General features: G+C 39.5%; 3 protein-coding genes and 3 pseudogenes across 3 annotated transcripts; all 6 read right to left on the reverse strand.

Annotated features, from left to right (window-relative positions):
• Positions 1-34,999: 34,999 nt before the first annotated feature.
• Positions 35,000-35,117, reverse strand: LOC129411171 (5S ribosomal RNA; annotated as a pseudogene).
• Positions 35,118-43,113: 7,996 nt separating this feature from the next.
• LOC129411030 (mitochondrial pyruvate carrier 1) lies at positions 43,114-43,979 on the reverse strand. Its single transcript, XM_055160575.1, has one exon. The coding sequence runs from the start codon at positions 43,896-43,898 to the stop codon at positions 43,572-43,574; it is 327 nt and encodes a 108-aa protein (XP_055016550.1). The 5' UTR covers positions 43,899-43,979; the 3' UTR covers positions 43,114-43,571.
• A 1,084-nt stretch (positions 43,980-45,063) lies between these two features.
• LOC129410976 (centriole and centriolar satellite protein ofd1-like) lies at positions 45,064-48,070 on the reverse strand (annotated as a pseudogene).
• Positions 48,071-61,238: 13,168 nt separating this feature from the next.
• LOC129411036 (mitochondrial pyruvate carrier 1) lies at positions 61,239-62,222 on the reverse strand. Its single transcript, XM_055160593.1, has one exon. It carries the CDS (start codon positions 62,139-62,141, stop codon positions 61,815-61,817), a length of 327 nt encoding a protein of 108 aa, XP_055016568.1. The 5' UTR covers positions 62,142-62,222; the 3' UTR covers positions 61,239-61,814.
• A 398-nt stretch (positions 62,223-62,620) lies between these two features.
• Positions 62,621-64,930, reverse strand: LOC129411044 (intraflagellar transport protein 81 homolog). The gene has a single exon (XM_055160662.1). It carries the CDS (start codon positions 64,799-64,801, stop codon positions 62,780-62,782), a length of 2,022 nt encoding a protein of 673 aa, XP_055016637.1. The 5' UTR covers positions 64,802-64,930; the 3' UTR covers positions 62,621-62,779.
• Positions 64,931-66,356: 1,426 nt separating this feature from the next.
• Positions 66,357-69,363, reverse strand: LOC129410977 (centriole and centriolar satellite protein ofd1-like; annotated as a pseudogene).
• Between the last annotated feature and the right edge of the window lie 2,726 nt (positions 69,364-72,089).

The following is a 72,089-nucleotide window of genomic DNA, read 5'->3' on the forward strand; positions in this document are numbered from 1 at the left end:
GGGGTAGTCCTTGGCGGAGGTCTGCTTTTCTAGTTATTATTATTATTTAAGTTCGGCAGGCTGGATTAAAAAGATTAAAGGTCCGCATATGGCCCCCGGACCGTAGTTTGCTCACCCCTGGCCTAAAAGGACTATTTTCTTTTTTTTTTCAATCCTATCTTTATTTGTGCAGCCTCAGAATGCATGGCTGGTTTCACTCAAGGCCACATAATCAGATCTTGTGTTGGTGTCAGATTGATACTTGTTCTGCTCTAGGCAGAACTGTGCTTTTCTTTTTATTATTTAGTTTTAAGGTCTTTTCCCTGGAGGCGCTCTCCCCCAAACATCCATTAGTTAGTGTTCGGGCTAATTGAGCAGAGAATCCTTGAGCTACACCGAGGGAGACACCAGCTCTGAACCATCTGAGGGAAATAAACTTATATCAAATATTCATGTGTTATCTCATTGGTTAAGGTGTTTATATTGCACTAGTAAGAGATTTTAACTTCTTGATGTCTTATTTTAGGTAGTGAAGTTTGTAATCTTCAGTCTGTGTTGTGCATTGCTCATCAGTTTTGTTTCGCACTGTGTGTTTTCCAGCAGCATGAGCCTGACTGTGACATTTTCATCTTTTATAATGAAGAGAGTGTGTTCTGTAGGAGGCCGCCAGCGCACCGGCTGTTTAGTACCAACCATTGTAATTATTATAACATACATAGTTTTGGGGGGCCGACGGTGACTCAGTGGTGGTTAGAGCAGTGGTCCCCTTTGCCCCAAGGTTGGAAAGATCCATTTCTGCTCGGATCAAGTTCTGTCACTGTGTCCTTAGGCAAGACACTTTGCCCACATTGCCAAGTATGAATGTGGTGATTGCTGGTAGGAAGGGGTGATGGGGCAGACTGGCAGACAGTCCTTTACCACCACCGAGTATATTTAGTTTTATTTTAGTTTAATGGATGTGTTATGGAGCGAATAAATAATGACAGGGCCACCGTATAACTTCTTTACATATCATATAATATTTCTTGACATATCAGACAAATTGCACAGTCCTTACACTGAACAAAAAATGAGCGTTCATTGTGCTTTGAAAACTCTGCACTCTCTGTCAAGTTTTCGTACTTTAACACGAGCTATTTTGTTTTCCTTAACTGCACTACAGAACTCTGCATGTGCACATGTCACTGTCTGATCTTGAGCTTGTCAGGTGACGAAAATTCAGCTGCAAATGTAAATACATCATAATTTATTTAAATACAAATATAAATACTTCATAAAAATTGTCTTTTTTAATTGAAAAAAAATTTAAAAAAAATACAAGATGCAGACATGTTATTATTTGCCAAAAAGTAATACAAAAAAAAAAAAAAAATAGGCCATGACAACTTTTGAGGATTGCCTCATGGGGCCAGTTCAAGTAGTGAGGGGCAGAGGGGCTGTGGTGCCGGTCAAAGGTGCGTGGAGGACCAGAGCCCACGGGCTTTAATTTGATGACCCCTGGTGTGGAGCTATCAGAGTCTTTTTCGAGCCTGACAAGTGTAAGGGATTATTATATTATCATTATAATATAGTTTTCTTTCCGCATTCTTTTAATCTCTGTGTCACTGTCAGTAAAATAGAGTAATTTACAGACTTTACTTATCTTGTAAGTAAGTAAGTCTTTATTTATATAGCGCTTTTCACAGACATTTTCTGTCCCCAAAGACGCTTTACACAGCATTATTCAGCATTACTCATTCACTCTATACCTGGTGATGGTGAGCTACTATTGTAGCCACAGCTGCCCTGGGGCACACTGACAGAAGCACGGCTGCCATGCCAATCGGTGCCATCGGTCCTTCCAACCACCACCATCACACATACACACAGCACTTTCATACTTGGCAATGTGGGTGAAGTGTCTTGCCTAAGGACAAACAATGATTGAATTGATTGTATTTAACTGACCTTGACTATCAACTGTTCTGGAGACCTGTAGCATGTTTTTTGGGGTTGAAGGGGGAAACCGGAGCACCCGGAGGAAACATGCAAACTCCACACAGAAAGGCACAGGCAACCCGGGGATCAAACCCAGAACCTTCTTGCTGTGAGGCATGAGTGCTAGCCACTCTTGTACAAATCACATTCATCTTGTACAAATGCGCTGCAAGTAACACAGAGGTGGTGCGGTAATTTGCAAATTACCAGACATCCCCAAGTTGTACTTATCCTGTCCGAGAATAAATAGCCAGGCTAGAGCCACCTAGTGCCTCTGGTCAATTTCATTTCTCTCCAGCGAGTAGGTCAGGAATTGGAATACACGAGACAGTTTGCAAGAACCTCGGAAGTTGTAGACCGCGCACCGGCCAATCAACAAAGCTGGAACAAAGAGAACGTTTGGTGAATTTTACTAAGGGGAAAGACGTTATTGCCCTTCTTCCTACGGGATTTGGCGCATTACATACATCACGACCAAATAGCAGCAGTTGGTTAAATAAAAAAGTACCCGCCTACCATTTGGTGAACGAATCCTGTTGCTGCGAGTTCAGACGGTTTCCACAAAGTGTAACCGGCTGATGAATCAGGCCTAGCAAATAGGGCCTTAGAGGATAGAAATGATTTGATGCGCACATTTGATTGTTGGCATGTCCACTCTGTATCACAAGTGCAGTGTGTTTCACCGTGGCATTGTTACATCCCACTCTTTACATACATTAGATCAGTTGAGACTTGCAGAAATCTGTGCTGCAATTCCATGTGGGCTAAGATTGTGTATGAAATTGGGGATTGCAGACCTCAAGAAACTACTCCAGCCCCATTGAGAAAAACAAGCTTTCATAAAATGACTTGTCAGCTTGTAAACTTAATATTGATTTTTGGTTTACCACAAAAGCCCGGAAGCAGCAAACCACAAATGAGATGTCAGAGGAACAAGATTTGAAAAGGTTATTCTGTTCTGTCACATCAGATTGAAGTATAATTAGATTCAGTGATATGAAAACGGTTTATTAAAGGAGCACTATGTAATTTGTGTATACTTGTCTCCATGGGGATGTTATTTCTTTGCCTGGAATATTCCACAGTAGGGCATTAAACATATCTCCCTTGCATTTGTTCAATTAAAGGTGTTTTATAGCTCAAAAATACCTTAAAAACATGAATTCTTGCCACATGCAGGCTCGCTTCTTCATAAATCTGACTATTAACCTGTATCCATGCAACCAGATGGCGGACACTGCACTAGAAAAGTTACACAGTGCACCTTTAAGAAGCAACATTTGCAATCAGTGGCAAAAAACAAACAAAGGAAGTCATTTTGAGCTAAAATATGAAATAAAGGCTGTTCTTAAAGAAAGGTAATAAATCAAAACTCCATGATCAGGTTGGTCTAATTTGGTTTGTACATGAGTCTGTGGAGAAATAAGACCCTCTAAACCCACTATGACTCCTATCAGCAGCCTCTTAATCCACAGTCTTTGGGTCGGATCCAAGATAATCTGTAGATAATCTGCTCTGGGATCAGGGGGAGGGCCTCTGCTCATTTTACAAGGACCACGCAGGGGGTAAAGTGGAGGAGGGAATTCAGTTAAATGAACAAAGGCAATACAAGAGTCGTGGCAAAGTACAAATTACTGAGATGAGTTCTGAGATTTCCATGTTCTGACTATTTGGCTGTTTTGCTGTGTTGTTGTGGAATTAAAGTACAAAGATTTTTGCTTCAAACACCATTTTAACATCCAGGAAATCTACTACCATAAAGAATACAAAATGCTTTTATAGGCTGTTGTTGTTCCCTTATCAAAAACATTCAGTAATCCATTAATCAAACAGCATCTTTTCTGAACATTCAAAACCTGTTCACATTTTGCCCAAATGTGCAGCACTTTTTGGGCAATAAATACAAACAGTGATAACTACCAGTTCTCACTTACATATCCTTAACAAACTGGTTTGAATATTTGCTTCATATAGTTTTCTACCATATGGTACAAGATTAGGTTGAAAAACCTCTTACTTTTTGAGTAATGAGATTTTTTATTAAGAAAGGTCATGGTAACGGAGGGAAAAGTAACGGAGGGAAAATTACAATTTTTTTAGACTTGTAAAACACAGGTTTTACCAGATACTAACACCTAATAGTTTTAATTTTCATAAGTATACTACCTAGAGATGTAGATTAGTCAAAAATGAAGCTTGAAAGTTAACCTGAAGAGGATTTGCAGGTCTTTGAAATTTGGGAAATAATTTTTGTTCAAGGCCTAAAAATTGTACATGGGACATGGTCTGTTTAAAACGTATGAAACTTTAGAACCAAAAATGGTACAGAAAAAAGGTAAACAGTTTCATATACTAGAGTTCATATGCTATCTGTTGAATATATTTTTATATCAGATGCACTAACTTGAATTTTTGGCCTTGCTGTTTACTTCTGCTTGACCGGGCCCACAGGTAAAAATTCTGGTTTCTCCGGCACAGTTTTTAAGACCATAAATCATCAACGGACTCTTTCGGCGGTGGAGTTGTGTTCACAAAGAGCACATATCTTTATTAGCACAGCATTAGTGGCTTCTTTTTTTTATTTTCTCATTGTTCATTCATTGTTCAAGTGTGTTTTCCAAATGTAAACGAGTTAGAAAATGTGAAATACCTACCCCAAGCTGACCAAAAGCATATTTAGAAGGGAGCCACTAGAATACATATGTCCTCTTTAACCTTATTTTGCATTTGTCGGACAGACTGAAGGAGGCGGTTGAAGCATGACTTAAAAGTCGATGACAGAGACAGGCTCTGTGACAAATGTCAGATTTGTCTCATCTTATATTGATCTGATGCTCCGTCCTCCTGTCTCAGCTCTGCTCTTGCATCCACATGTGCACTAAAAGAAAATCTGTTTTTTGTTTGTTTCTCAGCAGAAATGTCCATTGTTTGATTGATGTTTCTGAAAAGATTTTGTGGACAGACATTAGGGCTTATAGTCTTTGATCGTTATGTAGATCTGAGATTTTTCTCCTGCCAAAAGTCCCTGTGACATTTTATGCTCAGCCTCATTAATCAGGACAGGTCAGGGTCACTGTGTTTTCCCTGGCCCGCTGTGAGCAGGGCATTGTGGGTAGAGTAGTTTTGACAGGGGCCACACGTTGAGGCATGTTCCTGACAGAGGTGTTTGACCCTCCCCACAGTGAACCAGGAGAGAGGAGCTGAATGATGCATGAAGTCCACATGAGAGGGTGGAGCAGGTTTTACACAACACACTCTTCATTGTGGTAAGCAGCTAACTCCATGAAAATAAATAACCATGGCAGAATAACAGCACTGGGTCAACTATGAGGACAAATTTCCCTATGGGGGCAATAAAGTGCAGCTTAATCCTTACACTGGCAGTGTTGGGAAGGTTACTTTTAAAATGTATTCCCTACAGATTACAGATTACATACACCAAAATGTAGTTTGTAATGTAATCCATTAAATTACTTAAAGTGAGTAACGTAATCTGAATACTTTGGATTATTTTATATTGTCATGCTTTTTAAAAGTACATGAATGTAGCAACCACATCCTGAAAATTCTTGTCTGTTCTCTTCAAATTGTCCGTTGAGCACAAGTCTCCATGAATAAGCAACTGTTTGCTGTAAAGTAGCAAAGATGAGGAAATCTTAACATAAGATGTTTTGTCTGCTTAAAGACAATAAAAAGACCAGTTTTTCCTGAAGCATATTAAAAATATTATTGATAGAGAAATGCTTTATATATGAGATCACTGGTTTAAGTCCTGGTTTTAGTCCTGGTTTTAGTTTTGGTGTTAGTTCTGGTTTAGAGGCGCACAGGAGGAAGGGCGGTTTACGCAGCGTATGCGAGAAAACATGGTCCACATGTCGCGAGCGGAAGGAGACATGGTCTGCGCGTTCTCAGGTTAATGACGATGATGAAGGTGTGTGTTTGTGTGTGTTTGTGTGTTTTTGTGTGCGTGTCCCCTCATGTGGCAGGTCACTATAGGACAGTAGTGCAGACATCATGAGTCTATGCAGGTTGTTTTCACCAGTGCCAGTAGCTCCGGTTTGACATTTAACTTGTAAGCGGTTTTATATTTGTTCTTTTATATCTCACGTCGGGAGAAAAATTTCCAAGACACAAATGTGTTTTTACCTGTGGACTTCTGACTCTGTTCTACTGGCTCTTCAACCTCGTCCACTGTGCAACTGACGCCGCCAACGTTAACATGACGTTTACATCGCTCTTACCGCGTGCGTTCTGTATGGGTTTCCGGCAATGAGTGGAATTACCAAAAAAAAATAAATAAATAAATGGGATGTAGCACAAAATGAGAAAAAACAGGAAAATACCGCCATGTAATCCATTTATTTCAGCAAAGTAACTGTAATCCAATTACCACTCACTGAAACAGTAACTGCAACCGAATACAGTTACTCATAATTTGTACTCTGATTACGTAACGCCGGTACATGTAATCTGTTACTCCCCAAAAATGTCCACTGGTAATAGCAAGGCACTTCCAAACATCACATTATTAGTAAAATTGTAAGTTTCCTGGTATAAAATGATTCATGATTTCTGCAGTTTGTTAAAAGCATATAAAACTACATCCCCCATAATCCTTTGCTCTCTTTCAGATCTCACTGGGTCTCCTGTGATGAAGGCCCTGGAGGAAGACTCAGATCAGAAGAAACTCAGGGTTTGATGTTCAGGCAAAAATACCATCTTTTTGGAAATAGCAGATTCATAGACCATGGCATGCTAAGACATCAAAAGACACAGATTTCCCGTGCTTAGCGTTTAGTCATAATTCTATCTATAACCTCGCCAACTATGTTCTGTAAGTCTTCCTGAAATCATTTAAGGTCCCATATCACACAAAATGGATACTTGTAACATTTAAGATATATTGTTATCTCATCAAAAGCATACCTGAAGTTGTATTTTGTAATCCTTTATCATTACATTAGTCTGTCTCAAAGACTGTGTGGACATAGTTAACGTGTTCTCCGCCGTGTTCCAAATAGGAAGTTTGTATGCGGCTCTTCCGGCTCCTACTGACTCTGGCTCCGATTGACTTATACTGGAATGTCGCTGTCCCTCTCTCTGTAACTGCTGCTGTGAGTCTCGTCATTTTGGTCTTAAAATGTTCGTCTTAACCCCTTTTTTTTTTTTCTTCGCTATTTTGTTTGTCAAAAAAATCCTATTCATAATATAGAACCTGGCTCCAAATTCGCTGGTGTAACCGTTTAGCCTGATTCATCAGCCGGTTTCACTTCGTAGAATCTGTCTGACCTCGCAGCATTAGGATTCATTCGCTTGACGGTAGGCGGGTACTTTTTTAATTTAACCAATTGCTGCTATTTGGGCATGACGTCTGTAATGTGCCACTAACGGGGCAAACTGGTATGTTAAGCTTTTTCCAAATCCTCTGGAAGAAGGGCAATAACGTCTTTCCCTTTGATAAAATTCACCGAACATTCTTTGTTCCTGCTTTAAATCCTCGATTTGGGGAATCGTCGCCAACACAGAATATATGGCTCTTCGCTGGTTGGCTGGTGCCTGGACTAGCACTTCCGGGGATTTGCGAACCGTCTAGTGTGTTTTGATTCCTGACCTAGTCGCTGGAGAGAAATGAAATTGAGCTGAGGCACTAGGTGGCACCAGCCTGGCTAGTAACCGTTAGCATCGCAAGCTTCATTTGAGTAGCGGCGAACGCTGTGGGTGAAGTCACACTCGCTTAGTCCACTTTTGAATACAGTCAATGGCAGAGGTCTCCAACTTTTTTCCTTCTGTGAGCTATGTTTTGTAAAACGAAAATGGCAAAGAGCTAATAATTTTAGCGGTTGCCAGAAATGTTGTAAATATAAGAGCCATGGTAAGATGAAAATGAGGTACATGTTAGATAGCTGTAAAACTTAACCCATTATCCAGTTATCAGTGCACAAAATAGGCATTGAAATTGTACATTTAGAAATGAAATATGCATTTAATCAATGAAATTTCAGTTATTCAGTGCAATATGTATAATTCAGAAATTCCTGGGCAAGCTACTTGGAAGGGGTTGGAGAGTTGTTGGAGAGTTACTGGTAGCTCCTGAGCTCCAGGTTGGAGATCCCTGGACTGTGGTCTATCTCCAAAAGCTCAAACTGCTCTGTTCCACCTTGTGATGTCATGATGCTGTAGTTTTCAAATTAGCTGCTCCTTTCACCTTTTGTTCAGTAGAGATTGGTGATTCCAGAGTTGAAATTAAAGAAATTCTAGTGAATGTGAACTGAGTTTAAATACACAGTGGAGCACTTCCTCTATTAACACATGACATCACAAGGTGGAACAGAGTGTTTTCAGGTTGAGAGAAGAACTTGACCTACATTTGCAGGGTTTGTGTGTTAAACGTGTGAAACAAAACACAACTCCAGGTCTGTTTGTGATGAGGAGACAACATTATAACAGATCAGAAAGTAGTGTACTGTGGGACCTTTAATGTTCAAAAGTAGAATCCGTTAAGTAAAAAGAGCTTTATCCTCAAAGAGAACCGCTGGGGGTACATAATAGCATGGTAGAACGAAAACCTCTAGACTGGAAACTTCAGGCGTATTTTCTTTTGTATTTTAATGCGTCTGTTATGAGAATTATAATTGGCTGAGTGACATTACTTTAACAGCCTTTTATTCAAGGGCCTGCAGCTTCGTCTCATCCTCCATTTTCTCCATCGTTCGCTGTAACATGTTTCATCTCTCCTCGTGTCTCTCCGGGCTGGGCTCTGTCTGTGTCTTTCTCAGCCAATTACTATAGTCCTAACCCCAGGCCCAGCTTCAGTCACTTCATTATAGATTGCTCATAAGAACTGACAGAACACTTTGAACCCATAAGCTGTTTCAAGGGGGGAGTATTGTTGGATGTCTTCATGAATTACTGGGTTGTTTGGGAAATTGAAAGTGCACAGCGTAACTTTTCTGCTCGTCTCCATGGAGATCTCATTGCTTTGCCTGGAATGTTTCACGGTATGACGTTAAACATTTCCATCTCACATTTAATCATTGCATGTGTTTCTATTGTTCAAAAACACAATTCCTTCCACAGATCTGAATTGTAATGGAGCATAGTGCTGTAACCTGCTTTTTTAGGTTTAATTTATACTGTGGAACATTCTAAACGCAGGGATCATCAACGTTTTTCAGGCCAAGGACCCCCAAACTGATAGACCCGGCCCAATTGAATGCACAAATTGTCTGTTATTGTACATTTAGTACTAGGGGGGTATTTCAAGTTGAGGCTTATCCTAAAATCCTGAGCTGAAACTTGCATCTCCAGTTTGTAGATAATGGTAATTTTGTAACATTCAAATTAGGGATGGGCATGATTAGTCGATTAATCCATAATTGATCATTAAGAATTTCATCGATTACGTTCATTTTCATCGACAAACCGAGTGTAGGTTGCTGTGCGTAACGTGACCAAACAGGGGTCCGTATATGTAGCTCTCTGCACAGACACAGACAGTCGGTCAGTCTGCAACATGTCGAAGCACAAATGCGTATTTAACGATGACTTGTACAAGAAATTCCACGCTTTTCTATTCCGGTCGGAACAAGTGTGTGGTCACGTGCACAGTGTACAAAGCAGCGCATATGTTTCGGTGTCCAGTGGGAAAAAGTTCACCAGGACGCCGAAAACATGAAAAAGTTTTGCCAGGTGAGAGTCGCGCAATGTCGATGACGAGTCCCCACCTTCCACCTCCCGTACGGTGTCCTGGTTTTGACAAACGCAAATATGGTCACACTAACCTGTATTCCATTTAATCGTGTCCTTCAATCCGACAGAAGTTGACCACATCAGCGCACAAGAGCAGTTTTTTTTTCCTTCGCTTAGTTTATGCAAATTAGCGATGCGGTTTTAAGTTTCGTTTTTGTGAGAGTTGTGCAAACCTGCATTAAACACATTATAACCTCAAATGGCTGATGTGGCTCTAGAGTCGTTACGGTTTATATGTCGTAAAGTTGAATTTATTTATGCAGATTAGTAGTGCAGATAGTAATAATAATGATGATAAATTTTAATATAAAAAACGTTAATGATTAATCGATAATCGATCGTTAATTCTCCCGACGATCGATTAAGAAAATTTTATCAGATGGCCATCCCTAATTCAAATCAAACGTTTTTAATATTTATACATTTTTGCTTCGCTGTGGGTGGATAATTTAAATTTGGATTCATATTTCCTATGAGAAGGTCTCAAATATACATTGAGTAATAATGTGTTTATGCAGCTTTGCACACACTTGTTTAGGTTTTACAGAAACAAAACTTAAAACCACATGGCTAATTTGCATAAACTATAAGCACTGAAAAAAACTAAATAAAAACAGCTTGCTCCTTGTGCCTATGTGTTAGTTTGACAGGGAGCAAGAGACGAGGGAATGAAGAGAGCGAGAGACAGACTGTCAGGGATTTAATTGTAAACACATAACGTCTTTAGATTTGTTGTGTTACCTTTTTATTATTTTGAAAATGCTATATTCACCTAAAACAACATATTAAAATGCCCACTTTGCCCCAACGCTATGTCACCCCCCTTCAAAGTTCTATTGCAACACAGTCAGCGTGCAGTCCGCGAATAAAACTTACCGCGCATCCGGGTTTGTCAAGTTACAGTGCATTTGTTTAGTATCCTGCTTTGTATAGTTATGAAACTTTACCATGTGGGCTTTTTGGGCTGACCCTTGTGGACTGTGGGGCTGGTACTGGCAACCATCAGGAGAGTTTGTGTAGTGCCAGGGATCACAAAATTACTCAAACATGCCTGGATGACATTTAAAACCACTTCAGGCATGTTTTTCTGATGAGGGAACAATGTTAAAGCACTCCAAAAAATCTCCAAAAAGTTGATTTTGCATAATACCCTATCTTTGGAAGTGGAATTATCCCAAAATCAAAGGGACGGAGATATATCTTATTAATCCATCCAGATGAAATCTCATTACAGCAGCTCAGTATGGTCCCGTCATAGTTTTACTGCCCCCCGTGTGCAGAGAAGTTCAAAGCTCCAGTCTGTAGCGCAACTTTGGATGGGCCCAGTTTGGATTTAGGTCAGAGGACCAGACCTGCAATAATGTCCAATTCTTCTTCCTCCAACTGTTTACATAGAATATTAAAAAACAGGACATTGTTACACGTGAAATATGAGTCTATAGTTTCTCAAATTCACCTCCATTGCCACTCACTTTCTTCCTCAAGACAAAATTTACAAGAAAATAAAATGTCTAAATATGAAATGTGAAGGTAGCAGGCATGTGAACGAAGGAACAGGAGTGTAATCATAGACTGTATCAAGAAGTGGACTAAAGGGAGTGTGACGTTACCCATAGCGTTCAGCTCCAGTCAAATGAATCTCACGAGAGCAGGAGAACGAATTTGGAGTTAGTTCCATCTTAAGAATAGGAATTTATAGTGAAATAAATACACCAGGATCATGTCAATGGCCTAAAAACAGTCTTACCCACTCCACAAAGCACCCGAAGCAAATCTATTATTACGCTAGACTGTCAATGTGAATGTCAGTGTTGATAGAATAATTTTAGAAGTAAAACCAATCTTGCATTTGAAGGATTTATGTCTGAGCAGCAGCAGCGAGTTGTACTTCCTGATAGAAAGCTTGGCAGTGGCGAACTGATATTACCTAGCACCTATCTTACTGGCAAAGTAAAATTCCGCTGCTGCAGAGAAAAGAGTCCCTGAACGTGAAAATTCATGTAACGCAAGGTTAGTTTTATTTCAAACATTATTCTATCAACACAGAAATTCGCATCGACAGTCTGGTGTAATAATAGATTTGCTTCGGGTGTTTTGTGGAGTGGGTAAGACTGTTTTTAGTGGCAGGATAACGATGGCTGCAATAGCGTCACATGACCAATGTCACAGTGAATCAGGAAGGCACAAGTCACAGTGATGTGGTCCAAAAAGGACGCCAACTAGAGCTCCTACATCAGTGTATCAATGTTTTCAGGCATCCACACGGTGCCAGATCAGATCCGTACTCAGATGAATTTGTGGGAGTTGGCGGCACCGGATCGTTTCGTATCTGAAGCCGTTTTCCATCGGATTAGTGTGGACGAACACTGCATCCGCAATGAAAACGACTCGAATACATACTAGTGTGGATGGTGCTGAGGCCTGTCCAGATTTTGAGAATGAAAAAAATTTGTATGCGTCCTCTATACAGAAGTTTAGACTCTGGTAACCCAGGTTCAGTTGTGATTGTAGACGGTATATAGGCTACATACAGTTCTTTAAAAACTGTGAGAATACTGTAGTGCTCATGGGAAGACCACACAGCTGTTGCTATTTTTTGTTCACATACACACTGAAAGCTGATATTATCACATTTCTCGACCTTTAAGTTTAATTAAATGACATGCAAACTGCAAAATCTGATGTTAGAAATCTGGGGGGTCCATGATCAAAGAACAGTTGGACGATTCTGCAGTCCTTTTAATAGACATATAACTAAAAAGAATCAGCGATGAATCTGTATTTGCCTGTACGCCGTTATCCTCTAATCTGTGGCTCTCACTCATGATTCTCCTTTTCTTCTTTTTAACCCAACTAAGCTTCTTCATCTCAATCTTCCTTGGTTGTGTAAATGGTACGTCTCGGCCTCGGGCTCCCATGGTTTTAATAAAGCTGGATTTGAAATAGATTTCCTCTCTTCTCCGTCTTGAATTACATTACAGCTTTGGCTCTGAGCAGGTTTCCGCAGCCAAGACTTTATTGTATTCTTCTTTCAATAAGTCTTGATAATGGAGCATGTACTCAGTAAAATAAATTGAAGAATATTTAAGTGCTAGGTTATTACTATAGAATATACAGAGTGTTCAAGAGAATATTTCTAATCCATAACAAATTGTTTTAAGGTGCAATTAATTATCCTCTTAGAGAAAAGTGCCCTCTACTTTTGAAACTTTCTGGGGACACTTCTGAGCTGTGGTATTTTAACTCTCTTGCCCCTTTAGACCTGTATGTGCATGTGCGTCTGTCAGGAATCTTGGTGTGGGTTTGCGCTCACACCGAGCTTAAATAATTTCCCTTGTGGATCAATAAAGTCGAAGTCTAAGGCTCCTATCAGACTGCAGCCAAGTGACCCAAATCAGATTTTTTTGCCCCTATGTGGCCTGTATCTGATCTTTTAATGACAGTCTGAACGACACAGATCAGATTTTTTCAAATGTGACCCAGGCCACTTGGATATGTGCTCCTAAAACTGATACTTATCTGATCCTTTGACATGTGACTTCAGTCTGAACGGTCAGGTCGCATTCATCCCACCTACACGTCAGGCTCAGAGTCTAGTCAATGGGGGGGGTTGCTGCATTAAGTCCAAATTGGGGGGGTCTACAGGTGGTTCTGGCTCCATTATCAATGAAAAATACAAGGATGCTAAAGACTCAGACAAACGAAGCGACCGTGGATGTGTAACCTGTCCACTTAACCTGTAACCTACTTGTGACTTTGTTGTGTCTGCCAATGCGAATATGGGACACTTTTGGGGTGTTTAAAGTTCACACTAGAGATCACATACAAGTCACATTTAATTGGAAATGTGAACAACCTCACAAAAAAATCAGATTTCACCAAAAAATCCAAATTGAGCATTAAGCCCTGCAGTCTGAACTAGGGATGGGCATGATTAATCGATTAATCGATAATTGATCATTAAGAATTTCATCGATTACAATCATTTGAATCGACAAACCGAATGCAGGTTGCTGTGCGTAGCGTGACCAAACAGAGGTCCGTACATGTGTCTCTCTGCACTCAGAAGGAGCGAGCAAACACAAACAGTCGGTCAGTCTGTAACGCAAATGCGTATTTAACGATGATTTGATTCCACGCTTTCCGTTGCGTTCGGGACAAGTGTGAGTCCATGTGCACAGTGTACACAGCAGCACATATGTTTCGGTGTCCAGTGGGAAAAAGTTTTACCAGGTGAGAGTCGCGCAATGTCGATGACGAGTCCCCACCTCCCGCCCCTGTACGGTGTCCTGGTTTTGACAAACACAAATATGTTCACACTAACCTGTATTCCACTGAAGTCATGTCTTTTAATCCGACAGAAATTGACCGCATCAGCGACACAAGAGCTGTAGTTTTATCTTCGCTTAGTTTCTGCAAATTAGCGATGCGGTTTTAAGTTTTGTTTCTGTGAGAGTTGCGCAAAACTGCATTAAACACATTAAAATCTCAAACGGATTGATGTGGCTCTAGAGTCGTTACGGTTTATATGTCGTAAAGTTGAATTTATTTATGCAGATTAGTAGTGCAGATAGTAATAATAATGATGATCATTTTAATATAAACACGTTAATGATTAATCGATAATCGATCGTTAATTCTTCCGACGATCGATTAAGAAAATTTCATCGAATGCCCATCCCTAGTCTGAACGCAGGAACATAGCCTAAGCTCTTTCAAACTAGATAGACAAATTAGTGGAATAGTAAAAACAAGCTTCTTTCAATTGTAATTTTTCAGAAAGTGAAAGTATACTAGCATTTATTATTTAAAGAGGTACATTCTCTTCTAAGCTCCCGTTTTGACTACTGTAATTCTTGGGCTGGTGTCCAACAACACACTTCAGGTGGTCCAAAATGACCGTCTGCTGTCAGGGACCAGGTGACAGGAGCGCATTACACCCGTGCTCATACAGGTGCAATAGCTCTCTGTCAGCTGCAGAATTAACTTTAAAATCATCTAAATTGTTTTCAAATGTTGTTACAAACCAGTGTTAGGGACAAAGGGAAGTAACACAAACGAGATGTGATGTAAAGTAAGCGGCTTTTATAAAGTGAATGTAAGTAAGTACAAATAAAAGGTGTGTTACTTAAGATAAATAAAAAATCCTCAATACAACTAAACAATAAGTCTAATGGGATAAAGATTTTAAAACAAACTATAGGTCAATAACGATCTCTAGGAGGCAACAAAAGACACGTCAATCACGGAGTGTGGAGAAATGAAACTGAAATCCAGTCATGAGGAGGAACAGGCGCACAGGAGTTTTATTGAATGAGATGGATGTGCGGGAAGGGGATTGGAGGAGCGGGACGTCAATCACCGCACCCCACCAATCAGGTACCAGGTACCACACAGTGCACGCAAATATGGAAGGCACAAGCGGTGAAACAAACGTGGAGCCCCGGGCGATGCGGAGCCAGGCCACGAGCCGTAACAAATGTTTAAATGGAATGGTCCTGCAGTATGTCTGTCTGAGTTGAAGTACAGCCTTCAGAGTTTTGTGCTGTGTTGACCTGCTCCTCTCAGATGTGGCATAAAACCAGAAGAGACAGGACCATTTCTGCTGCTGTATAAATAAACATGGCACATTCACCTGTAGATACCTTTAAGCAATCCTTTATTTAACCAAAAAAAAAAAAGGCCTTCAGGACAACTTTACAAACCATGTGTTGGCCAAACCCTGCTTTGAAATCACAGAAGGAGAAAAAGCAAAGAGACAGAGACGAGAAAGTGCAGGGGTCAATATCACTGTTTAAGTCTGATAACTCTCACTCATTTTCTTATCCCCGTCTGCTCCTACTTCGATGGCTGTAATACTCAAACACCCATGTGCACAATATGGATTTCTCACAGTCAGGAAGGACAATAATATTCATGCTCTGCAGCCAGCTGACCAGAGTCTGTTCAAACACCTGAAGCTGAACTGAAGACAGACAGGTCCAAAGTGGAATGGGCAGTGCTGTGGCATAAAACTACCAAAGGACATGTTTTATTCAGTGTTCAAAGAGGCCTGGATCAAATCAACTGAAAATGCCCAATCTGCCTTTAGAGCCACAGGAAGGTTCGGTGTTAATGTGAGTTTTTGACACTCGATCTCAGCACAGAAAGAGAGCTCCCACACAACCCTCTGAGAACACTTGCCGACTCTGCAAATCTTCGAAGCAACTGTGAAAAATACTCTTCTATTCATGTAAGTGTATCCTTTTTATTCAAGTAGTAATTGCCTCCTAGGAGTAGTTTCACTTTTAAGGCAATGTATCTGGGTTTTCCTCACTTACTTTTTGCAGCGGCGGATCAGCGGATTGAGCAATGGTTAGACCAATTCTCCCCCACACCAAGTTCTGTTGATGTGTCCTTAGGCAAGACACTTCACCCACCATGGCTAGTGTGTACTTCCATCACTCTACCCCAGGACAGCTTATTATGTATTCTGACCATCCTGATTATTCACCACAAGTGAGGTGCTTTTCACAACTTTTCACAACTATTAGAGGCCGGAGCGATAATGCTAAAGGCAAATAGCATTCTAACAGTGCATTTCCTGATTATCAAACATAATAAAACACTTGCAGATAGTACACAGCAGACTTATTTTGACCTTAAAGGGACAGTGTGGAATTTGGACGTAGGACCTCATTTTCTAGTGAGCCAGAGTGTTGGAGATGTGTGGAGACACTTTAAAAAAATATATATATTCCATCCAGTCCTTGTATTTGCAGAGGTCGCTGGTGCTAGGCTAGTGCATGTCAATGGCCATAGTTATCCTGCCACTAAAAACAGTCTTACCCACTCCACAAAACACCAGAAGCAAATCTATTATTATTTATTTATTATTTATTACTATTTTCTCAGCAGCATCGGAATTTTACTTTGTCGGTAAGATAGGTGCTAGGTGATATCAGTCCACCGCTGCCAAACTTTCTATCAGGAAGTACAACTTCGCTGCTGCTGCTCATACTGTACATAAATCCTTCAAATGCAAGGTTGGTTTTACTTCTAAAATTATTCTATCAACACAGACATTTACATTGACAGGCTGGCGTAATAAATGATTTGGTTTGGGTGTTTTGTGGAGTGGGTAAGACTGTTTTTAGTGTCAGGATAACTATGGCCATTGACATGCACTAGCCTAGCACCAGTGACCTCTGCAAATACAAGGACTGGATGGAATATTTTAAAATGTGTCTCCACACGTCTCCAACATGCTGACTAAATAGGAAATTAGGTCCTATGTCCAAAAGTCCAGCCTGTCCCATTAAGAGCTGCTTATACAATATATCTATATATCTTTTTTTCTCAGATACATGGAAAAATGATCAAGTACTGGTCCTTTAAATACAGTCAGTATTATAGTCATTGTTAACAAACATTTATTGGGAAATATTATTATATTCTGATGTGAAGTATAAAACCAGCAGAGTAATTAATAAACAAAAATTAAAACTGGTTTAAAAATAAAAATAAAAGAAAGTACTTTAAAATAACAAAATCTTGCAAAGTCACATTTCATGTTGTTTCACTGTGAGCTCATCCACAGAAGTGATGTACGAGTGACCAGAGATCAGTGTGGCCCAACAGAGCAGTGCTGTCCACTCTAAATCACACTCTTTATGGATGTGGCCTTCAGACATGAGGTCCACTCTGCTCATGGACCTCCACACTGACTAATATTTACAGTTGTTTTATATCTTTGTTGTTTACACCTTTGGGCTGTTACTGTTCCCTTGTTCCCCATTCGTCTTCTAGTTCATGTTTCGTCCCGTTTCTCTTGTGTTTGTGTGATTTTCCTACCTGGGATCCAGAATACACACTTATTCAATACTTTACAAAGATGTGAGTTTAGTTTAGTTTTCAGAGGGGTGTGACTGACAGGTGGATTAGCCAATCAGGGACATACATGGTCCATCCATGTCAAAGCAAAAGAAAGAAAAAAAAAAATGACATGAGACAGAAAAAATATTGAGGATTTCTGCAAAATCACTGAGCAAAGCACTAATCTCTGTTCATCTGAGGTGAGTTTTGTTTGTAAATGACAGATGACCAATGAGCTCCTTCAGTTCACATGCATCACAGAAAAATAAACTAACCTGATTGGATGAGCACGTTTGGTCGGAATTGGTAATTCCAACAAATTCCCAGTACTGTTCCTGCGTTTGATTATCTTTTGACTCCCACTTGGACCTTGGATTTGACGTCACATCCGAGCTTGAAGCGTATTATTATGTTTCTCATGTTGGACTACATGGAGGATGATTATGACTATTCATTCATCTTATGAAAACACTACCACTTTAATTAATTAAATTTTTGAAATTTTCATTTAATTTTATGTTATGATTTCTCTTCTGTTACAAACCTTAGTGTAACCCACACAAGTAAAAGTGCCTATCTCCTGTGACCACACCCAATAAGCCCGACACGCCATATTACCCAGAGTGCCTCTCACCACTTCCTGCTCTGATGCTACCGCACTGTGGCTGTGTGCGGTCGTGCTCTGGAGTCGGCGTGCTCCGTGATCGCTCGAGATCTCAACCTCTACTACTACTATTTCTACTTCAACGTATTCAACCCTCCGCTCAGCGGTGAGTTATATTGTTCAAAATCGCTCGTTCGAACTGTCTATGATCGCCCTGTAGCGCTATTTGGTCGCTCGGTAAATGCTAATGCTAACGCTAGTAGCGGCTAAGCTAGCGGGTGCCGCGAGTAAATATATTTACTCCCGTATTGATTAAATACGGACCAGACTTTAATTTCTGTTGTCGCCGAATTTATGGCCAAACCTTTAAACCTTAAAGGACACCTTAATTTATGTATTTTACACCCGTTTTGGTGTTTATTTGTTTGAATGCAATTAATGAATGTAGCTACATAATTTGATATTGTTGCGCAACTGTTTATATGTCTTGAATGCCTTAAAGGTGAATTAATTTAAAGGTGCACTGAATTTTGATATATTGAATGTTATCCAAATGATGACAAATTTATTGATTAATTATGTTATTACTATTAATGCTATGGTAAACTACAATTGTGAAAGTTTAATACAAAACTGATTGTAATTTGGTTTTTCCTTTTTGGCCTTGTGCAGGTCAGGTTTTTTTTCCCTTCCCTTTGTACAACCACAACTTCAACTCCTCAGCCTGAGTCTGTGATGGGAGCTGTGACTACCCCACCTTGTGGTAGGAGATCGAACTAGACATACACTTTTTCTGGATCTTATCTTCAAGAAAAACTTTTAAAAACTTTGAACCTTAGTCAATGCGACTACTGGACTAAAACCCCCAAAGACTATATATGATCTCACAGGACTCTTACAAAACTGAAGTTGTTTGTTTGTTTGGTTTTTGTTTTTGTTTTGTTTGTAATGTTATATCTGTTTATTAATAATACATATATATTCCAAGGTTAAATAAGTCTATATTATATTCATATTTCATAAATTATTATTGCCAACTTAAAAAAAATATAATACAATTTATCATATAAACTTTATTTGTGTCCTCTTTGTTATGAATCTTCTTCTGAAACAACTAATACTGCAGTCAGACCGCCTAGCAACTACGCGTTACTTAGACGTTAACGTCCATTAAATCAAGTATTTGTTCAATATTGGCCTCACCACAACACCGCCTACCAAATTCACAGGCAGCGATTCGGACGAGGTAAAGTATTACAGTGATACGAGTGACTGAAATGGTCATTTAAACCACCCGAGTGTCCAAACACAATGAAAACAGTTCATATTTACACGTCACAGTGGGCGGAGCCATTTTGGATTCTGACTTGGAATCCTTGCTCAGTCTACTTTTTCCGCGACCGAGATCTGCCATCCACGCATCTTCCGCCATCTTCCTTGGAAAACCAATTCGGAAGGATAATGGAACGCAGGGTAAGTTGACATTGAAGCATGTTTCACAGTCGTATCTCAGAGAACATTGCACAAGTTGGTTTAATAGTCACTGCATTTGTTTTATTCTGCAGCATATCTCTGTATATATTGAAATATTTACTTTAAACTATTAATAATTAAGAAGTAAATTAAGCACCAAGTTAATTAAAGGTGCTGCACAAAAACATGAAACAACTAGTTCATTTTAAACAAATATTCCAAAGTTATTCCTCCCTTGTCATCTGCATCTGATTGTAATACATTTTATCTCTGCATTTTAACTTAGCGTTTTATTTTTTACAATGGCCTCTTGTTTTATTGTTTTGTTTTTTATAGTAGGCTAATAAACAGTATTTATGTTTTTAGCTATATTTTTTAGCTATTTGTTATACCATCCATGGCTCTCACATCAATTTTAGTTTGTTCTTTTTTGGCCACAACCCCTCCATAACCAAATTTTATCCCGTGACACATGAACACAGCACAGGGAGCAAAGCAAGCTCCCAAAGATTTAATACTGGACTATAAACCTGAATTTTATAGATGCAGGCAGCACACGGCGGTCTCATTTTGACCTCAAGAGCTGCTTTTACAATAGACTATCTGTACCGGGGCAGGACAATTTGTACTTTTGTAACTACATGGGGGGAAAAAAAGAGTTGATGTGTTGAGTTTGATGTGTATGATCATACAAAGTAGAGGTGTGATCCAAATAAACAAACACAATGTAAAAAAAAATGATCTGGTGTCTCTCCGTGGCGCTGTGGACATGAAAGCTCTTGTGATCAGAGCTGGTGTAAAGTGTCAGAGATCTCACACTCTGCTCTTTGATCTGCTCCTGAACCTCACATCTGTCAGAATATGTTTCAAATGAGTCCGAGTGAGCCCTCCCGTCTGTCACAACACCTCTGCTCTTACTGCTCAGAGCACCCAGCCTCTATCGCCTTCAATACACTCAAAAAGGAAATAGAAAGCAGAAAGAGAATAATTTAGCGGGCAAATATTCCCTTAGACTGTCGGTGACCACTTTTCTCACCTGCAGTAAAGTTACATGCAAAGAAAAAAAAGAAAAAAAAGGTCTCATCTCATGTTTAAAGGTTCTATATTACACAAAATTGACTCTTGAGAGCTTTTCGCCATGTTATAATTTTGTTACCTGTTCTATTTTGTTTTTTTTTGACACATTTGTTCATTCATTTTTCAAAATAAAAAAAAAAAAAAAAAAAATTTTTCTTCATTATTTGTCTCCAAAACCAAAATAAAAAAAAACAAAAAAAACAGATAATGATTTGTTTTTTCAGTTTTCGATTTTGAGATTAAATGGAAAAAAAAAAAAAAGAAAAAAACAGATAACAGCCGTTTCCCCTTTCCGAGACTTAAACTGGACTTTTGCGCTGCATACGGACTGAACTAGGTCTAAAAAAGGACTGATTGTCGGGACAGGTCCGGAGGTTGTGCCCAAATAGACTGTTGGGTGATCAGGACTGAGACTATAGGACCAGACCGGGACTGAGACCAGTACTGAGACTGGGACCAGATCAGGACCAGGACTGAGACTGGTTTAGTCCTGGTTTAGACCTGGTTTAGTCCTCATTCAGTTCTGGTTTAGAACTGGTTCAGTCCTGGTTTAATCCTGGTTCAGTCCTGGTTTAGTCCTAGTTTAGTCCTGGACCTGGTTTAGTTTAGACCTGGGTTCAAGTCCTGGTTCAGTCCTGGTTTAGTCCTGGTTCAGTCCTGGTTTAGTCCTCATTTAGACCTGGTTTAGTCCTTGTTTAGACCTGGTTTAGTCCTCGTTCAGTTCTGGTTTAGAACTGGTTCAGTCCTGGTTCAGTCCTGGTTTAGTCCTGGTTTAGTCCTGGTTTAGACCTGGTTTAGTCCTGGTTTAGTCCTGGTTTAGACCTGGTTTAGACCTGGTGTGGTGTCCATCTCAGTTCCGGTCTCATCCCTGGTCCTGGTCCCAGTCTGGTCCCGGTCTCAGTCCTGGTCTCATGCCATATGCAGTACAAAAGTCCGGCACGGGAAATGGCCAGTTTGCATTTTTTCATTTTGGTTTTGTAGATAAATAATGAAGAACATTGTTATTTTTTCGTTTTCTTATTTTTTGGTTTTATTTTGAAAAACAAATGAACGAATGATACACAGATTATTTTTATTCTGTCTACATCTCCAAAGCTCAAAATGTTCTGTGATGTCAGATTGGAGATTAGCAGTTCCAGGGCTCAAATTATCCAAATGATTCTAGTGAAAGTGTTTGGAGGTTAAAAACACAATGGAGCACTTCCTGTATTACCACGTGACATAACAAGGTGTTTTCTGTTTGAGAGAAGAAGGCCTAAATGTGTGAAAGAAACAATAAGATGTAATATGGGCCCTTTTAAGACATGCAAAAAATTCTTCCACTGATTTTTTCCTCCTTCAGTTGTGCAAATACCATTGTAGTTTTACTAGGGCTGTCAATGTAATCACCATTTAGCACAAATTATTCATACACTATTTTGAGAATCACTGTGCTCAGGAGCTGCGCTGATTAGGTGTGGTAACATTTACACAAAGTCCAAGAGGCTGTGAGAGTCCTTCACTTCAAAATGTAGAAGTCATCAAGTTGTCCAGCGAGTCGAGCCACTCCCGAGCCCCTCAATCCGCAAGTGCAGAATCTCCAAACACAGGACGACATTTGGAAACTCGTCTTTTTCATGCGCGTCCATCCGTCAGTGGAACATGTTACCAACAGAACTGACGCATGTATAAACTATGGCACTTTCTCACACCTGGAGAAACAGTGGCTCCTCTCAAACCAAACTTAAGCCCATAATGTGGACTAATGAGTGTCTGGAGTAGGGATGGGCATTCGGTGAAATTTTCTTAAATCGATCGTCGGAAGAATTAACGATCGATTATCGATTAATCATTAACGCGTTTATATTAAAATGATCATCATTATTATTACTATCTGCACTACTAATCTGCATAAATAAATTCAACTTTACGACATATAAACCGTAACGACTCTAGAGCCACATCAGTACGTTTGAAATTATGATGTGTTTAATTCAGTTTTGCGCAACTCTCACAAAAACGAAACTTAAAACCGCATCGCTAATTTGCATAAACTAAGCGAAGATAAAACTACAGCTCTTGTGTCGCTGATGCAGTCAATTTCTGTCGGATTAAAAGACACGACTCAGCGGAATACAGGTTCGTGTGATTATATTTGTGTTTGTCAAAACCAGGACACTGTACGGGGGAGGGAGGTGGGGACTCGTCATCCACATTGCGCGACTCTCACCTGGCAAAGCTTTTTCCCACTGGACACCGAAACATATGTGCTGCTTTGTACACTGTGCACATGGACTCACACTTGTCCCGAACGGAAAGCGTGGACTTTCTTGTACAAGTCATCGTTGCACATCATTCATATTTGCACTTCAGTACGCTGCAGACTGACCGACTGTTTGTGTCTCGCTCCTTCTGAGTGCAGAGAGCTACATGTATTAACCCTGTTTGGTCACGCTACGCACAGCAACCTACATTCGGTTTGTCGATTAAAATGAACGTAATCGATGAAATTCTTAATGATCAATTATCGATTAATCGACTAATCATGCCCATCCCTAGTCTGGAGTGTGTGATGTTCTGGAGTAAATGAATTGAATTATGTTTCTGATAAGGATTTTAAGGTGCTGAGAGAACTGAGTGTGAATGATGAGGGGCTTTACAGTGTCACAGTTTCGATGTACTCGTCTGAACTATCTGTAGCAGCTCTGAACACATCCCAGGCTGCAGTGTCCAAACACAAAGCTCCTCCACAACCTCACTGGTCAAATTCTTGGAAATCATCACTGCAGGTCTGGAGAGCTTCAGCGTTCACCTCTGTTTGCAGGGACAAGGTGCACCACAACGTGATTTGAGAGTCGAACAACTTCAGGGGCACTGCACAAAAGGCTCTCCTCGCTGTCTCTGAAGGCACACGAGGGCACTAGCTCGTTTTCCTCTGTGGGGGCGCCTCACTCTTTTGGTTAGGTGCACTAATTCTGCTGCAGGCACTAAGGCCCCGGCCACACTAGTCCGTATTCGAATAGTTTTTGTTGTGGATACAGTGTTCATCCACACTAATCCAACTGAAAACAGCTCCAGAGACCAAACCATCTGGTTCCGCCAGCTCCTACGAATTCATTTGAGTATGGATCTGATCCGGCACTGTGTGGACGCCTGAAAATGCTGATGCGCTCATGTAGATTTATGCTATGCGAAGTAGCTAATTCAGCACTAAAACGCTAAGAGGCTAGAATATATGTCCATTCATATATACAGTCTATGCGTACGACCTGCAGATGTATAATTTCTGAAACGTTTAACATGAACCATCTCCAACGTGATAGAAACACAGAACAGACTCACCATCAGCAGAACACCCCTCTGTCACAGAAAGAACACTCATATTCCACTGAGTCGTGTCCTTTAGTCCGACAGAAGCTGAAACGCATCAGCGCACAATAGCGAGCTGTTTTTTTTTTTTTTGTGTGCGCTTAGTTGATGCAAATTAGCCATGTGGTTTTAAGTTTCATTTCTGTAAAACATACACAAATATGCTCAAAGCTGTGTGGATAGGGAAAAAAGTCAGTCCACACTTTGAGCTGCCATGCTCATCTTAAAATCCGGTGTTATGCTAAGTAACGACTGAACCTCGTTGTTGGTCCACAAAGAGACTGTTTATACACTTGTCATCTCTCTTGGCTCAAAATGAGCTGCTGCAGCGTTAGACTTCCTTGTTTTTACCGCTCACGTGATACCGGGACATCATGAAGACGTGACACCAGCCTATCACGTGACTAACGTTTCAGGCAGTTTTGTATTTCTATGTGGACAGGGAACGGTTTGAATGCGGACACAGAAACGACGTGTCTGGACGCAGTAATTTCCAATGCACTAATACAGTGATACGTGGATCCGTTTTAGTTAAATGGGGTCTAAAAAAAACTTAGGAGTAGAGGTTTAAGAACTCTTCACGAAGTTAAAGCATAACGGGACCAAAACGCCAGGGCAATCTCACACTGCCCCATCTAGATTTCAGCACTGGGCTTTTCTTCCATAACATTTCTTTATATTGTTTTGCTGTGCTGAGTGTCACTTGTTTGTTCTTTTGATCCACAATGTCTTCCTTTTCTCATTTATCACCCTTTAACACCTAAACCCACAAACCCAGACTTTCCCAGCCTCTCTCCTCTACTCTAATCTTTGTATCTCTGACTGTTCTTAAACCCAAAGGCCTCTTTAGCTCCCACTCTTCACCCTCTTCTCCTGCTCAGACAAAGACTTGTTGCCATAGAAACAATGCAAAGCTCCCACAACAGTCCAATTACAAAAGAGCACAATTAGAGGAGATGGGTTGTATTTAACAGGCATGCTCCTGTGCGCCTTTGGACTCCACATCCTCCAGTGCACAGTTTCTCATTAGAGAAGTTCAGGGTAATATGTGCTCTGCTCATATGGTACCACGATCTTAAAGGAAACAAGATATAGGATTATTTTACACAAGCATGTGGGGAGCACGGGCCAGACAGAAGGCAATTACTGTATTTTTCAGACTATAAGATGCACCGGATTATAAGGCGCATTAAGCAAAACAAACGGACGACACTTGAGACTGATTTCTTCACAATCCATTGGCAGATCATGGAATTATGAATGTGAATGTAGGTGGATAATTTAAGTTTGTTTTTTTTATTTCCTACGAGGAGAACTCAAATGTCCATTGAGTAATAATGTGTTTAATGCAGTTTTATGCATGTTTATTTACATTTTACAGAAACAAAACTTAAAACCACGTGGCTAATTTGCATAAACTATAAGCACTGAAAAAAACTGCTCCTACTCCTAAAACCTACTCTTTGTGCGCTGATGCGTTGAGCTTCGTCGGACTAATTCCGCGAGGCTCCTGACTACATTTTGTAGTACCGTGTACCACATAAAATTTAGGTCAAGGTCAGTGAACACAACCAGAATTAGTACACAGTGTAAGGTGCACTGGATTATAAGGTGCATTGTCGATTTTTGAGAGAATTAAAGGATATTAAGTGTGTCTTATAGTCCAAAAAATACGGTATTTTTAAGAGAGGGCAAAAGAATGTAGGAATGGAATGTGGAAAGGCCTGAGCACCCATTTGGAAAACCATAATTTGGCATTTATGTCTCACCCATAAACAGTTTTTTAACCCACTCTGCCTGATCCTGATATGAACATTAATAACAGACCAGAGTCTATATAAAGTTGCTCCCTCTAGCATTACCAACAGGTTGATTCACAGCCTCGTAACAGTAAAGCAAATTAAAAGTAAAGTAAATAGTAGATCATAGCGTCATCACTCTCTCTTCTGATTGTTTTTTTGGTTTCGCACTCAGATTTCCAAATATGGGCCCTGGTTCCAGATTAGCTGCCTCAACTGGCTTCATTTGGTTGCAGCTGGACTGGCCCCACAGTACGTCTCGGACGAGGGCCAGCTCCAACTCGTGGTGCCTAAAACGAGACTTAAAACCAGGGGGGATCAGGCCCTAAGCTCTGGAACGCTCTGCCCCTCATCGTCCAAACAGCCCCCACCGTGGAGTAAGTCTCGTCTGTAAACCCACTTTTATTCTCTGGCTTTTAACACTGCGTGAATTGTGTGGTCCTCTGTGTTTTTTATTTTATTTATTCTATTTATTTTATATTTTTTACTTATTTACTGCTATTTTATGATTTTATGTTTTTTGCTTTTATTTGGCTTTACTGGTTTTATTGTTTTAGGACTGGTGTGACCAAACTTTAGCAATTTACCTTTTTAATGTCTTAATTTTATTATATCTGTGCAGCACTGTGTAATCTGCTTTGTTTGTGAAATGTGCTATAGAAATAAAGTGGATTTGGAGCTGAAAACTATGGACGACGTCACACTCCCTCAGTCCAGTTCTATTTTACAGTCTATGGTTTCAACCAGTGCTTCAGCTGCCATCTACAAAGGAGAAAAACAGACAAAAAAAATACAATAAGTGAATTAATAGTTGATCCAAATGGTAGACCATCGCAACCCTTCTCTCTGTCTGTATCATGACAATCACTGGAAAGAAATAGTCCATGAAACGTGACCTTTTCAACTAAAACTCATTGACGTGGTCTGGACAAATGAGTCTTAATCATTTCTTCCAGTTTATTCCTGCTGCTCCAGTGGGAACGGTCCAGTCTGAAACATTTTAATGACTCTCTCTCTTTGTGTTACTTTAAACAGGTGTATTTCTCTTCAGAGAGGGGCCATCATTACTGCGTCTCATTGTGAAGCCTGTTCCATGTGGATGATGCTACAGAAGTGTGTGTACAAGGCCCTCGCTCATGTTTGTGTTTGCAGAGACATAAGGGCCATTTAGACAGGGACCGCAGACTCGCAGGCTTTTTCTTGAACCTAATGAAGGACAAATTGGGCCCATTTTCAACAGAGGTCTACCCTCCCCTGAAGAGTGTGTGTGGGTGGTCATGGAGTACGTCATGTAAGCCTAGTTATCATGCCAAAAGGCCAGGCTCACATCAGAAGGCCAGTTTAGCAGTCATTAGTGCGTCAACATGCGCAGAATTTCTACCTAAGTCTGATTATGTTTTTGAAAACAAGACATGTACATTTTGGGTGTTGTAATTTTAGCAGCACAACCAGAAAAATAATAAACATGTTTTGAGTTGTATCCACTCATTAGACCAGCGGTTAGTCTCTGCCACAGATGAGCTTCTATTTCATCATTTGATCCACTGAGATTCAAGTAAAAACTTCAATAGAGCTGTGTGAAAATCTGTAGGCAAAACCATTTTCTAACTTTTCAAAATAATATTGGTCATAGTAAATTGGCATTATTTGCAGCAATGACTATAATCAGACATAGTTGGAATATTTGTGCACATGTAACTGTACTAAGTATGTCCAAGTCGACTCATTAGTAATATATATTTTTTTTAAATAGACAAGTTAAAGGCATTGTGACAGATGTCGTCTTAGTTTTGTTTGACCTTGCCTCCACCCACCTCAGATCCACCCGCCTCGGATCCGCCCCTCTGATCAGCCTCACCTGGCCCGCTTGATCAGTGGGGGTATAAAAGCCAGAGTGACCAGTGGGTCCACTGCTGCAGCTTTATCTACTTTTTGTACACCTTTTTTAGCACTTTTTCTGTAATAAATATTCTTTTCACCTTGCCACGCTTTCAGTTTTTGTTCCACTCCCGGTTTATTTTAACATCTTTTTTCAGTTACCGTGCCACCCCCTAGACACCCGCGGCATGTAACAGGCAGGCATGTTATATTTTAGACCATAATGGCCCTTATTTGTTAACATTTGGGTGAAGAGGGGGGTGAAAATGAGGATGGAGAACGGAGCCACATGACAAACTCACTGAGACAGAGTGCGAAGATGAGTTCTTCAACCTGTCTTTACTGCTGCTGTCTGAATCCTGCAGACAGCCTCATTTTGGTTGTATATAAATAAACGCATTGATTACCTCATATGAAAGTTTGATAACACTTTATTTTGGGGCTTATTCTGCTATTAGTTAAACATTTACAAACACTTTTCTCTTAATATACTCCTTATTACTGCTTATTAATATGACAGTAGGCCATTTTTGTCCATGAATTATGATTCTAATAAGCTTTTGGCACAAATAAGTAAAAACTACATTTCTTGTGGTACTAGTCCTTCACAACAGCTTATTAAAATAATAATTAATATACAAAAATGGCCCAGTATCATATTAATAAGCAATAATCAGGAGTGTAATAATAGGAAAGTGTTTGTAAATGTTTAATAGCAGAATAAGCTTATGGGGAATTAGACATTAATAAGGGCTGAATAAATTCTAATTCATGACAAATTAACCATTTACAACTGTGCTGATTACTATCTAGTTAGATGTTAGTAAGTGTACCCTTAAATAAAGTCTTACCGAAAGTTTAGTAAATGAGGGCCAGTTTAAAATGAGTCTAGTCGGAGGTTTAAACTCCTCTTGTTGTTGATGAAAACACATGTGCTCCCATATTTGCCAGTCCCCTGGTGTTACTCGAGCTGCTCCTCACAGCTCTCAAAGTGTTGATTACAGACGCTCCGCTGGTGCCAGGCTCACACTGTGCGTCGATGTAAATGTATGTGACATGAGTGCAGCTCAGGGTCCACCTGCGCACACCGCTGACCATGTGACCACTGGACCACAGCCTTTTGTTGGGCTGAAGAACGAAGGATCGGAACTTTTCAAACACTTCACACTTGTTCATCTCCAGACAGACAAACTTCTCACCTCCGTCTTCACTTGAGCTGCACCGTGCCACATGTAACACCTCTCAGATTAGAGCCTGTTACTAGGAAGATTCAGTAGTGTTAGAATTAGTATCCAGGAAGATTAGACTGAGGTTAAGGTTTGATTGGTGCGTTCACATGAAGTCAAACGAGGCCTTATGGAGCACTTAGAATCCGTTCATTTTGAAGAGGTTCACATTACGCCCATGGGTTTTTAGAGTGTTAAGAATGTTGTTTCCTCTTTGGATTTGGCCTCATTCACTCTTGTTTCCTTTTTCTATTTACGAGATCAAATATGTTCCAAAAGTTGCCGTGGGCTCTGCCATTATCATTCAGGTTGTGTTATTTTGCATTGGGCTGCCGATCTTGACAATAAATAAGTTCTATACAGACTACCAAACCGTCTGAAAGCCCCCAAGACAATATAGTGCAGTGCTGACTTTTTGGTGCACATGAATATTGAACATTCTACCCAAACCAACCTTATTTATAGGATATTTAATTTATCCATTGTAATGAATGGGATTCCCGCTTAAAGGTGCATTGTGGCAAATTTATAATCGAAATTCTTTTTCTCTCTCTTTGCTTTTTATTTATTTTTCACCCATTTTTAAATAAACATTTTTAGTCACTGTACTTAAACTAATATTATTTTCACCATGATTTCCTTTCATCATCTTTTACTATTTATTACAATCTCAAAGCATAATTATAAAGGCATTTCCTTTTCCTTTTTTTTTTTTTTTCCTTTTTAATTATTAGAATTATGACCATTACAACAACAATAACTTATATTATCATCATCATTATTATTATTATTATTATTATTAGTTGTAGTAGTAGTAGTAGTAGTATTAGCATTATTATTATCTGTATTATTATCATCATCATTATCATATCATTATCATTATCATTATCATTATCATTATCATTATCATTATTATTATTATTATTATTATTATTATTATTATTATTATTATTAACTAGTAGTAGTAGTAGTAGTAGTAGTAGTAGTAGTAGTAGTAGTAGCATTGTGTAACTTTTCTGGTGGATAGTCTGTCAAATGCTTCTCGTCATGGAGATGTTTTTGCTTTATCTGGAATGTTTCATAGTTTAGTATTAAACCTTTCATGAACCTTTCTTTTTATGAAAACCATACCAGACCAAGTTACAGGTCAGATCTGTGGAGAGGGGACCTCGCTAACAAAACAAATGTCTGTTTTCTAGGTATTTTTGAGCTATAAAACCATCTGTAATTGAATAAACGTAAGGCAGAGCTGTCATAATGTGGAACTTTCCAGGCAGAGAAATTACATATCCGTAGAAACAAGCAAACAAAAAGTAACATAGTGCAGCTTTTAAATGGGAATGCCAAAGAAAGCATGGTTTAGTATTTTCACTCAGAAGTTGGTGAGGTGAAATCAGGTCAATTACGGTTTTACGCCACAAACATTGCTTTCCTGTTCAAAGCATCTCTGCGCTCAAATTGTGAACTATAAAATTAAACCCCAGAGTGGACTACGGACACCAGGGACCCATCTTTGATCTGGGTTTGATGCTGAAAGGCTGGTCTCTTCACTACGCCCAAACTGCTTATCTCAGCAGAATAACAGCAGCAGACTCAGCCCATTCACTCTGAACCCGACAGGTGAATTAAAAATCCATCTTTACAGGCCAAAGTATTAGCTACACTCACATTACCATCTGTCACATAAACATCAGCTCAGAAGAGACGCTTTGAAAGTAGAAGCTGCTTCCACAAAGTCCATAACCTCAGGAGAATTCAGTCCTTCACACACTAAAGGGCCCATCTTACGCTATTCTCCGATTTATGTTATGTAGTTTCCTCATCAAAAACATTCCCAGTGTTGTGTTTTGTTTCATTCATAGATGTTTGACACACAAATACTGTGATGTTATTTGGTAATTCAGGAAATGGTCCACTGTTTTAAACTCCATAACCCTTCACTAGAATCACCTGGATGATTTTAGCCCTGGAATTACCAATCTCTACTGAACTAAATGTAAAAGCAGCTCTCAACGTGAAAACTATTGCTTCATGACATCACAAGGTGGGACAGAGCATTTGTAGCTTTGGAGATGTAAAGACTACTGTATTTTTCTAACTGTAAGTCACACTTTTTTTCATGGTTTGGCTGGTCCTACAATTTATAATCCGGTGCAATTTATGTATTAAGATTTTCACATTTTCAGCCACGAGAGGCTCTAGGCTCGTGTGTCAGTATCTGCTGCTCCTATTACTCCTGTACCACTGTCACTTTGCTCTACTGAGCATGTCTCCTGCTGAAAGAGCCGCTGTTCTGTCTGTATCAGGTCAGTCGATTGCACCATTACTTCTGTACCACTGAAAATTTAAAATGTAAACAAACTTATAAAGACAACTGAGAAGACTGAACACAAATGCCCCCAAAAAGAAAATTATATTTTCCAGATTAACGGCTGCAAGTAGCAAAATATGCAGCTGAAAACGGTAATCAAGCACAAGAAAGAATGTTTGGAGTGAGCGAGAAACTTGTGACAATCGGGAGGGTGCATCATGCATGCATCATGGATCAGCAAAGCCTGGACTTCAGTGACAACCAAAACCATCCTGTCGGGATTCAGAAAGGCTGGAATAATTCTAACTGGACCTGATGCTGAGTCTGACTACAGCTACATAGAAGAGGAAGTGGTGCTCCATTTACCTCCGGAGGTCGCAGAGTCGCTCAGAACTGACACAGAGGATGAAGAATTCAATGTATTTAGTGATTTGAAGTGAGATGGAGAGTTTGGTAAACTTGTTCTGTTCTGTTGTTTATGTTATAATTGTTTGAAGAACTGTTCATATGTGACGTTAACAGTCTGTTGTTCTCTGTTCTATTGTTATTACTATAACTTGCCTTTCAAAATGAAATGTCGGTTCCTGCTCTTGGATTTTATAAAATAAATTTCCCCCAAAAAGTGCGACTTATAGTCCGGTGCAACTTATATGTGTTTTTTTTTCTTTTTCATTACACAATTTTTGGTTGATGCGATTTATACTCCGGAGGAATTTATAATCCGAAAAATACGGTAATAATAAAGGGTTATTCAAACAAGTGTGAATGAAACAGAACAGAACACCATGTATGTTTTTGAGGAGGTAACTGCATTGTAACATGTCTTAAAGCTCACAAGAGTAAATTTTGCATAATATAGGACCTTTAGTATGCGCTACTATAAAGACACAAGAGAAAAAGATACTGCTCAGATTTACGGACAGTCGCTGAATTTAAAGTCTATCTTTATGAGCTTAAGTATTAGCCAACACTTACATTATCAGTCATCACATAAAACTGTAACATTTATAAGGAAGAGTAACAGGCAGTGAGAAAAGAGGGTGAGTTTAACATGTTTTTGCACTTTGAAAAAATGCTGAAAACGTTAAGAGGATATTTATAGGCCCGTGGAGCACAGCCAAGATTCAAGCCTTACAGAAAGCCCCACACAAGTATCAGGTCAAATTACAGGGCTCATATTATACAAAACTCAGCTTTTGGCCATGTTGGTGTGGTATATTTAGAATCATTCACACTTCATTAATCCTACGAGGTTTTCTCTCTGAAGCCCTCGGAAATGACTCTGTTGCAATCATCGTCAGATTGTTGCATAATAATAATCTTCATAAACTTGGAAGTCTAATGCCCCTAAACCAGCCCCAAACTTGTTCCAAACACATGTCACTGTGAACACATGAGGATATTACCATGACAGCCCTGTTGCTAAATGACTGTTCAAAGGCTTTTTTCTCATGCTGTCAGCAGAGGGAGCTCTAGCGCAAATGTTATTTTAAGTTTAAAAACAGTAATGTGAACAAAAGTTACCAAAAGAATGTCTAAAAGGAAATGGAGCCAAAACGTGACAACCACTTGTTCCAAGGGAAAAAAAAAGTCCAATTAAAAGTTCCCATAGGTTAATGGGAATTAAAAATAAAAATGTGCGTTAACGATGACCATCAGATATATAATTTTATTTAAAACATTTCAGAAAGTTCATAAACCGGTCAGTTATTGAAACATTTAGCAAAATTTTAGGGAAATGAGTTACCCACATAGAAGGAATAGGGGATAATGATAAGATATTACGATAGAACAGTACGATATTATCACGATATTCATTTCACGATACAATATTTATTGCGATATTTTGGAGTGGTTAATATAATTGTAGACAGGACACTTTTTTGCATTTAATATACATTGACAAGACTTTAGGTGTGAATCATTACTGTCATAATCCCAAGAATTCAAGTAAATAACATATTTCTTCATGTTGTCTGAGCTGAAATGAATCATGGGATACGTAGTTCCCGATGTTTTTTAGCTGTTGCTACTATAAAACCATGGATTTAACCAAACAAAATTGTAAATTAATATATTGTGGCAGCTCTTGATATTATTGTGAGACTTTTGACGATACGATATCACAATATTTCGGTTATATGATACAGATACCTACAGTATGCTTAATACGAGTCTAACCTTATGGGTAAAGAGTCTAAAGACATTCCACTAAATAAAATTGTTTCAAATAGTTTAAAGGACAAACAAAGGAAAACAATATAGAAATGGCCTTAAGATGTTTAAAATTGATGCCTAGCCTTTACATTTGGACGTGTTAATTAGTATAGATTCCCAAATGTATGTCTCAAATATCTCAGTACTTCGATACAATACTCCGTTGTTCCTTTAAACTCTTTATATTTTAAGTTGTTTTTAGAAAAGTGTATGTCAAAAACGTATGTGTATTGTGTATATGTTCACTATAACATGAAAACAAACCTATAACAAAATGACAGAGGAATGAAAAGGGAGAAGTGAAAAGACGAGATTGGACGTCAAACGATCGCAGTCAGTGGTTCTCAGGGTTGTGTCCTGGCCGCACCTCGGGCTGAAGTGAGACTTGTTTGGAGCTCCTCGTCTGTGGCCTCCTGTGGCTCTCACAAATGTGCTACAGAAGCTAAACACAGAGGCCCTGGAGTGACCGCTCTGACATTTTTAGGAGAAATGGGCCGAGTCCTATTTTGAGTCATGGCTGAGCTGCTAATGGGTCAATGCCGCCACAGCGAGAGCCCAACAACAATGGAAAGTGGAGGAAATGAGTTTATGAAAGATTTTTTTATACCAACCATTCAGAACAAGTGTCTGCCTCACACTATGGAGACATTAGGGGACAGAGAAACTTTTCAATAATAGATAATACAATCTAGTCATGGATTTGTCTCCAGTTGGTTGGACTTCTGTAACAGCCTGCTCACCGGACTCTCCAAACACACAGTAAGACAACTACAGTAAATGGTCACATTTTTATACAGCACTTTTCCACCTTCAAGCTACTCAAAGCGCTTTACATCAAGGAATCACTCACACATTCGCACACCAGTGTACACAGACACTAGGGACGAGGTGGGTTAAGTGTCTTTCCCATAGTGGAGCTGTTAAGGACCAAAATAGTTTGCTTTTATGGTACAAGCAGGAAATTTTGCCACATTAGTAACACCCCCCAGGACTATTATTTTTGGATATGGAACCAAGTCTAATGTAACATTGGAGCTGAGAACTGCACATGTCACAAAATGGACAATATGAAACAGCATAATCTCTTTCTTATAGTCTAATTTGCTTAGTTATTCATTTTGTAATGTTTAACAACTTTTTTCATAAACTCCAAAGCATTAAGGAGGTCATGTGACCGTTTTCCTCGAGAATGTGAGGGTTGTAAGTAAGTCTTTATTTATATAGCGCTTTTCACAGACGTATCTCACAAAGACGCCTTACAGAGCATTTATAGATTCATTATTGTTTTTCTCCACACCAGGTGATGGTAAGCTACCGTTGTAGCCACAGCTGCCCTGGGGCATACTAATGGAAGCACAGCTGCCATGCCAGTCGGCACCATCAGTCCCTCCGACCACCGCCATTACTCACACGCACACACCATTTTCATACTAGGCGTGGGTGGGTGAATGTGGGTGAAGTGCCTTGCCTAAGGACACAACAACAGTTTTTTTTTGTGACTAACGCCCCACTGTGGCACCTGATTTTCCCACTGGTCTCCCATCCAAGTACTAACCAGGTCCGACCTTGCTTAGCTTCTGAAATCTGAGGGGATCAGGATTTGACAAGCTGGTATGACCAGGGTTGTGTGAGTTCCTTGTGGTTGAAATCCAAGTATTTTATTTTTCAAAGCCATATTCATTGGGTTTGTGATAACAAAAAACATTTAACCATCTCTAAAGATCTGTAAGTGCCATATCATATTTCACAATGGTAATTAAATGCTGCATGGAAGTGTGGCTTAACGTCAAACACTTAACAGAGATCTACCTTAAATTGTTAAACGTATTTAAAGTGCTCTTAAGTGCAGCTGCTGCCATATTTGCATAAACCTGTACATGCCAAATTTGTCTTTGCACACTTGCATCACTGTTATTGCATCAGGCATCAGACCAGGTCTGGTTGAATACAAAAGTACCCTCCTACCATCGAGTGAATGAATCCTAATGCTGCGAGGTCAATGAAACTGGCTGATGAATCAGGCTAATATTCCGTTGAATTGCTCACCAATTGAGTTGCGACACTGAAGGGAGGTGACTTAGTGCAGAGAACAAAGCCGTGAAAAAGGAAAAAAACAATAAACATGTTAATATGTTATCTTCTGTGAATATAGCATAAAAAAAAAAAAGTAGGTAACATGGTGATCTAAATATGTAACATGTTAACAATTAACACCCCTCCTTTAAGTGTACTACAAATTATTTTGATAAATGAGCAATGATATCACCATGGAAATGGGCAGGTGGCAGGTTCTCCAGTAGAAAAGTTACAGAGCGCACCTTTTAACCTACGCAGCTATTTCTCTGTTGCAGTGGTTGGTTTGGAGAGAGGTGTAAACACTAATGCAAACAGAAAGGCAACACAAAAGGAGAGGAGTCCAACGCCGCACACCATCACCGCACAGGCGCAGGAGTGTGAACATCTGTCTGACCTGCTCGCCCCAATCTCATCACAATCACACACACACGCACACAAACACACACACAGACTTAGGGCCCACACATCACAACACATGTGTTTACTTCTGCTACACTTCACCTGCTCCTGTCACAGAAAATCCATCTAAATTCTCTGTGTTCTCAGACCGAAGGCACCAAAGAGTCTTTTTCACTCAGAATGCCACTGGAAATAATAGTTTTCACCACCGTGTCTTCATAAGCAAGGCAGGGACAGCTTTTTTTGAACATTTTGAAGAGTTTGGAAGAACTGCCTACTGTCAAATCTGGGTCTGGATGATTCTTGGGTTTGAGGAACTGTGATCCCAAATAGTGTTATTAAGATGGACTTTCACTGTGCAGTTTTGTATTTGCCTCCAAAATTCTTCTAACATTCAGAACAAAATCTGTCTTTTTATACCTGAGATAAGTGCGTAGTGTGCCAAGATTTTTTTTATTACTTATTTTTCTATCTTATTGTGACTTGTACATTTACATTCTTTAATTATGCCTTATTTGACATTTGGTCTCTTGCTATTTTTTTGCTACTTATTTAGAATTCATTATTACCATTTATATTTTTTACTCTTTAATTTCCCTTGTGACTCAATAAAGTTTGTCTAACTCTAAGTTCAGTTGTTGATTCTGCAAAAATACATCCTTTATCACTGCTTTGTGCAAAGTCTGAGGCTTTTGTCACCAAACTTTTATGTCTCGTATGTGTGCAGTGGTTTGTTCACAAGTTCACATGTTGTTACACACTGTGGCATTAAACCATCGATTAAGCAAATCTCCACTGACCAGATCCAGATCTCCAGGTGACACCACCGGGCCACGTTACAGCTTTTCTGATCTGTGGAGAGGCGAGCACGGTCACAATGCGAATGCATGTTTTTAAAGGTAGTTTTGAACCTGTGATTGAATAAATGCAAAATAGATGACACATGATCAGAACAGTGTTAAAATACTACTCTGAAGTAATTCAGGCAAAGCAATAACAACTCCATGGAGACAATCAGAAAGTTGATCGCCACCATAAACTCAAGGAATTGTATGTAAGATGGTAAAGTCAATGAACATGACCTAATTGTGTTACCAGATACGAGGTACACATGTTCAAATCATCACTTTTACTGCTATCCATCCATCCATCCATTTTCTTTCACTTATCCAGGGCCGGGTCGCGGGGGCAGCAGTCTAAGCAGGGACTCCCAGACTTCCTTCACCCCAGACAAACTTCCTCCAGCTCGTCCGGGGGAACCCCAACACGTTCCCAGGCCAGCCAAGAGACATAGTCCAGTGTGTCCTGGGTTTTCCCCGGGGCCTCCTTCCAGTGGAACATGCCCAGAACACCTCCTGAGGGAGATGTCCAGCATCCAAAACAGATGTCCAAGCCACCTCAACTGGCTCCTCTCAACATGGAGGAGCAGCGGCTCTACTCCGAGCTCCTCTCGTGTGACTGAGCTCCTCTCCCTATCTCTAATGGAGCACCCAGCCATACTGCTAAAGTAAACAAATTTTGGCCGCTTGTATCCGCAATCTCGTCCTTTCGGCCATTACCCAAAGCTCATGACCATAGGTGACGAGAGGAACGTAGATTGACCAGTAAATCGGTGAAGTAAATCTTCACCACAACGGTCCAATACAGCGACTGTATCACTGCCAACGCTGCACCAATCCACCTGTCAATCTCACACTCAATCCTCCTCTCACTCGTGAACAAGACCCCGAGATAGAAAGAACAAAAATGTGGCTGTTTGCTACAGGTGTTCCAATCAGTAGGAAGTAGAGGGTGCTCTGGGAAAAAAGGATCAAAACTCAAACACAACGGACTCCAGGCACTCCAAAACAGTAGAAAAAGTTAAAATATAGTTAAAAGGCCTTTATTTGAATGGCCAAAGCCAACATGTTTCGACCTTAACTGGTCTTCATCAGGGCTTAATTAAAACAGAGCATGGGCGTGGCCTTCAAGTAGAACACATCAACCAATAGCAGGCTGGAGTCAGACCCCGAGATACTTGAACACTTGAGGCAATTTTACTTTTACTGCTAATTTGTAATAATTGTTTGTAATAATTTGGGGTTTTGGTTCTGAAGACTAGTATCCAGTCAGAAAGCGGAATGAGCCTCACACGAGTCCCTCATTTGGGTTGCCAGTTCCAATGCTGAAATCCAGCTGGTGGACTCCTATCTGAATAGGCTCTAATCACACTTCTGTCACAAACCTGGAACACGTTTGGAACATAAACGTGAATAGAGCCTATCCTCACAACCTAAACCTCAGTACCTGCAGCCAATCATGAATCAGTACCTCCGCTTCTGTTGTCTGTATACTGAGAATGTGTCCTCTATATGCAGGTTTAGGCACTGGCAACTCAGGTTTAGTTGTGATTGTAATACCTTTTTAAAACTTCCTTTTAACTCCCTTTAATATCATTAGCACATTGTGAGCAGATCAGTGTTTGACCATCGCCCCCTACAGTATGCACAACCACACAGTCACTTTTTACTCCCCCCATTAGCAATTTAGATCCACAGTCTGGCTCTCGTCTGCGAATAAATCACGTAGCAGATGTGATTGATTAGAATAAAGCCCCAGTGTAATAGTAACAATATGCAAATGCGTGACTTGTGGCTGGTGCATTAGTCTGGAGTGCTCCTAAAGCTAAAGAGCTGCTCCTCCACCTGGCCCTCCATCAGAGCCCCGGGAGCCAGAGACAGATGCTCAAACACCGGATGGAACATTTACAATCACAGACAAAGAATGAACTGATACGAGTCCTCTGTGGGGTTATCAAAAAAAAAAAAAAAAAAAAGTATAAAAAAATCAAGACTGAAACGTGCTGATGAAAAGTAGTGATGCTGAAAAAATACATAAAATGGATTTGTATCAGAACTAGTATAAGACGACACACTTGTAGTAAAGATTATGCCTGTTTTTGTTTTGAAAATTACAATTCTAGCGTCTAAAAAAATGTTTTTTGTTCGTTTTGTTTTTTTTTATTATCAGTCCTTGAGCAACAAATATAATTCTAAACTAGACAAAAGCTTTTAAAAGTAACATTTGGAAGTCACTCTCTGTCTAACTACACTGAAACCATCACACCATAGATATTTCGAAAAAAAAAAAATAGCGAAATAAAAACACCAAGATCATGTAGAGCGGGTTAACACGGATATTTTAAGACCAAAATGACTCTCACAGCAGCAGTTACAGAGAGAGGGCTCACCATTTTTTCAATGCAAAGTGATTTGGAGCCAGAGTTGATGGAGCTGGAAGTGCGTCCATGCTCATGCACCAGTAGCTCTCCACCCTCTTCCAAGAAGCTTGCCAAGGGATTTCTGAATTATACATATTGTGCTGAATAAGTACATTTTGGATTTTATTCCCATTGTACATGAATAATTTTGACTTGCAATTACTAAGAACATTTTGCTTTATTTGAGTAGATTCAACTTGACAATTAAAATTATCTACCAATGGAACATTCATCCCACCTACACGTCAGGCTCAGAGTCTCGTCAATGGAGGGAAAGCGAGTTTAGTGATTTTTTTTTTTAATATTTGAGGGGATCGCTGTATTCAGGCCAAATTGGAGAGGTCTTATCAGAACCGGGCGTTTTTATTAAATGACCAAGTGCAGCTACAGGTGGTCCTGGCTCCTATATCAACAAAACAAAGCCTCTGCGAGACAAATACAAGGACGCTAAAGACTCAAACAAACATGTAACCTTTCCATTTTATGAAGAACTGGACCTCATTTAGGCTGCTTCCGTAGACAATGAGCATAAATGTTATTTCCTCATCTCAAATATACCTGGAGTAGGCCTGTAACGATAGTCAATAAATCAATTAATCATACGATAACTTTTAACAAGCTCCATAACTTTTCTGGCCACGATAAATTGTATTTACATGTTTGTTTGTTTTCCTCGCTCTCAAAGAGGGTGAATGTTAGAAGGCTTCTATCGCTCTTTGACTCCTCTCGTTTAACAAGTGTAAAGACTCTTGAACCTTCTTGCGCTGTGTTTATTAACAGAGTGCTGTCTGTGTGGCGCTTTGTCTCAAACCCCAACAGCCGATAAACCCAAACCCGAGCGACATAACTAGCCTAGCCCCCGGGAGAGCCCGAAATCCTACAAGATTTATATATAAGATATATATATATATATATATATATATATATATATATATAATATATATATATATATATATATATATATATACTATCTTTTGTATGTATGTAGAACAGAGATTTGAAAAATAACAATGAATTCCTCTCCCCCATCGCCATAGTGACAAGGAAATGAAATATGCAGCACTTTTTAGGCAATAAATACAAACAGCGATAACTACCAGTTCTCACTTACATATCCTTAACAAACTGGTTTGAATATTCGCTTCATATAGTTTTCTACCATATGGTACAAGATTAGATTGAAAAAACTCTTACTTTTTGAGTAATGAGATTTTTTATTAAGAAAGGTCATGGTAACGGAGGGAAAAGTAACGGAGGGAAAATTGTGCAAGCAAGTAGAAGGTGCATGATTTTACATAATTTGTCAGTTTTTTTCTTCTGAATACTTTAATATTACTTCAAAATGAAAGGAAACTATTTCTATAAAATATGTCAGTCCTTCCAAGCAAATTTTTATCATTTTAAATACATAAAAAAAATAAAATAAATCATGTACCTTCATGAACAGTTCAAAGATCGAATAACACAAGATATGATGAAATACATCCATTTATTTACATGATTTGCAGGTCTTTGAAATTTGGGAAATAATTTTTGTTCCATGTTGCATACATGGTCTGTTTAAAACGTATGTAACTTTAGAACCAAAAATGGTCCAGAAAAAAGGTAAACAGTTTCATAAACTAGAGTACATATGCTATCTGTTGAATATATTTTTATATCAGATGCATTAACTTGAATTTGCTGTATACTTCTGCTTGACTGGGCCCAGAGACTTAATAATACATTTTATTTAATGCTTTGGTTGTGTTTGATTCAACAGTGGTTTATTCAAGTGCATTTTTGTTAACAAGTCTTTGCTGTGAGCCAGACTACATTAGGCTAGTCCTGTGTTAACAAGTGTGTTTTATTTAGGCCTGTTGTTTTTGGTTGTCTTACAGTTCCTGTGTTAAATGTTCTTTACAAAGTAAGGTTTTTTTGATCTTTGAGAGGGTGTATTTGCATTTTTATTCCATTTTTATTCATATTAAGTTGAAATCGGTCTCAAAATGTCAATATTATCGTTTATCACAATAAATTCTTGGTCAATTAATCGACCAGCAAAATCTGTTATCGTTACAGGCCTCACTATATTTAGGCTGAATTCTTCTCTGAAACTGAAAACTTTCTGATCCACTTTGTGATGTCATGTAGTAATATATACACCTTCATGAGAACATTTTGATCATTTCCACCTTGAAATTTCCAGTTTGTACTAATCAAAAGGTAAAAAGTAGATGAAAACTACAGCATCATGAGGTCACAAGGTGGAACAGAACATTTTGAGCTTCGGAGATATAGACAGACTAAAAATAAAGGATTACTCAAATGTGTAAATGAAACAAAACAGCTCAACAGGTATGTTTTTGAGGAGGAAATAACGTTCTAACATAATTTAAAGCTCACAAGAGTCAATTTCGTGTAATAGGGGAAATTGACTAAACATGACTTTTAGAATATTCCAGAAACTACCTTTAAGCATTGGTGTATTTTTTTGTACCACCTAAGGTTCTACTTGGGTTATTTCTGCCTTCCCACAGATTGACAGTGTTGAAGATGAGACAGTCTTCAGAACGCCTGGAGGAGTTTTACCCATCACAGCTAAGTCTGCAGCAACTGCCACAATCCAGCTATTCTCCACTGCCGTCTGCTGACAGGGGGTGCCAGATTGGGAGCTCTTTCTCTGGCATCAGTAAAGAGTAATTTATGTGCAGTTTCTTGGGCTTTAACATATAGAGTTTGTGTCCATGTCTGCTCATGGCTTTACATCAGGTGTGTTATTGGAGAATGTTCTCAAGTCGCAGAAGATCATGATGTACTTTAGGCCAGACAGTTAAAGAGGTACTGTATTTTTCGGACTATAAGTTACACTTTTGTTTGTGGTTTGGGTGGTCCTGTGACTTATAGTCCGGTGCGACTTATTTATTAAAATGTTCAGACTGACAGCAGCAAGAGGGCGCTCTAGGCTTGTGTGTCAGTATCTGCTACTCCTATTACTCCTGTACCACTGTCACTTCGCTCTGCTGCGCACGTCTCCTGCAGAAAAAGCTGCTGTCCTGCTGCAAATAGTGAAATATTCAGCTGAAAACGGTAATTGAGCAGCAGAAAGAAAGTTTGGAGTGAGCGAGAAACTTGAGGGACTGTAGGAAAACTGGGAATGGAGAACACATTTTCATCCTTAGTCCTCTGCTGGACTGAGGCCAGCCACCATAAACATACAAAAACACAATGCAAAACTTTACACAGAAACTTTACTAATCCCAATGCATTCACATGTGTATTTACATTTATAGAGTGTCTTCAAATTCAATATGTAAGGTAAACCCTCCACCCCACCCCCTTCTATCTGTTGTATCTGATGATGTACCAATTTCATTGCACCTTTCTGGGCCTCTGACAGTTGGCTCACTTCTCTCCGCACCTCCTTGATTTTAGCCTCTAACCGTCTTTGCCATGGTGGGTATTGTATCGCATGGCTCCCATGGTTGCTCTTATAGCCCAACACATCTAGGATCACTGCTGCTGAAGTGTACATCAGCTCATTGGTTTCAGTGATTGTTGTGGTAGGGATCGCTCTCAGTGCTGCATTCACATCGTCTAGGAGACTTTCAGATGGTACTTCACTTAGCCTCTGTAACTGGCATCGGGGTTGCCTTGTGTTCATTCGGGCCATGATCTTATCTTTCAGGTCAGTCACTGCCTCGCTCAGCGTGATACTTATTGGGGTTTCGTACCCAATCTCTGGTTGGGGAGTTGGTGTGACTTCCCAATTGAGCTAACCAGCTGCTCTTTTTTTTTTTTTCATCATTAAAAAGTGTTTTTTTATTTGAAGAAATCATGTTCCATTTTAAGGGAAAATGAATCAAATAACAAAAACATGTTAAATTAATGTGAATATGTTAACACGGATTTGGTCAGCATCAACAAATGAGATGTCCAGTTTGAATCAAATAATAGCAAATAACCTTATTAAATGTATACCTATATTTACTTGTATAACATACTGGTGTGTTCAACTTCATATTAGCATGGGTGACAGTTTTATCAATTAAATGTGATGTAATGTAAATGTGTTTTACACATTCAGAAAATACAAATATTGATGCCCAAGACCTGCATTATGTATAATTGTTCAAAGTAGTCGTTCCATTTTACCATCTTGGCTGTGCACTAAAACATATTTTTAAGGCATCAATCAATCACTCAATTATTGGATATTAACATTTTCTGTAATGTTACACTGCCGAAATACACCCCAAGAATTGACCTTATTACTAGACTCTGTCCAAATGTGACTTTTGATCAGAGTAAATTAGCCACATTTTACACGGAGTTCCAAAGCTCTGGCATGTAGGCGATTTGGTGATTATGATGACTTCTTCTCAAGATTGTATTTGATGAGACGACTTCCTTGGATTAACTGAGCTGTTTCGTTGGTTATGTGGCAGGCAAACAACAGCCAGTTGCGGGGTTGCACTTTGTAAGCAAATCTCATGAACACGAGTGAGTAGCAACAGAGAGCGAAGGTCATTCTGCCACTGATAATCTCAGGGCTCTTTTTCATATCTGAGATGGCTGCTATAGGTAGACCCCAGTTTGCCACAGGTCCCCAGAAATGCGTGCTCATCAAATAATCTCTGAACTCCTTGCTTTTCAAATGGTCTACAGCTTTACGGGCAATCGTTCCTGCCATTTTCTTGTGTGGGAGATCAAAATTGTTGTCCTGTTTCTAGTTTGAAGGACGACCCGATTTTCGAGCGCAGAGGACACTGGTCTAAAATATATATATATATATATATATATATATATATATATATATATATATACTATCTGTCGTATTTATGTAGAACACAGAGATTAGAAAAATAACAATGAATTCCTCTCCCCCATAGTGACATGTCACTATGGCGATAATTAATCCTTTTAGAACTTTGAAGTGTCATAAAGGCCAGCAAAGACAGTAAGGACAGCAAGGACAGCAAAGAAGACAGTCACACCTTATGGCAGAGAGACAAAACTTACAACGCACAACTTTTATTTAGGACACAGCTCCACAAACATGTGTCAAAACCACATGTCCAGTGGGTTATTGAAAAAAAAAGTTTAGCAACACCTCCAAGAAACCAACCTAGACCAATTTAAAGAAGTGGGAGCATTGACAAAGAGATAAAAATATCTGCCTTTTTTTACCTTAAAGTTTGTCATGTATTAATGGTGATTTTTGAAAGAAAAGAGTCTCCTAAAATCTCAAAATGAAATGGCAAAATGTATGTATAGAATGTACCTCTATAAATAAAAACTGAAGTGACCATATTTGATTGTAGTGTGCGTGAACAATCTAAGTTTACAATACAAGCCTGTCCTCTCCTCCTTCTTGAATGACCTTGCCAATAGATGCCTGGTTTTGAGCCTTAATGAAGCACTGTTTTTTACATTCTATCAGTAACTCCAGATCCTTCCACATCTTCATCTGCTCCATGTTGTGGCTGTGGTTTTCTCGTATCATCTTCTGTATCATCATCTATAGCATGCTTTGGGTCTATTTCAGCCAAAACATCATTTAAAATCTGTAGCAGTTGCATTGGCTTGAGGGAATCAAATGTGATGAGGTTCAAGTTTTTCTTGAATGGCTCCCTGTTTAGCTGGTCAACGATGAACTTAAGTTGTTCACTCAACAACTCACCACATGTGACGGGGTTCTATCTTATTGTAATAACGATGGCGTAGTCAGAAGGATGTTTTTTGAGTGTTTAATTAGTGTTCCCAAATAAAGAAAGTTTGAAGAGTGCTATACAACAAAAAGTGAAACAATAAAGAAAAAGCATTTACAATATATACACACACCAGCAAAAGTCTGCTTAAATGTCTGGTATATTACCTTCCTCTTCTGTTGCTGCCTGGTCTTCCTCTTGCAAGAGATGTTCTTTCTCTAGTCGCTCCAGTTCTTGCAGCTCCCTCTCTCTGGCCTCTTCTTGCTCTCTCAGTCTTTGTTCTTGTCTTTCCTTTCTTTCTCTTTCCCATGTTTGTTCCCCGTCATCCTCCTGCTCCGCCACTGAAGGTTTACGTGAGGATTGCAAATCCTCAGGACTCTGTGTGGCTGGTGGTGGGTTTTGCTGTAGATGTTGTGGACTCTGTAGGCGCGGGACAGTGAGGCCTTCTGGGACGCCAGTGTCCAGGAGAAGCTCTGGAATGTGGCTCTGCTCTGGCAGTGGCTCTGTGAGATCCTCCAGGGTGATTTTTTCTGGCTGAGGAGAGGACTCTGAGCTGGAGAAAGCAGGCTTCAGTTTTGGTGGGCTGGCTGTATCTCGTGCTGTGCTCCTGAGCTGAGGGCTGAGAGGTGGACTGAGTTCAGAGAGGAAGTCATCAGAAGGAACAGCTTTCGGATTTGAGAGTAGTGCATCCTCTACTAAGGCTGTCAGTGGGCCTTCAGTTACTTTTTGACTGTTATTTCTTGTGGGTGATTCTTGAGGAAGAGATGTGCGTCTTGCTGGAATGGGCCTTACATCCCCAAAGTGTTGGTCTCTTTCATATAAGGTCTCAGTCAATTGATGTGCATCATGACCAGCTAAAAACCCTGAAGGTAGAGTCCCGGCAGGATTTTCTAAAAACGTCACTTTAGGTTGAATTTCAGAGGATTTTCTGGTGTCATATGATGTTACAGAGGGGGTCCTAGTAGCTTTGGGAGAGACCACTCTGTGTGGCCGTCTCAGTGGGGAGTCTGCGCGAGGAGCAGGATACTGTGGGGAAAGTGGTCTCCGGATGAGCATGTGTGAGATGTTGGACACCACTGCCCTCTGCTGGTAGTTCCTATAGGCTTCCTCAATAGTCTCAGCTTCTCTCTGTAACTCCAGCATTCGGGCTTTAGCATCAGCAATAAGATCCATGTCAGATTCGAATGCGTTGGCCCAGGTGTCTCCTTGCAAGGATCCATCTGCTTTAGACAAATCATAATGCGCTGTGTTCTTCAGTACGGTTCTGTCCACATAGATGTCAGGAGGAACCAGGTGGTCAGAGCAGATCTCCAGAATAGAGCGGTCAACTAGAGAAGGCTTGGGATTACGCAGCACTTCATTTTCAAGAGCTTGCTGTGTTTGCTGCAGTTGCATCTTAATATCGTCCACATGGTTGTTCATCCACTTGGCCTTCTCCTCAGACTCCATCAGATGTGCTCTGAGCTGAGCACTGTGCTCCACCTCACTTTGGAGCTGAGCCTGCAGCACCTGTTTCTGTTTGTCCCAGTCTTCTTCAGCCTGTCTTCGAGCGCTCTGGATCCTCTGCAGATCCGCACGCAGATGACTGTTCTCCTCCAGCGCCTCCTCCAGCTGTTTGCCCAGCAGTCGCAGCTGGCCCTGTAGCTCCACCCTCTCTGATTTAAGGCTTGTGTAGTCATTCATGGTTTCAAGCTTCTCTTTAAGTAACTCCTTTTGTTCAGTCAGTATAGACTGCTGCTGCTGTGCCATGTTAAGCTCAATCTTCAGCTCTTTGATCTCTGAACATGCTCTAACATGCTCTTCCAATTTGGCGTCAAGCTCAGCTGACTCCTTTAAAAGACGCTCTGTTTCCATTTTATTTCGTGTCTCATTTTCTGTCAGTTTTTCTGTTCTCTTGACAAATTCTTCCTTGAGTTCAAGTTGATATCTAGAAATTTCATTTCTAAGTCTTTGGTCATGCGTATCTTCCAAGGTCTTCACAGCCACTTCCCTTCGTCTCAGCAACTCCACTGTGGTCTTCACTTTTTCCTCATGAATCTGACAATTTTTTTTGAAAAGCCTCCATTCTGATCCTCAGCTCACTCTCCCGGTTCCGGACGGTTTCAATTTCCTTAAGTACTTCTTGTCTTTGCATGTAGACATTTTTTTCTTCAATCTCTTGCTGTTTTTGTAACCGGACAATTGCATTTTTTTCACGTTCCGTGAGAGCTTTTGCTTTCATTTCATATGTCTCCTCCAGTTCATGTTTGAGTTTAACCATTTCTTTGTTAAATTTGGCTTGTTCTTCCATCTTCACTTTAGCAACTTCAACATCTTTAAAGTGCTGCAACTTTATTTTCATTTCATCTTGTAGCCGCTCTTCAATTTTTTTTTTATATGAATCCAGCTTAGACTGTAGAGTGAAAAATGTATTGCCTCTGCAAGTATGTTTGTCATATTCCATGTCAATCATTTTCATCTTTTCAACTAGTGATTCCCCATAGCTTGATATGTTGGTTGTCTGAGTGACCACATCATTGCCTTCTTGGGTGGAAGTGTGGCTTAACTGCGTCAAGAGAGACATTAGGAAACTTTTATCACAATTTTCTTGAGCCAACAGTGCTTTGTATAGAGACGACTCTGGAGCAATTTTCACAAACTGGAGAATATCTTCTTTTGTAAGCATCTTGTCTTTGCTCAGACCACATTCTGGGTTAAATACAGACAGGCTGTACTCATAACCTGAGTTTCGTAGATAATCAGCCACTATGCTGTTACAAACTGTGGCCAAACCAGAATCACTCTTGACAGATGACTTGCCCTCTGTCAAAGGTGGGTGCTTTAATTCCTGGATCAGCTGATTCCTCAGTTGCGTTTTTAATGTATCAAGCAGTCCTTTGCTTTTAAATGTTTGATAAAGTCTCTTTCTTAGTTCGTCGGGAGACAGCGCTTCTTCCCTGGATGCAGACATAACTGTTGCCTGCTTAAGAAGTTGATTAAAAAAACAGATATTTTGTTAGATTCGAATCATGCCACCGCGTCCATCCTCATTCGATCCCTTGTCCAATTTAATGCAATCATATCAGGTCAAAAATACATCATTTAAAACATATTCCAAAGCGGAGGACCACTTCACATCGGCCAAGCTAAACTATAGCAGCTACAAACAAATCCCCGTGACCAACTCACCCCTGATCTCCACGATCTAGCAAACCCTGTATTGGATAAAACAGCTATCTTGTTTGAGAGCAGATCGTTCGAAGAATTGCATGCTACATATATTAGCCTAAAAATAAAGATTGATCAAGCACTGACGTTTTTCAGCGAACGAAGCTAACGGAGCTAATGTTCCCATCATAACAACGAGTTCCTCTCCCCCATAGTGACATGTCACTATGGCGATAATTAATCCTTTTAGAACTTTGAAGTGTCATAAAGACCAGCAAAGACAGTAAGGACAGCAAGGACAGCAAAGAAGACAGTCACACCTTATGGCAGAGAGACGATATTTCATTCAAAAGCTAAGCTAAAAAGGTGGGTCTTGAGCCTACTCTTAAAAACATGAACGTTCTCTGCAGCCCTATATAATATAGAGTGACCATGGACATGTCCATTTTTTGCGTATTATATATATATATATATATATATATATATAAATACTATCTGTCGTATTTATGTAGAACAGAGATTTGAAAAATAACAATGAATTCCTCTCCCCCATCGCCATAGTGACATGTCACTATGGCGATAANCACTGTTGGTGTTCTCTTAAAGGAACTGTACGTAAGATTTCTGCAGGTTTAGGCTCTGGTAACACAGGTTCAGTTGTTTCATTTGTTATTGTAGTAACTTTTTTTTAAAAACAGTAAGAGCACAGGCTACATACAGTTCCTTTGAGGAACACATTTGAGCCCTCTCTGCAAACATATCTGCAGTCAGGACTAGTTTGCATTTAGACATGAATAAAAACACATTGTGACATGTTTGTGTACTGTTTTTTCAGATTTCCAGATGGAAACAATCCGACTGAGCGAGGAGGAGATCATATCATCTCTCCCCCAAAAACTACAGGTTCATCAAAATACCTGGACAAGGGAGGATTTGCCCAAGTGGTCCAGTGTCAGATCAAGGACACTTTCCAGAATGTGGCTGTCAAACTGCCGTTATATCAACAGGACACCCAGAAAGAGGTATTTAGATTTTTTATATGATTTAAAGGTGCACTATGTAACTTTTCTGGTGGAGGGTTTGCACAACCTGCTTTTCTTCATGGAGTGACACCAAGTTACAGGTCAGAACTGTGGATAGGCAATCACAGTAAGAATCCAGTGTTGAAATTTTGTGAAATAGTTTCAAAAACTAAAAGTATAAAAAAACTAAATCAAACTAAAACAACAACAAAAATTACATAATTTTTGTCAACTAAAAATGACTAAAAGCAGTTCACTAGTAAATCCACACTAGGGATGGGCATTCGATGAAATTTTCTTAATCGATCGTCGGAAGAATTAACGATCGATTATCGATTAATCATTAACGTTTTTATATTAAAATGATCATCATTATTATTACTATCTGCACTACTAATCTGCATAAATAAATTCAACTTTACGACATATAAACCGTAACGACTCTAGAGCACATCAATCCGTTTGAGGTTATAATGTGTTTAATTCAGTTTTGCGCAACTCTCACAGAAACGAAACTTAAAACCGCATCGCTAATTTGCAAAAACTAAGCGAAGATAAAACTACAGCTCTTGTGCGCTGATGCGGTCAATTTCTGTTGGATTAAAAGACATGACTCAGTGGAATACAGGTTAGTGTGACCATATCCGTTTGTCAAAACCAGGACACCGTACAGGGGCGGGAGGTGGGGACTTGTCATCGACATTGCTCGACTCTCACCTGGCAAAACTTTTAGCCTGTTCACATTTTACCAAATAAGAATGTATGTTCCATGAAGTTATGGGCTTCAATTTATAACAGTAAAACAATAAATAAATTAAATAAATAAAATGTAGTCTAGTATGCATTTAGTCATCTACAACTTTCAAAAATGTAACTAAACAAAGCAAGACAGACAGAATGGACGCTTTACTGTGAACCTTTCAAGACACAGCGATAACATCTAACAGCTGAAACTCCCCACCAGAAAAGTTACACAGTGCCTCTTTAATGACGCATCTTTTTACCTCGGTGCCTAATCTGATTTCATTGAATTCTTGTCTCTGTTTGTTCAGATTTCTATCCTGACTCGACTGATGGAGGAAGGATGTGACCAGAGAAACATCGTCAAATTCTTGGAGGTGTTTGACACTCGTTTGGGGAAAGCCATCATCTTTGAAGCGCTGGACATGTGTCTGTTCGATTACCACGCAAAATATGCCCCACTGTGCCTCTCCACTGTCCGCACCATCACCAAACAGGTACTACCCCAGGGAAAAGTAACTCAGTATGTAGTTATGGGAGGAACACTTTGAAAATATATTTAGTTACATTACTATACCAACTTATCAATATATGAAAGCTGGGACAGCATATTTTTGGGGTCAGCATTTATCATGGGTATTCTTTCTTTTCATTACTAGGACATTTCTGGTTATTTTTTGATGATAAGATAATATTTAAGTCATAAAAGGTTGAATAAATAACTTGAATGACTCATTACAGATACAAACTAAGAACTGAAGTTTTTGATTTTGCTGTTTATTTATGACAGCTCATGTTTTTGTTTAACAATATTGAGATTTAGAATAGTTTTTGTGGTTTAAATTTGCTCTTGGGTTTTTGTGTCAGTGCCATACATTAATTTCAATATTAAACACTGACAAACTTTATTGATACATAAGGGGAATGACTTGTAAATTATCCTTCATCATCTGTATTTACTTATTTTGACAGGCCCAATACAATCCTACAAATGAACTTTTATGTCCGTTTTATACTCCTAACCCTGCTCACTTGTATCCTGCACAGGTGGCCACAGCCTTGGAGGCGCTGAAAGAGATGTCCATAATCCACATAGACCTGAAACAGGAAAATGTGATGCTGGTGAATCACAAGAAGAGGCCCCTGAAGGTGAAACTCATCGACTTTGGTTTGGCCATACCTGCAGAGAAGGCTAAAGTGCGCATGAAGTTCCAACTCGTGTGCTACAGGTACGTCTCAAAAAGTAGAGAAAAGACATAACAGGGAATACAGTGGTGGGACATACAGGGATGGACTTGAGATATTTAAAGATGGGGTATTTTGCTTTTATGGGCTTTTAACCGCTTACACATAACATATTTAGATCACCATGTTACCTTTTATTGTTTTAAAAATACTATATTTGCCAAAAAAAAAACATCACACGTTTACCGTTTTGTATCCTGTTTTTTTTTTTTTTTTTTTTACTTTAAAAACCAAAAACAAACAAAAAACATTAAATTAGTAAAGACTACTTGTAGAGCTATTTTAATATTAATTATGCCTCAAAATTAGCATTAGCCTTAGCACTGAAAAAGCCTTTATAAACGTTGGAAGTTCATTTGCTCAAGTGTTTAACATGAGAGTGACATCCACCTGCAACTTCACTGTTCACTGCCTGATCTTGAATTATTTATTCATTTTAGAATTAGACGGGAAGTAGTGATGTTAACAGTTAGCGAGCAGTTTGCCAATCTGCAAAATTAGAAGATTGATTATATCATCTGTAATTCAGACTAGACGTTCACGTTTTCAACTAAGACCCTGACAGCACATTTTAGCCCATTCCTGATGAAATTCTAAAAAAATGTTTGAATGTCAAGAATGATCAAAATAACACATATGCTATAGAGATACTGGACACAACCCTGAATAACATTGTGATGTTTTCTTTGCAAATCTCGACCAAAAGAGGGACAGGAGGTGGTCACTCTGTCTGCTCGTCTGACCCACTGCTCTTTATCTGTCAGATCATTAATGTCTCTCTCCTCTCCACTCTCCAGACCCCCTGAAATCATTCTGGGTTTGCCTTGGAACGAGGCCGTGGACGTGTGGTGCCTGGGGACCATGTTTGCCGAGCTGTGGTTAGGAATTCAGTTATTCCCCTACACCTCTGAATATGAGACGGTAAGTCAAGCGTAGATCATGAAAAACTTTTTTCTTCTTTTTGAATTTGACATACATATTAAAGATGCACTACGTAACTTTTCTGGTGGAGGCTCTGATACCTGATGGTCTCCATGAGGATGGCATTGTTTTGTCTGAAATATTCCACAAAATGGCATTACAATTAATCTATCTTCCTGGAGACAAGCCGCAGTTAGTTACCTGACCAGCCAGTCTCTTCTAGGCATAACAAAAACTCACATATCATGACATTGTATCGTCAAAAGTCTCACAATAATAGCGGAGGCCCTCACAATATATCGAACATTTGACTGGCAGTGTACGTTTAATACTTTAAGTTTAATACTGTGAAATATACCCGGGTTAACAATAACTTCTCCATGGTACCGGACCCTCCAGAAATGTTACCTAGTGCACCTTTTAAGTCTTGTCTAACAAACGTGTGCTTCTTTTGATACAGTTGAGAATTATGATCAAAGTCTTCGGCGCACCTCCTGATCATGTGCTCAGTCAGGGGCTCATGACTCAGACATTCTTCCACCGGGTCGGCGACACATGGGTCCTCAAAGTAAACATTTCTTCTAGTTAGATTCATTCTTTTATGTGTCACAAATGTAAAAATTCTAAACTTCTCAATTGCTTTTTTCAGACTTGTGAAGAGATGAAGGATTTTTACAAACGCAAGTGTAAGACCCAGTACGCAGAGCGCTTCAGCTCCCTCCACCATCTGGTCAAGGTAAACACTGTCTTTGACCGAAACAGCGATTTCAGATGTGTATATATATACACACACACACACACACACACACACACACACACTGATATGTGTGTATTTATACGTGAGAAGGCAGATTCGAGGTCCTGTATTATATTTTAAGACATGCTAGAATGTTGTTTCCTCCTCACAAACATCCCTGAAGTTGTGTTTTCTTTTATTTATACAAGTCCAAATGTCCTCAAAATGCTCTGTTCCACATTGTGATGTCATGAAGTGGTAGTTTTCAAGTTGAGTTCAGTAGAGACGGGCAATTCCAGGGCTGAAATCATCCAAATGATTCTAGTGAAGGTGTATAGGGTTTAAAAACACACATCGTAAATTTACTAAATTTGTGTGTTAAAATGAATGAATGAAAGAAAAAAAAAAAACAGTGACACAAAACACAACTCCAGGTTTGTTTTTGATGAGGAAACAACATTATTTATTTATTATAGAAAATATTGTAATATGGGCCTTTGAACATATGATTCACTCCCAAATCTTTAGCTGAATCACACCATTAATTCTCTTTGGTCATGGTCCATATAAATCTTCATAACTCTAATAAAATATTTAGTCAACTAATGCAAACACTGTAAATACTGATGTGTTCCTGATTTGTTTGTAGGAAGGTTATTCTCCCAAATCTAGCCCGAATATCACCCAGGACATTCGAGCCACAGATCTGCTCGCTCAGATGTTGAAGATGGAAGTGTCTGCTCGGATAACTCCCTCACAAATCCTCCAACATCCATTCATATGCCCTAAAAGGTTTGTTTTTAGATCACCACTGTTCAAACTTTCTTTTCACTTCCAGTTTAAAGTGTACTATGTAACTTTTCTACTTGTCTCCCTGGAGATGTTTTTGCTTTAATTGCACTGCAGAGATCAAATAGTACAGTTTCTATTAAATCAAATTATAGGTCTTTTGGTTACCACAAGGCAGATTAGCCATGAGCTTTTAACCGTGTTTTATTTATTTTCAAAAAGTCTATGGGAAAATCAAAGAAAATTTCACTCTTGTACTTAAGCAAATTTCTGAAATACAGTCTATGGTAAAGTAATATTATAATGTAATTGTACATTTGTGTGTTTGTTTACAGTGACACAGAAGACCCAGTGTCACAGGAGCAGCCTGAGCAGGTCCAGCAGACGCCTGTGAGGAAATCTGTCGTCACCGTAATCAAACTGGCCTCTCCAGAAAACACCAGTCCCTTTAAAGAGGAGGAATAACAGGCAGACGGGTGAGTGCTAATTTTTTAAGGGGTCCATATTACGCTGTTTTCTGATTTGTGTTATAATGTTGTTTCCTCCTCACAAACAGACCTGGAGTTGTGTTCTGTTTCATTCACATGTTTAACACACAAACCCGACATATTTAGATTGTTCTCTCAAATGGAAAACACTGTTCCACCTTGTGATGTCATGTGATAATACAATAAGTGCTCCACTGTGTTTTAAACTCCATACTCCCTTAACTAGAATCATTTGGATGATTTAAGTCCTGAAACTTCTAATCTCTACTGAACAAAAGGTAAAAAGTTGCTGTTAACTTAAAAACTACCTCTTCATGACATCACAAGGTGGAAGGTGGAGATGTAGACAGTCTAATAAACCAGGGTTACTTAATGTGGAAATGAAAGAAAACACAACTCAAAGTATGTTTTTGATGAGGGAACATTATAACATGACTTAAAGCTCACAAGAGTCAATTTTGCGTAATACAGGACCTTTTAAAATACAGTGTAAAGCAAAAGTAACAGAATGTAATTGTATATTTGTGTATTTGTTTACAGTCATGGAGAAGACCCAGTGTCACAGGAGCAGCCTGACCTGGTCCCACAGACGCCTGCGAGGAAAACTGTGGTCATCGTAGTCAAACCGGCCACTCCAGAAAACACCAGTCCCTTTAAACAACTTACCATCCACCCGCCCGCCGGCGGGCGATTTTCCAATAAAAAATGTTCACTCTATATATTCACCTTCATTATTGTTTTCACTACTGGCATGCCATACATCGTTTGAAAGCTTAATTTCTCAATAAAACAAACCATATCATTCATTTTATGCCACACAACGAGCCCAAAACGCGATAACTTAAAAATTCACATCATAATCAAAGAATAAGATACGCGTTTCTTACCTTTGAGCAGGTTCTGTCGGTCCAAAACGCGTTCAATCCATGAAAAGTTGTACTCAATAAGTCCATAATAATCCACAGAAAAAGAATATCAAATTGTTTTTTCCATAAAATAATTCCATGTGGGTAAATAATCCAGAAAATCCTCGTCCGTGTGAATGGATGAAAGCGTGAATGAAAATATTTGTTGCCTTTCCGAGCCTTCTCCCTCTCTGAGTTCCGTTTCTCTTGGCGCTCTTGGGTACGCTTGTTTTCCTCACACTCTTAGCTTCAAAATGAGACCCTCCCCGCTGTTGTCGGTGCCGTGGTTTAGCTGGGACAAGCCGCTGAAGAAGCTAACGCACCCAAGTACTTCCTCGCTTTACGCACGCGTCATCAGTTTGTTTACGGGAAATCTCTTCAGTCATTGGATCTTCCAGAAAGTGATTGACATATTGTTTTAGCCTATCACCTTCGGGGTCCAACTGGATCATACTTAACAGCTATATACACGTGATGGATAAATGTAAAAAGCTTTAGGCCAGTTTTTCAGGCAGTTGATGCAGTCTGTCAGTGGATCTGTTTAATGATACAGCACACTGTAAACAAAATCTTGTCAAATTTACGGTGGAAAACTGGCAGCTGTGGTTGCCATTTTTTCACTGTAAAAAATACAGTGACATTGTATATGGCTTCACGGTAAGGTATATTTATAACTGTAAAAATAACAGTTTAAAAAATTTCCTTTAAAGATGAATTACTGTTCAAACAACTGTAACATTGTATATGGCTTGATAGTATAACTGTTGAATTCACAGTTTAAAACTATTGCTTTTACAGTGAATTACTACATTCCAGGAGATGTTATGTCTGCGATAAAAATGTGCTTTAAATGCTCCATATCTGAAAAATGTCTTACTACAACCAGAGCCATAACACTTAAACAAACAATGTGGTTCATTCCACATAACCTCTCAGTGAGTGCGTATACATGCACATCAATAACCCGGTTATGATCGGGTTTTTTGAGTATTCCGGTTTCTTGATGGTGCATGTATACGCAGTAACCCGGTTTCAGTAACCCGGTTATGGCAGTATCCCGGTTATTAGAAACCGAGTTACTGTAGCTGGTTTATTCCAATAGTAACCGGGTTACTTGTGTCATGTATACGCAGTACCCCGGTTACTGCAACATAAAGTTGAGTGCGCATGCGTCCAAAAGACACTTTCCAGCCTTTTACCACAACAGTAGTCACATAAATAAATTGACCAACATAAATAAAGTGACCAAACGAGTGAAATGACTGTAAAATTAAGAGCTGCGCTAAACCTGCACACGTACAATCTGCACTCGTACGACCTGCACTCGTGTGACGCTGAAAAGCTAAAATATGAACTATCTCCTATACTCTATATGCACGGAACACACTTACCATCATTAGCGCCTCTTCTGTCACAGAAATAACACACATAATCCACAGAGTCGTGTCATTTAGTCCAAAAGAAACTGATCGCATCAGCGGCGCAAGGAGCGAGTTGTTTTTATCGCCGCTAACAGTTTATGCTAATTAGCCTACGGTCTTAAGTTTCGTTTCTGTAAAACGTAAACAAATGTGATCAGAGCTGAATTATTTGATCAAACGGGCTGATGTAGCTCTATAGTGTTTATGGTTTATATGTTGTAAAGTTGAGTTTATTTATGCAGAAGATTTTAATGAAGAATCTGCGCAGTGGATTTGTGGAGATCTCGTAGCTCCTTAGCTTCTTATGCTAAAGGAGCTCACGGTTTGTATTTTTCCTGGTTTATGAAATTGATTTAAGTTAATTTTTGCGACTGCGCATTTGTAAGATTATGTCAAGAAACCAGGATACTCCATTTGATCATATATACGCGGATATGAGTATCCCGGTTTCTCAGTGCGCATGTATACGCAGTAACCCGAATACTGACATAACCGGGATATGGCTAATAACCGGGTTATTGATGTGCATGTATACGCACTCAGTGTTTTCACTGACTTTCCACAGAAGTTACACCGCAACATTTCAAGCTAAATTTACTGTTACTAAGGCTAAAACACAAAACTGATTGATTGAATGCACTGTGATGCAGTAACTGTGCCAGTTGTTATAAACTTTAACTTAATTTACACAAATTAATTTACACTTAAATTTTGGAGAAAAGGAGGCACAGGCACTTTCTCAGATTGCCTCTAAAAGTGCATGTGGGAAGACCTAAGTTTGAAAAATAACTTGAGCTATCAGCCTATCAGCCACCTGATAGGTTCAAAACCGTGGGAACGTGACTATGCCGCGCCCTGTCTTCCTGGGAGGGCGGGAAAGTAAAAAATCACATACTGGCCATATTATTACCATATTACACAGGGGTTACAACTCATGTGACTCATGTATGAACAATAAAACAATTTTAAATTTACATTGATTGCAGTGGAGTAATTATTTGGAGAGACAAATGCACATTTTACAACTTTTACATAAATAAAGTACAGGAAATAAATACTGTTAATATGTCTTAACACATATCAGGCACTGGCTTCTTGTAATTAAACAGCACCGTGAGAACCGCACCGTGAGAACCGCACCGTGAGAACCGCACCGTGAGAACCGCACCGTGAGAACCGCACCGTGAGATAGCTGCTCATTTTGGCGGCATTCAGTACAATGTTTTAAGCTAACTTGAACATTTTACAGTACAAATAAAATTTACAAATCTCAAAATTAGCACACCACAATACATCCACTACATGTGAAAACGCTGTGTTATCGCCATGTGCTTTTGTATTTATGCTAAAAGTACGTTGTTTTTGTGAAATATATTCTTTTCAACGAAGACAGAACTGACCCTCTGCCGTCTCCAACGGTCTACTGAGAGGGGAAGTGGAACTACCAAAATAAAACACACGGGAGCTGCACTTCTGGTTTTCAAAATAAAATATCAAAATTATAAAATTCACATATAAATTATAATGAAACCACCTCTGGTCTACGTCTCCAAATCTCAAAATGCTCTGTTCCACCTTGTGAATGAAATAGTAGTTTTCAAGTTAACAGCTACCTTTTACCTTTTGTTCAGTAGAGATGGTCAATTCCAGGGCTGAAATTATCCAAATGATTTTAGTGAAGATGTACGGAGTTTAAAAGCACAGTGGTAACACAGGAAGAACTCCATTGGTGTGTGCCTGTTTTTGTTGGAGCTATAAACCACCTATAATTGACTAAATGTAAAGAAGAGCTGTTTAATGTCATACTGTGGAACATTCCAGGCAGAGCAATGACATCTCCATAGAAACAAACAGGTTACAGACAAACCAAAAAGTTACAAAGTGCATCTTTAATATTGCAAGTTGTTCTTATTGTCATTTTGATAACAGTTTACGTCAACAGTCGGCAAATTCCAGCTTGTACCAGTGCTTGTTGTTGTGGGTCCGGTCAAGTGGTAATGGAGGGAAACAGGCAGATTTTTTACATTCAAATAGCTCTTATTCAGAAACTAGAGGGACTATTGAAATAAGTAAAGTATCAGAATGTAGGAAAGAGTTAACACTCCAACAGGGTAAAGTTAATCCTGCGATATTCTTTCAAGTTGTTGACAAAAAATTTAAAAATTCATGTCGGTAACGGAGGAAATGAAATATGCAGCACTTTTTAGGCAATAAATACAAACAGCGATAACTACCAGTTCTCACTTACATATCCTTAACAAACTGGTTTGAATATTCGCTTCATATAGTTTTCTACCATATGGTACAAGATTAGATTGAAAAAACTCTTACTTTTTGAGTAATGAGATTTTTTATTAAGAAAGGTCATGGTAACGGAGGGAAAAGTAACGGAGGGAAAATTGTGCAAGCAAGTAGAAGGTGCATGATTTTACATAATTTGTCAGTTTTTTTCTTCTGAATACTTTAATATTACTTCAAAATGAAAGGAAACTATTTCTATAAAATATGTCAGTCCTTCCAAGCAAATTTTTATCATTTTAAATACATAAAAAAAAAAAAATAAATCATGTACCTTCATGAACAGTTCAAAGATCGAATAACACAAGATATGATGAAATACATCCATTTATTTACATGATTTGCAGGTCTTTGAAATTTGGGAAATAATTTTTGTTCCATGTTGCATACATGGTCTGTTTAAAACGTATGTAACTTTAGAACCAAAAATGGTCCAGAAAAAAGGTAAACAGTTTCATAAACTAGAGTACATATGCTATCTGTTGAATATATTTTTATATCAGATGCATTAACTTGAATTTGCTGTATACTTCTGCTTGACTGGGCCCAGAGACTTAATAATACATTTTATTTAATGCTTTGGTTGTGTTTGATTCAACAGTGGTTTATTCAAGTGCATTTTTGTTAACAAGTCTTTGCTGTGAGCCAGACTACATTAGGCTAGTCCTGTGTTAACAAGTGTGTTTTATTTAGGCCTGTTGTTTTTGGTTGTCTTACAGTTCCTGTGTTAAATGTTCTTTACAAAGTAAGGTTTTTTTGATCTTTGAGAGGGTGTATTTGCATTTTTATTCCATTTTTATTCATATTAAGTTGAAATCGGTCTCAAAATGTCAATATTATCGTTTATCACAATAAATTCTTGGTCAATTAATCGACCAGCAAAATCTGTTATCGTTACAGGCCTCACTATATTTAGGCTGAATTCTTCTCTGAAACTGAAAACTTTTCTGATCCACTTTGTGATGTCATGTAGTAATATATACACCTTCATGAGAACATTTTGATCATTTCCACCTTGAAATTTCCAGTTTGTACTAATCAAAAGGTAAAAAGTAGATGAAAACTACAGCATCATGAGGTCACAAGGTGGAACAGAACATTTTGAGCTTCGGAGATATAGACAGACTAAAAATAAAGGATTACTCAAATGTGTAAATGAAACAAAACAGCTCAACAGGTATGTTTTTGAGGAGGAAATAACGTTCTAACATAATTTAAAGCTCACAAGAGTCAATTTCGTGTAATAGGGGAAATTGACTAAACATGACTTTTAGAATATTCCAGAAACTACCTTTAAGCATTGGTGTATTTTTTTGTACCACCTAAGGTTCTACACTTGGGTTATTTCTGCCTTCCCACAGATTGACAGTGTTGAAGATGAGACAGTCTTCAGAACGCCTGGAGGAGTTTTACCCATCACAGCTAAGTCTGCAGCAACTGCCACAATCCAGCTATTCTCCACTGCCGTCTGCTGACAGGGGGTGCCAGATTGGGAGCTCTTTCTCTGGCATCAGTAAAGAGTAATTTATGTGCAGTTTCTTGGGCTTTAACATATAGAGTTTGTGTCCATGTCTGCTCATGGCTTTACATCAGGTGTGTTATTGGAGAATGTTCTCAAGTCGCAGAAGATCATGATGTACTTTAGGCCAGACAGTTAAAGAGGTACTGTATTTTTCGGACTATAAGTTACACTTTTGTTTGTGGTTTGGGTGGTCCTGTGACTTATAGTCCGGTGCGACTTATTTATTAAAATGTTCAGACTGACAGCAGCAAGAGGGCGCTCTAGGCTTGTGTGTCAGTATCTGCTACTCCTATTACTCCTGTACCACTGTCACTTCGCTCTGCTGCGCACGTCTCCTGCAGAAAAAGCTGCTGTCCTGCTGCAAATAGTGAAATATTCAGCTGAAAACGGTAATTGAGCAGCAGAAAGAAAGTTTGGAGTGAGCGAGAAACTTGAGGGACTGTAGGAAAACTGGGAATGGAGAACACATTTTCATCCTTAGTCCTCTGCTGGACTGAGGCCAGCCACCATAAACATACAAAAACACAATGCAAAACTTTACACAGAAACTTTACTAATCCCAATGCATTCACATGTGTATTTACATTTATAGAGTGTCTTCAAATTCAATATGTAAGGTAAACCCTCCACCCCACCCCCTTCTATCTGTTGTATCTGATGTACCAATTTCATTGCACCTTTCTGGGCCTCTGACAGTTGGCTCACTTCTCTCCGCACCTCCTTGATTTTAGCCTCTAACCGTCTTTGCCATGGTGGGTATTGTATCGCATGGCTCCCATGGTTGCTCTTATAGCCCAACACATCTAGGATCACTGCTGCTGAAGTGTACATCAGCTCATTGGTTTCAGTGATTGTTGTGGTAGGGATCGCTCTCAGTGCTGCATTCACATCGTCTAGGAGACTTTCAGATGGTACTTCACTTAGCCTCTGTAACTGGCATCGGGGTTGCCTTGTGTTCATTCGGGCCATGATCTTATCTTTCAGGTCAGTCACTGCCTCGCTCAGCGTGATACTTATTGGGGTTTCGTACCCAATCTCTGGTTGGGGAGTTGGTGTGACTTCCCAATTGAGCTAACCAGCTGCTCTTTTTTTTTTTTTTTCATCATTAAAAAGTGTTTTTTATTTGAAGAAATCATGTTCCATTTTAAGGGAAAATGAATCAAATAACAAAAACATGTTAAATTAATGTGAATATGTTAACACGGATTTGGTCAGCATCAACAAATGAGATGTCCAGTTTGAATCAAATAATAGCAAATAACCTTATTAAATGTATACCTATATTTACTTGTATAACATACTGGTGTGTTCAACTTCATATTAGCATGGGTGACAGTTTTATCAATTAAATGTGATGTAATGTAAATGTGTTTTACACATTCAGAAAATACAAATATTGATGCCCAAGACCTGCATTATGTATAATTGTTCAAAGTAGTCGTTCCATTTTACCATCTTGGCTGTGCACTAAAACATATTTTTAAGGCATCAATCAATCACTCAATTATTGGATATTAACATTTTCTTTAATGTTACACTGCCGAAATACACCCCAAGAATTGACCTTATTACTAGACTCTGTCCAAATGTGACTTTTGATCAGAGTAAATTAGCCACATTTTACACGGAGTTCCAAAGCTCTGGCATGTAGGCGATTTGGTGATTATGATGACTTCTTCTCAAGATTGTATTTGATGAGACGACTTCCTTGGATTAACTGAGCTGTTTCGTTGGTTATGTGGCAGGCAAACAACAGCCAGTTGCGGGGTTGCACTTTGTAAGCAAATCTCATGAACACGAGTGAGTAGCAACAGAGAGCGAAGGTCATTCTGCCACTGATAATCTCAGGGCTCTTTTTCATATCTGAGATGGCTGCTATAGGTAGACCCCAGTTTGCCACAGGTCCCCAGAAATGCGTGCTCATCAAATAATCTCTGAACTCCTTGCTTTTCAAATGGTCTACAGCTTTACGGGCAATCGTTCCTGCCATTTTCTTGTGTGGGAGATCAAAATTGTTGTCCTGTTTCTAGTTTGAAGGACGACCCGATTTTCGAGCGCAGAGGACACTGGTCTAAAATATATATATATATATATATATATATATATATACTATCTGTCGTATTTATGTAGAACACAGAGATTAGAAAAATAACAAGTGAATTCCTCTCCCCCATAGTGACATGTCACTATGGCGATAATTAATCCTTTTAGAACTTTGAAGTGTCATAAAGGCCAGCAAAGACAGTAAGGACAGCAAGGACAGCAAAGAAGACAGTCACACCTTATGGCAGAGAGACAAAACTTACAACGCACAACTTTTATTTAGGACACAGCTCCACAAACATGTGTCAAAACCACATGTCCAGTGGGTTATTGAAAAAAAAAGTTTAGCAACACCTCCAAGAAACCAACCTAGACCAATTTAAAGAAGTGGGAGCATTGACAAAGAGATAAAAATATCTGCCTTTTTTTACCTTAAAGTTTGTCATGTATTAATGGTGATTTTTGAAAGAAAAGAGTCTCCTAAAATCTCAAAATGAAATGGCAAAATGTATGTATAGAATGTACCTCTATAAATAAAAACTGAAGTGACCATATTTGATTGTAGTGTGCGTGAACAGTCTAAGTTTACAATACAAGCCTGTCCTCTCCTCCTTCTTGAATGACCTTGCCAATAGATGCCTGGTTTTGAGCCTTAATGAAGCACTGTTTTTTACATTCTATCAGTAACTCCAGATCCTTCCACATCTTCATCTGCTCCATGTTGTGGCTGTGGTTTTCTCGTATCATCTTCTGCTTTTCACGCAATTTCTTTCCAAGTAGATCCTGCTCTGAGATGTTTTTCAAGTACATTTCCCTGACCGTCTTCTTCCTCTCCTGTGGGTCTGAGGACACGTAGGCCTTCACCTCATCGGCCGCCCGCTGAATTTGCATCTCAATGATCTGGGACTGGCTGTTGAGATAATGGTAGCGGTTCTCATCTTGCGCCGTCTCCTCTTTCAGCACTTTAACATCCTGCTCCAGCTTTGAACATTTGCTCTCGAGACCAGTAGCAGTGCGTTCATACTGGGCCTTCTTGTCCTCGTACTCCTGCCGTACCTTGTGGCTTTGCTCTCTCAGTGATCTCAGCTCTTTTATGAGTGGAGACAAAGCTTCCTTTTTTTCAGCAATCATGTAGATTAATTTCTTCACCATTTCTGACATGTCGTCCAGTGTTCTGCCTTTCTTCTCATCCAGTTCACTTTTAATGGCAGACACTCGCTCCAGTTCTTCTTGTGTGTTGCTGTAGCCAGCAATCCCCCTTTCAGCTTCTACAGTTTCCAGTCTCTTCTGGACAGCCTCGTGTTCTTTTGTCAGAATGTCCTCTGTCCGCTGCAGGACTCCATACTCTGTCTGTATCTCTGCCAACTCCTTCTGCCGCATCTTGTATTGGGTTCCTTTGCTGCGCAGCCTTGACACCAGCCTTTGCATCTCTTCAATTTTGACCATGCCGTCTCCATCTGCTCCATGGTCGCCTCTCTGATTGAGCTCTTTCTCTGCATTGGAGAGCTCCTCCCTTGCCTCCTGCAGCTCCTCGGCTTTAGCCTCTTTCTTTCGGATGATTATGGAGGCCTGTTGCCTATATAGAGTCAATTTGTCATCCATTGGGTCATTTCTCATCATCCTCTTCTCTATTAACTGGTTTATTTTTGAATCAACATCTTTAATCTTGTCCTCTAGCTCCTGAACATCTGCTTGGCCCATGGCAGGTTCTGATGCTACTTTCTGAAGAAACTGCACTGTTCTCCGCATGCTGTCAAGCTCCTTAGGTAATTTTTCCAAAACCATATAGGAGTTTATCTTGATCTCCTCTTCAAGTCTCTTCATTAGGCTTTCTGGACTGGCATCAGCCGAAGCCTGTCGCAAATCCTTCAACTGCTGCTGGGACCTCTGGAGTCTCTGTTCGGCCTGGAAAAGCTGATTCTTCTGCTCTTGTTTCTGATGAGCCAGTTCCTCCTCCCTCTCCTCCACTCTCAGCTGCCTGGCTTGCTCCAGCATCCTCTGATGGTTGGACACTGACTCCACCCTCTTCTTCAGCCTTTCCACATGCTTAATCAGCTGGTCTTTCTCTTCCTCCATTGCACTGATGTCCCTTCTAATCTCAGCTGTAGAAAACCCGGATGTCCTCAGCTGCTCGCACTCCTTGTGATAGGTCTTAAAACCTTCCACCAGTTCTTCATACTGGTGATAAGTCTCATTGATGACATCGTCCTGCAAGAATTCAGCTGGTATCTCCAATTTAACAAGAAATCGGGCCAAATAGGCACGTTTCTTCAGCTCAGGGACCTTCTGCAGTAACCAAAAGAGGATGGGGTGGACCACTTGTTTACTGCCCGTAACCAAGCCCTGTCTGAATCTGCTTACATCAGATAGGTTTCCTGGTGGCTTGTATTTAAGCATCCCCAGAAGAGCACACATCCTTTTGGTTGTCTGTTCTGGCATTTCTTCACGGATGTCTATAGCATGCTTTGGGTCTATTTCAGCCAAAACATCATTTAAAATCTGTAGCAGTTGCATTGGCTTGAGGGAATCAAATGTGATGAGGTTCAAGTTTTTCTTGAATGGCTCCCTGTTTAGCTGGTCAACGATGAACTTAAGTTGTTCACTCATTTTGTCACGATATGTCCACTCCAAAAAGATAGCTAGCCCAACTCACCCCTGATCTCCACGATCTAGCAAACCCTGTATTGGATAAAACAGCTATCTTGTTTGAGAGCAGATCGTTCGAAGAATTGCATGCTACATATATTAGCCTAAAAATAAAGATTGATCAAGCACTGACGTTTTTCAGCGAACGAAGCTAACGGAGCTAATGTTCCCATCATAACAATGAATTCCTCTCCCCCATAGTGACATGTCACTATGGCGATAATTAATCCTTTTAGAACTTTGAAGTGTCATAAAGGCCAGCAAAGACAGTAAGGACAGCAAGGACAGCAAAGAAGACAGTCACACCTTATGGCAGAGAGACGATATTTCATTCAAAAGCTAAGCTAAAAAGGTGGGTCTTGAGCCTACTCTTAAAAACATGAACGTTCTCTGCAGCCCTATATAATATAGAGTGACCATGGACATGTCCATTTTTTGCGTATTATATATAATATATATATATATATATATATATATACTATCTGTCGTATTTATGTAGAACAGAGATTTGAAAAATAACAATGAATTCCTCTCCCCCATCGCCATAGTGACATGTCACTATGGCGATAATTAATCCTTTTAGAACTTTGAAGTGTCATAAAGGCCAGCAAAGACAGTAAGGACAGCAAGGACAGCAAAGAAGACAGTCACACCTTATGGCAGAGAGACAAAACTTACAACGCACAACTTTTATTTAGGACACAGCTCCACAAACATGTGTCAAAACCACATGTCCAGTGGGTTATTGAAAAAAAATGTTTAGCAACACCTCCAAGAAACCAACCTAGACCAATTTAAAGAAGTGGGAGCATTGACAAAGAGATAAAAATATCTGCCTTTTTTTACCTTAAAGTTTGTCATGTATTAATGGTGATTTTTGAAAGAAAAGAGTCTCCTAAAATCTCAAAATGAAATGGCAAAATGTATGTATAGAATGTACCTCTATAAATAAAAACTGAAGTGACCATATTTGATTGTAGTGTGCGTGAACAGTCTAAGTTTACAATACAAGCCTGTCCTCTCCTCCTTCTTGAATGACCTTGCCAATAGATGCCTGGTTTTGAGCCTTAATGAAGCACTGTTTTTTACATTCTATCAGTAACTCCAGATCCTTCCACATCTTCATCTGCTCCATGTTGTGGCTGTGGTTTTCTCGTATCATCTTCTGTATCATCATCTATAGCATGCTTTGGGTCTATTTCAGCCAAAACATCATTTAAAATCTGTAGCAGTTGCATTGGCTTGAGGGAATCAAATGTGATGAGGTTCAAGTTTTTCTTGAATGGCTCCCTGTTTAGCTGGTCAACGATGAACTTAAGTTGTTCACTCAACAACTCACCACATGTGACGGGGTTCTATCTTATTGTAATAACGATGGCGTAGTCAGAAGGATGTTTTTTGAGTGTTTAATTAGTGTTCCCAAATAAAGAAAGTTTGAAGAGTGCTATACAACAAAAAGTGAAACAATAAAGAAAAAGCATTTACAATATATATACACACACCAGCAAAAGTCTGCTTAAATGTCTGGTATATTACCTTCCTCTTCTGTTGCTGCCTGGTCTTCCTCTTGCAAGAGATGTTCTTTCTCTAGTCGCTCCAGTTCTTGCAGCTCCCTCTCTCTGGCCTCTTCTTGCTCTCTCAGTCTTTGTTCTTGTCTTTCCTTTCTTTCTCTTTCCCATGTTTGTTCCCCGTCATCCTCCTGCTCCGCCACTGAAGGTTTACGTGAGGATTGCAAATCCTCAGGACTCTGTGTGGCTGGTGGTGGGTTTTGCTGTAGATGTTGTGGACTCTGTAGGCGCGGGACAGTGAGGCCTTCTGGGACGCCAGTGTCCAGGAGAAGCTCTGGAATGTGGCTCTGCTCTGGCAGTGGCTCTGTGAGATCCTCCAGGGTGATTTTTTCTGGCTGAGGAGAGGACTCTGAGCTGGAGAAAGCAGGCTTCAGTTTTGGTGGGCTGGCTGTATCTCGTGCTGTGCTCCTGAGCTGAGGGCTGAGAGGTGGACTGAGTTCAGAGAGGAAGTCATCAGAAGGAACAGCTTTCGGATTTGAGAGTAGTGCATCCTCTACTAAGGCTGTCAGTGGGCCTTCAGTTACTTTTTGACTGTTATTTCTTGTGGGTGATTCTTGAGGAAGAGATGTGCGTCTTGCTGGAATGGGCCTTACATCCCCAAAGTGTTGGTCTCTTTCATATAAGGTCTCAGTCAATTGATGTGCATCATGACCAGCTAAAAACCCTGAAGGTAGAGTCCCGGCAGGATTTTCTAAAAACGTCACTTTAGGTTGAATTTCAGAGGATTTTCTGGTGTCATATGATGTTACAGAGGGGGTCCTAGTAGCTTTGGGAGAGACCACTCTGTGTGGCCGTCTCAGTGGGGAGTCTGCGCGAGGAGCAGGATACTGTGGGGAAAGTGGTCTCCGGATGAGCATGTGTGAGATGTTGGACACCACTGCCCTCTGCTGGTAGTTCCTATAGGCTTCCTCAATAGTCTCAGCTTCTCTCTGTAACTCCAGCATTCGGGCTTTAGCATCAGCAATAAGATCCATGTCAGATTCGAATGCGTTGGCCCAGGTGTCTCCTTGCAAGGATCCATCTGCTTTAGACAAATCATAATGCGCTGTGTTCTTCAGTACGGTTCTGTCCACATAGATGTCAGGAGGAACCAGGTGGTCAGAGCAGATCTCCAGAATAGAGCGGTCAACTAGAGAAGGCTTGGGATTACGCAGCACTTCATTTTCAAGAGCTTGCTGTGTTTGCTGCAGTTGCATCTTAATATCGTCCACATGGTTGTTCATCCACTTGGCCTTCTCCTCAGACTCCATCAGATGTGCTCTGAGCTGAGCACTGTGCTCCACCTCACTTTGGAGCTGAGCCTGCAGCACCTGTTTCTGTTTGTCCCAGTCTTCTTCAGCCTGTCTTCGAGCGCTCTGGATCCTCTGCAGATCCGCACGCAGATGACTGTTCTCCTCCAGCGCCTCCTCCAGCTGTTTGCCCAGCAGTCGCAGCTGGCCCTGTAGCTCCACCCTCTCTGATTTAAGGCTTGTGTAGTCATTCATGGTTTCAAGCTTCTCTTTAAGTAACTCCTTTTGTTCAGTCAGTATAGACTGCTGCTGCTGTGCCATGTTAAGCTCAATCTTCAGCTCTTTGATCTCTGAACATGCTCTAACATGCTCTTCCAATTTGGCGTCAAGCTCAGCTGACTCCTTTAAAAGACGCTCTGTTTCCATTTTATTTCGTGTCTCATTTTCTGTCAGTTTTTCTGTTCTCTTGACAAATTCTTCCTTGAGTTCAAGTTGATATCTAGAAATTTCATTTCTAAGTCTTTGGTCATGCGTATCTTCCAAGGTCTTCACAGCCACTTCCCTTCGTCTCAGCAACTCCACTGTGGTCTTCACTTTTTCCTCATGAATCTGACAATTTTTTTGAAAAGCCTCCATTCTGATCCTCAGCTCACTCTCCCGGTTCCGGACGGTTTCAATTTCCTTAAGTACTTCTTGTCTTTGCATGTAGACATTTTTTTCTTCAATCTCTTGCTGTTTTTGTAACCGGACAATTGCATTTTTTTCACGTTCCGTGAGAGCTTTTGCTTTCATTTCATATGTCTCCTCCAGTTCATGTTTGAGTTTAACCATTTCTTTGTTAAATTTGGCTTGTTCTTCCATCTTCACTTTAGCAACTTCAACATCTTTAAAGTGCTGCAACTTTATTTTCATATCATCTTGTAGCCGCTCTTCAATTTTTTTTTTTATATGAATCCAGCTTAGACTGTAGAGTGAAAAATGTATTGCCTCTGCAAGTATGTTTGTCATATTCCATGTCAATCATTTTCATCTTTTCAACTAGTGATTCCCCATAGCTTGATATGTTGGTTGTCTGAGTGACCACATCATTGCCTTCTTGGGTGGAAGTGTGGCTTAACTGCGTCAAGAGAGACATTAGGAAACTTTTATCACAATTTTCTTGAGCCAACAGTGCTTTGTATAGAGACGACTCTGGAGCAATTTTCACAAACTGGAGAATATCTTCTTTTGTAAGCATCTTGTCTTTGCTCAGACCACATTCTGGGTTAAATACAGACAGGCTGTACTCATAACCTGAGTTTCGTAGATAATCAGCCACTATGCTGTTACAAACTGTGGCCAAACCAGAATCACTCTTGACAGATGACTTGCCCTCTGTCAAAGGTGGGTGCTTTAATTCCTGGATCAGCTGATTCCTCAGTTGCGTTTTTAATGTATCAAGCAGTCCTTTGCTTTTAAATGTTTGATAAAGTCTCTTTCTTAGTTCGTCGGGAGACAGCGCTTCTTCCCTGGATGCAGACATAACTGTTGCCTGCTTAAGAAGTTGATTAAAAAAACAGATATTTTGTTAGATTCGAATCATGCCACCGCGTCCATCCTCATTCGATCCCTTGTCCAATTTAATGCAATCATATCAGGTCAAAAATACATCATTTAAAACATATTCCAAAGCGGAGGACCACTTCACATCGGCCAAGCTAAACTATAGCAGCTACAAACAAATCCCCGTGACCAACTCACCCCTGATCTCCACGATCTAGCAAACCCTGTATTGGATAAAACAGCTATCTTGTTTGAGAGCAGATCGTTCGAAGAATTGCATGCTACATATATTAGCCTAAAAATAAAGATTGATCAAGCACTGACGTTTTTTCAGCGAACGAAGCTAACGGAGCTAATGTTCCCATCATAACAATGAGTTCCTCTCCCCCATAGTGACATGTCACTATGGCGATAATTAATCCTTTTAGAACTTTGAAGTGTCATAAAGACCAGCAAAGACAGTAAGGACAGCAAGGACAGCAAAGAAGACAGTCACACCTTATGGCAGAGAGACGATATTTCATTCAAAAGCTAAGCTAAAAAGGTGGGTCTTGAGCCTACTCTTAAAAACATGAACGTTCTCTGCAGCCCTATATAATATAGAGTGACCATGGACATGTCCATTTTTTGCGTATTATATAAATATATATATATATATATATAAATACTATCTGTCGTATTTATGTAGAACAGAGATTTGAAAAATAACAATGAATTCCTCTCCCCCATCGCCATAGTGACATGTCACTATGGCGATAATTAATCCTTTTAGAACTTTGAAGTGTCATAAAGGCCAGCAAAGACAGTAATGACAGCAAGGACAGCAAAGAAGACAGTCACACCTTATGGCAGAGAGACAAAACTTACAACGCACAACTTTTATTTAGGACACAGCTCCACAAACACGTTCAGGTAAGTTTCTACTTCATTTCATGTGTTCTGACCAAAGGGAATTGACGTTTTCGTAGGCTGAAGGTTTGTGGGAGGTTTTTTTGTGGCGAACAGTAACTATTTGTCTCAAACATAAACTTATTCTAATACACTTCTTAACACGTGATTGTTTAGTGCTTTTTGAAAGGTAAAACGAGTTAAGTGTTAGGCCAGTGCTACAAACACCAACCCTTTCAGTGTAACAACTGCTCAGTGAAAGTGGGTACAGTAGCCCAAAACTTGAACTACTACTTAAGTATAAGTAGCAGTACTTCAAAATAATATTACTTAAGTAGAAGTTAAAAGGTGTACAAGAAAGTAAGAAGTAAGAGTTAAACTGTATTTGTGGAAACAACTGCTCAGTAAGACGTGGCATCTGGTTTGTGATTTAAAGTTGATGTAATTGGAAGGACAAAACATGAAATAACGCACAAAATCTGGTGTTTTCAAAGGTTACACAACAAATATTAGAATCATATCATATATTAGAGTAAGAGTACAGTTACAGTCACATATTTTACTGAAGTAGTAAAAGTATAGTGTGAAAAATATTCTGAGAAGTATTCAAAAGTTACTCAAGTAAAAGTGACCTACCCACATCTACTGTTACGCCCACAAATCAATCACTGTTGGTGTTCTCTTAAAGGAACTGTACGTAAGATTTCTGCAGGTTTAGGCTCTGGTAACACAGGTTCAGTTGTGTTCATTTGTTATTGTAGTAACTTTTTTTAAAAACAGTAAGAGCACAGGCTACATACAGTTCCTTTGAGGAACACATTTGAGCCCTCTCTGCAAACATATCTGCAGTCAGGACTAGTTTGCATTTAGACATGAATAAAAACACATTGTGACATGTTTGTGTACTGTTTTTCAGATTTCCAGATGGAAACAATCCGACTGAGCGAGGAGGAGATCATATCATCTCTCCCCCAAAACTACAGGTTCATCAAATACCTGGACAAGGGAGGATTTGCCCAAGTGGTCCAGTGTCAGATCAAGGACACTTTCCAGAATGTGGCTGTCAAACTGCCGTTATATCAACAGGACACCCAGAAAGAGGTAAGACATTTAGATTTTTTATATGATTTAAAGGTGCACTATGTAACTTTTCTGGTGGAGGGTTTGCACAACCTGCTTTTCTTCATGGAGTGACACCAAGTTACAGGTCAGAACTGTGGATAGGCAATCACAGTAAGAATCCAGTGTTGAAATTTTGTGAAATAGTTTTTGCTGCATTTTGCTGACTAAAAAAACTAAATCAAGCTAAAACAACAACAAAAAATACATAATTTTTGTCAATTAAAAATGACTAAAAGCAGTTCACTAGTAAATCCACACTGATATCTCTCTGTATTTTTATAAAGATTGATATCAGTCTGGTCCCTGTCGCGCCTCGAGCCTGGCCAAGCGTCATCATCCAATCAGATTTGTTTATTTCAGTGACACAAGTGAAATGAAGGAGCTCATTGGTCACTTATCATTTACAAATAAAATCAAAGAGTTTAGTAATTCTGCAGAATATCCGCTATCCAATTATTTTTCTCCTTTATTTGTTCCAATACGGACGGACCAAGTGTGTCCCTGATTGGCTAATCCACCTGTCAGTCACACCCATCTGAAAACGGGGAGATTCACCAGTGACCAGACTCACATCTTCATAAAGTATTAAAGAAGTGTGTATTATGGATCCCAGGCAATAAAAGTAGAAATTTCATTGACTAAACGTAGCCTGTTCACATTTAACCAAATAAGAATGTATGTTCCATGAAGTTATGGGCTTCAATTTATAACAGTAAAACAATAAATAAATAAAATGTAGTCTAGTATGCATTTAGTCATCTACAACTTTCTAAAATGTAACTAAACAAAGCAAGACAGACAAGATGCTCCAACTCCCATTTTATGTATCATATCGGCCACAACATAACCCATATCGGTCGGGCTCTACTTATAAGGCCCCGTTTACACGTACACAGGTAT

Source organism: Boleophthalmus pectinirostris, unplaced genomic scaffold (assembly GCF_026225935.1).
Source record: "Boleophthalmus pectinirostris isolate CB_2022bp ecotype Guang Dong unplaced genomic scaffold, ASM2622593v1 HiC_scaffold_3, whole genome shotgun sequence".
Classification (NCBI taxonomy): Eukaryota; Metazoa; Chordata; class Actinopteri; order Gobiiformes; family Gobiidae; genus Boleophthalmus; species Boleophthalmus pectinirostris.

What these genes read in the sequence shown, in the direction of transcription:
- LOC129411030 (XM_055160575.1), bottom strand. Translation starts at nt 43,898, where the DNA reads ATGGCAGGAACGATTGCCCGTAAAGCTGTAGACCATTTGAAAAGCAAG.
- LOC129411036 (XM_055160593.1), bottom strand. Translation starts at nt 62,141, where the DNA reads ATGGCAGGAACGATTGCCCGTAAAGCTGTAGACCATTTGAAAAGCAAG.
- LOC129411044 (XM_055160662.1), bottom strand. Translation starts at nt 64,801, where the DNA reads ATGAGTGAACAACTTAAGTTCATCGTTGACCAGCTAAACAGGGAGCCA.